We start from the raw sequence: 52,566 nt of genomic DNA on the forward strand, positions 1-52,566 counted from the left end.
GTGCAGCTGTGTTAGCATTTGCAAATTCCCATTTAACGGTTTCATAGTGTGTGAGGAAAGCTGATGGATCTGAGAGGTTAACCATAGATTTTAGAGGGCTTGATAAGTTGTAACCCAAACGCTCACCCTAAATTGTCAGCTGTATTTGTTATGGTATCAACAGTTAAAGCTCAGGGGCATCATTATTTCGTTTTGGATTTGGCTAATGCCTTCTTTTCCATTGGGAAGCCAAAGCATTCATTAGGGGTAGACCCCAGTATTCAGATACTGTTCCCTCACAAGAACATTTTCAATAATCTGGCTGAAACTTGGCCCTTGATTTAAACTTCATTCTATGACAATATTTAGTATATGGGCAAAGGCCACTTTTGGAGGGTTAGGCCGAGAAAATACTATTTTAAATCCGACTTATTTTGTAACGATCTTGTCTAATTCATAATGTAATTGTTATTTGGTGTAATACTGGTATAACTGGTATGATCAATTTAATGGGTTCTAACAAAACCTGTGGTAATACTGACTGACATAGGTTATAAAGTATATTGGGAAACTGAATTAAAACCTCTACAGGGTGCTCTCTCAATGCAATATGTTTGGCCAGAAGAGGGACTAGAATTAGTTAATAATAATATAATTTCAAATTTAATTAATCCACAGATACGTTTAATTGACTTACTAAAAGTTTCTCAAAATCAAATTCCAGTGTAATTAATGTACATTAATTAATATATTGGTTTTAGGCATTAATATAGTGAACAATTCTATACATTACTCAGTGCTCATCATGGTAAGTGCACTCCAATTCGTCTTCACCTTTTTCATCCAACCCCCACCCACCTCCCCTCTGGTAACCTTCACTTTGTTCTCTGTATTTAAGGGTCTGGTTTTTTGTTTGTTTCATTTTTCCCTTGTTTTGTTTCTTAAATTCCACATACAGCTGAAATCATATGGTATTTGTCTTTCTCTAACTGACTTATTTCACTTAGCTTAACACCCTCTAGTTCCATCCATGTTATTACAAATGGCAATATTTCATTCTTTTTTATGGCTGAGTAATATTTCAGTGTGTGTGTGTGTGTGTGTGTGTGTGTGTGTGTGTACACATGCACACATACATATATATCACATCTTCTTTATCCCTTCGTCTATCACTGGATAGATGTTGCTTCCCTAATTTGGCTACCATAATGCTGCAGTAAACATAGGGTGCATATATCTTTTTGAATTAGGGTTTTCCTACTCTCTTTGTAAATACCCAGTGGTAGAATTACTGGATCATATGGTAATTCTGTTTATATACCGATACCTTTTTAAAGTTCCAATCTTGGTGGTGGAGAATTATAACAGTTACCAATCTTGTACATGATTACACACACCTTTGTTGCTGGAGTATATTGTTTTTTATATTTTCTTTAAACCAATAGCCACATCTCATATGAGGCACACATACATATTATATTGGCAGCTGTCTTTTTCCAGTGATGCAGGCAAAGGATTGAGAATGTGCTTTATAATTAAAAACATTTAACCAACAGAAGGATAACTATGGAGGATAGAGATAGTTTTGCGCTTATCTCTGGGGATATCTGGATATCTGGTTTGACTCCTTGTTAAGATAAAGGCAGTGGGAATACAACATACTCTTTAAACTCTCCCAAGGTTGGTTTCTTTCCTGATGGCTTTCACCTGGCATAAATGATGGCTCAGGTCATGGAACCAGAGGGGCATTAAAGTTCCTCCTGGAACTTCTGCCATCTGCTCTCCTAAAGTCAAACTCTGTCATCACACAGATCTTAGTGGTTCAATCCAGAGATGAAGCATGTCCATTTGTGAATAAGGATCCTGAGGGTCTTCTGACCAGATGTGTCTTTAGGCCTCAAGGTTGGACTGCCTTGTCTTTGTCTAATTGTATCCTATACTTTGCACTTAAATAAAAGCCCTAAGGGAGAGTGGTCTTGGAGGCTCACAAGGCCAAAGATAGGTGTGATATCTCTATAGGTATAATTATAATTCAAGAAATCAATGTATGTAGAAAGCTATACATGTGTACATATCCTAGGCTCCCACTGTGAAATGACCTATGGCCCCCACAATCAATGACTTACCAGTAGAAGAGAACACAACTAGTGCTCAACTATTGATTTACAAATACCATTTTTTTTAATGTTTATTTTTGAGAGAGAGAGAGACAGAGACAGAGCATGGGCAGGGAAAGGGCAGAGAGACAGAGGGAGACACAGAATCCAAAGCAGGCTCCAGGCTCTGAGCTGTCAGCACAGAGCCCAACATGGGGCTCAAACTCATGGACCGCAAGGTCATGACCTGAGCCAAAGTCAGATGCTTAACTGGCTGAGCCACCCAGGTGCCCCCATAAATACCATTTTCCTTAAAAAATTTTTTTAAATGTTTTTATTTATTTTTGAAAGAAAGAAACAGCACGAGTGGAGGAAGGTCAGAGAGAGAGGGAGACACAGAATCTGAGGCAGGCTCCAGACTACCAGCTGTCAGCACAGAGCCTGATGCAGGGCTCGAACCCATGAACTACGAGACCAAAACCCAAGCAGAAGTCAGACACTCAATCTACTGAGCCACCTAGGTGCCCCTATGAATACTTTCTAGTGAAAGGAGCCAGAACTCCTTGGAGAAGCTGATTCCAAGCTGGGACAGAAAATATATTTTTTTAAGCAGTTTACTTATTTTTGAAAGTGGGGGAGAGGAAGAGGGAGAGAGAGAGAGAAGAGAGAGAGAGAGAGAGAGAGCGAGCAGGGGAGGGGCAGAGAGAAGGAGATGGAGAATCCCAAGCAGGCTCCAAGCCATCAGCACAGAGCCCAATGCAGGGTTCTATCTCATGAACCCTGATATCATGACCTGAGCCAAAATCAGGAGTTGGACGCTAAACCAACTGAGCCACCCAGGCACCCCACATGCCTGAAAATATTCTTGCATTTGCAAACAAGAAAATTGTAAAGAGTAACACACACACACACACAGGCTGTAGCTTTAAGGTGTTCCCACTGTCCAAATCTGGGACAATTTTAGCATAAAAATAAATATTGACAGTAATTAATTATAAACCATTGAATATATTCATAATCAGAGCCCAATTTCTTTCTCAAGCAGTGATTCCCAAAACGTCCAAGTTTCCTTCCCACCCTCCATAACTAGAAAATCAAGCAAGATATATGACGTAGTTCAAGACGTCTCCAAAACTACACTGAAGCGCAATATTTCACTAGAAGAATGCACAGAACGCAGCAACGCTGTTATATTCATGGTTGTTGTTATATTCATTCATGCAATGAATTACAGCAAAAGATTCAGATTAAAACCAGCAATAGAAGATCCCTAGGGCAGGGTTTAGGAAAGAGCAGGCACTGACCTTCCAGTTGTCCTCTCCCGGGGAGTCGTGTGGACAGCCCTGATTTCCCTCAGCAACTGTGCTTGATAGTACACATGGAGTTTTGCCAAACTCACTCAAGCTTTGGTGTCCAGAATTTTCACTGAAAGTTGGTAATGCAGACTTGTCTGATCCCCTTGTAGCTGACCTTAGTCTCTAGCTCCTCAGCAGTTAGAGCTGCTAACTGTGGGCCAACGCACGACCCGTATGGTCATGTGATCATAGGATCCAGGAGCCTCCACATGTGTTTCCAAAATTGGCCCTAAGGGAAAAGAGGCTACCTGCTTGTGAATCCAAAGAATACCTCCTTGGATTTCCCTGGTAGCATATTCCTGCACAAATCATTTCTGTTTTATTAGGGAACACTTCTGGGCACTGCCTTCCTTACTAGAGTGTTTCTCTAACATTACCTGAATCATTATGGGTATTTTAGGTATCAGAATTACTTTATGTTTTTCAGTATTATGAGCAGTTTCAAATCCCAATAGCCAGGCAGTAATTGTATCTCAAATGGAAAATTTCTGGTGCGACATCCTAGCAGTTGCCCCTGGGTAGTGTTCAGAGGCTTTTGCCATAGGCCCCAATCTGGATTCCACATAAGCTATCACAGAATGGTAGAGCTACCATATGCTGTCAGAACTCCAGCTTCTAACATGTCGTTAAAGTGGTAATTGCTGGGGCGCCTGGGTGGCTCAGTCGGTTAAGCGTCCAACTTCAGCTCAGGTCACGATCTCACGGTCCATGAGTTCGAGCCCTGCGTGGGACTCTGGGCTGATGGCTCAGAGCCTGGAGCCTGCTTCCAATTCTGTGTCTCCCTCTCTCTCTCTGCCCCTCCCCCGTTCATGCTCTGTCTCTCTCTGTCTCAAAAATAAATAAACGTTAAAAAAAATTTTTTTAAAAAGTGGTAATTGCTTTGTCCACCAGGTATCTATACTGTTTCATATGAACAACCTGTGTGCTCAGGCAATCTTACTGGTACTCATTTGGCATGTCCAGTCAGCATTATTGAAGGGCAAATTTATATGCTTCCATTTTACAGTACCAGATAAGGGGAAGGCAGAAGTTGTTTGTTACACATAGATATTTCAGTGTAATCTTTTTTACAAATCAAATGACTATGTAGGGACATTATTCTATTTCCCTATTTGTGCCACAATCACACTGTCCCAATTTGTATAGTCTTTTTTTTAAGTTTATTTATTATTATGTTTATTTATTTATTTTGAGAGAGAGAGAGAGAGAGAGAGAGAGAGGAGAGAGAGAGAGGGAGAGAGAGAATCCTAAGCAGGCTCCATAAGGTCAGCACAGAGCCTGATGCAAGGCTTGAACTCATGAACCATGAGATCATGACCTGAGCCAAACAAAATCAAGAGTCAGATGCTTAACGGACTGAGCCACCCAGGCTCCCCTGCAGTATTTTTAGCTAACAGATTTGCCATTCTTTATGTTTAGATCTAGTACTTATTTATTTTTCTTTAAGGTTAAAGCTAGAAATGTTTGCTGTTTTTAACTATATCTTCAATTTGAATATTTTATTTTTTTCAGTAATTTAAAATATAGTAATTTCTGTTAACTAAATTCCTTCTCTCCATGAATTCATCATTTACTTTTATCACATATAAGTGCCTATAAATTTATGCTAGGTATATAATAGTAAATAAGGATTCTTGTATTCTTTTTTGCTTTTACCAATAAAAATATGTGGTAGTAATATTTTATATATTGTAATGCAGTTATTTTCATCCAATGGATTACTTATTTAGTTACTTATTTAAAATTTTGTGTGCTTTTGTTAACAGCAGAGGACATCAGAAATGTTTATGTTTGTGTTGGAATTTTATTCAATAAGGTACTTATTTTTGTGAATTTAATTATTGCAAAAGGAAATGTTTTCCTATAAGACAACAGTTTTATGTTATTATTTAAAATGGATATTAATTAAATGTAATTTTTAGTTTTATTTTCAACATTCCCTCATTTTTCTTACTTTTATTGTTGTATTGCACAGTTTTGGTTGTGTTTTATTCATACCTTTTTCCTTAGAGATTTAAGGAGAATGTTGCCTATATAAATGGAAAATTTTGACTCCCTGACATATGTGATGATTATGAACGACACAATTGATTCTAATAGTATTTCATAAGTTTCTGTAGTGTTTCTCAACTATACACTGATAGTTCTCAATCATGGGAATTTAAATCTATCTTACAGCTATTATTTCTGCCCTATTGAAAGGATTCTGCCTGGAAGACTTGATAAGGGGATATCCAGCATGGTGGTGTTCTTCCTTCTCAATTTAGGAAAGCCCTCATACTTCACCATCTAATACTGATTTTTTTTTTTTTTAAGCAAGCTTCACACCCAGAGTGGAGTCCAATGCAGCTCTTGAATTCAGGACCCTGATATCAACACCTGAGCTGAAATCAAGAAATGTTTAACCAACTGAGCCATCCAGGTGCCCCCTCTAATACTGAGTAATCAGTGAATTTTGGAAAGAAAAAAATGTGTTCCTCATATGCAAATGCTCCCTAAAATGTTGATGACATTTTTTCTTTTTATTATTTTGTTTTATATCTTTGCACCTTGAGGCATCATGAAACAGATCTCATCCAAAATTAACTTTGTATATTTGTTCAGAATTTTCATAAGGTGATCTCATTTTCTAGTTGTAAAATTGGGAGACTCCTAGAGCAATCTAGATTCCCTCCCTATTCTCACAACTGTGTAACTGGGTACCCTGTGTCATTCATTGACCAAAGTTTCTTGGAGTTCCAGAGTAAGCAGGTTATGTTTTCTGCTGTTCATATAGTACCCCAGAAGGCTGGCATTCATTGTTCATTTAGACAATATGAGGAATAACATTATTTGAGTATTGAAAAACAATTCAAAATGCAGAAAGAAAATAAGACTTTTACATAATACCATTAAGTGAAATGCTAAATAAATACATAAATACATTTCTTAGAAAAAATATTGTGGTAAAGAGAATTCTCAAAAATAGTGATAGAAGGATACATTTTTAAAAGATTCTCGAAGAGAAATGTAAAAATATTTACCAAAATGGGAAGAATACATTAATGAGGACTGTGAATATATCACATAAACTAAGCATTTACTTATGTGGATATTTTACAGCAAACCTCAATTATAAAATTTTATTCAAATACAATTAGGTATGCATTTTTTTTTTTAATTTTTTTTTTAACGTTTATTTATTTTTTAGACAGAGACAGAGCATGAACAGGGGAGGGGCAGAGAGAGAGGGAGACACAGAAGGGTATGCATTTTTAAAAGGTAAACAGTTTAGGAGTGCCTGGGTGGTTCAGTTGGTTAAGCGGCCGACTTCTGCTCGGGTCATGATCTCACAGTTCTTGGGTCTGAGTCCTGTGTAGGGCTCTGTGCTAACAGTTCAGAGCCTGGAGCCTGCTTCAGATTCTGTGTTTTCCTCTCTGTCTGCCCCTTCCCGGCTCGCACTCTGTCTGTCTCTCTCTCTCTCAAAAATAAATAAACATATAAAAAAATTTTTAAAGGTAAATAGTTTATTTCATTAAGAACTAAAATATTTTTATTGTACCAATAATAATAATATAAAATTATCATTAAGTGTTTATGTTATTTTTTCCCTTCACACAGGTATTACTCAATGTTTTCAAGAATGAAGAAAATCTCATTTTGGAAGCAAAATGTTTAGTGACCCTCGTAGTCAAATGTTCAGATTAATTCTATATCTTCTCAGACTTCACATCTAAAATTTCTCTAAAGTCGTAATTTTTTTTCATCATCAACTAGTGTTTTTACAGAGATATGTATGCCACCACCTTTGAATCACTACATAGTCACTGGTTTTTTTTTTCAAGTTTTTATTTAAATTCCAATTAGTTTACATACAGTGTGGAATTTAGTGATTCATCATTTACATACAGCAGCCAGTGCTCATCGCAGCAAATGCTCTCCTTAATACCATCACTCATTTAGCCCATCCTTCCCTCCTACCCCCCACCATCCCTCCAGCAACCCTCAGTTTGTTCTCTATATTTAAGAGTATGTTTTCTGGTTTGTCTCTCTTTTTCCCCTCTATGTTCATATGTTTTGTTTCTTAAATTCCATATATGAGTGAAATAATATGGTACTTGCATTTCTCTGAGTTATCTCACTTAGCATAATAATCTATTTCTATCCACATCTTTACTAATGACAAGATTTCATTTTTTTATGGCTGAATAATATTCCATTGTATATATACACCACATCTTCTTTATCCATTCATCAGTTGATGGACCTATGGGCTCTTTCCATAATTTGGCTATTGTTGATAATGCTGCTGTAAACATTGGGATGCATGTATCCCTTTGAAACAGCATCTTTGTATGCTTTAAGTAAATACTTAGAAGTGCAACTGCTGGATCCTAGGGTAGTTCTATTTTTAACTTTAAAAAATGTTTACTTATTTGGAGAGAGAGAGAGAGAGAGAGAGAGAGAGAGAGAGTGAGTGTGTGTGTGTGTACTAGTGGGGGAGAGGCAGAGAGTGAGGGAGAGTGAGAATCCAAACAGATCCACACTCACCACTGAGCCCAGCACGGAGATCAAACCCACAACTGTGAGATCACAACCTAAGCCTGTATCAGAAGTCAAATGGTCAACCAACTGGGCCAACACAGGTGCCCCTATTTTAAACTTTTTGAGGAACCTCCATACTGTTTTCCAGAATGCTGCAGCAGTTAGCATTCCCACCAACAGTATAAGAGAGTTCCCCTTTTTATGCATCCTCACCAACAACCGTTGTTACTTGTGTTGTTTATTTTAGCCATTCTGACTGGTATGAGGTGATTTCACTGTTGTTTTGATTTTTATTTCTCTGATTATGAATGATATTGAGCATCTTTTTATGTGTCCATGAGCCATCTGTATGTCTTCTTTGGAAACATGTCTGTTAATGTCTTCTGCCCATTTTGTAAGTAGATTTTTTTTTTGAGTGTTGAGTTTTATAAGTTCTGTATATCTTTTGGATACTAACCCTTTATCAGGATTGCCATTTGCAAATATCTTTTCCCATTCTGAAGGTTGCCTTTTAGTTTTGTTGATTGTTTCCTTCGCTGTGCAGAAAAAAGTTTTCTATCTTGATGAAGTCGCAATAGGATACTTTACCTTTTGTTTCCCTTGCCTCAGGAGACATATCTAGGAAGAAGTTTTTAAGGCTGATGTCAAAGTGGTTACTGCCTGTGTTCTCCTTGAGGATTTTGATGGTTTCCTGTCTCACATTTAGGTCTTCCATCCATGTTGAATTTATTTTTTGTGTGAGAAAGTGGTCCAGTTTGATTCTTTTGCATGTTGCTATCACTATTTGTTGAAGAGACTGTGTTCTTTCTATTGGATATTCTTTCCTGCTTTGTGGAAGATTAATTGACCATATAGTTGTGGGTTCATTTCTGGGTTTTCTATTCTGTTCCATTGATCTATGTGTCTGTTTTTGTGCTACCGTACTGTGTTGATCACTACAGCTTTGTAATATAACTTGAATTCTGGAATTGTGATGCCTCCAGTGCTGCATTTGTTTTTAAGATTGCTTTGGTTCTTTGTGTAATTTTGTGGTTCCATATAAATTTTAGGATTTTTTGTTCTAGCTCTGTGAAAAATGCTGGTGGTATTTTGGTAGGTATTGCATTAAATGTATAGATTGCTTTGGGTAGGATAGACATTTTAATAATATTCATTCTAGTCCATGAGCATGGAATGTTTTTCCATTTTTCTGTGTCATCTTCCATGTCTTTCACCCATGTTTTATAGTTTTCAGAGTACAGATCTTTCACCTCCTTAATTAGGTTTATTCCTAGGTATCTTATGGTTTTTGTTGCAATTGTAAATGGGATTGATACCTTGATTTCTCTTACTGCAGCTTCATTATTGATGTACAGAAATGCAACACATTTCTGTACATTGATTTTGTATCCTGCAACTTTACTGATTTTGTGTATCAGTTCTAGCAATTTTTTGGTGGAGTCTTTAAAGTATCATGTCATCTGCAAATTGTGAAAATTTGACTTCTTCCTTCCCAATTGGTATGTCTTTTATTTTGATTCATTGTCTGATTCCTGAGGCTAAGACTTCCAGTACTATGTTGAATGACAGTGGTAAGAGTGGACATCCCTGTCCTCTTCCTGACCTTAGAACTCTTAGTTTTCCCCCATTGACAATGATATTAGCTGCGGATTTTTCATATATGGCCTTTATTATTTTGAGATATTTTCCTTCTATGTCTACTTTGTTGAAGGTTTTTATCATGAATGGATGTTTTCCTTTGTCACTTTTTCTGCATTTATTGAAAGGATCCTATGGTTCTTATTCTTTTATTAATTAATGTGGTGCATTACATTGATTGATTTACAAATATTGAACTACCTGTGCAGCCAGGAAGAAACCCCACTTGATCATGGTGAATAATTCTTTTAATATACTATTGGATTTGATTTGCTATTATTTTGTTGAGAATTTTTGAATCCATATGCATCAGGGATGTTGGCCTGTAGTTCTCTTTTTAAGTGGAGTCTTTGTCTGGTTTCAGAATCAGGGTGATTCTGGCCTCATAGAATGAGTTTGGAAAGTTTCCTTCCATTTCTACTTTTTTTGGGAATATTTTGAGAAGAATAGGTGTTAACTATTCTTTAAATGTTTGGTAGAATTCCCCTGGGAAGTCATGTGGCCCTAGAGTTTTGTTGTTGGGAGGTTTCTGATTACTGATTCAATTTCTTTGCTGGTTGTCAGTTTCTTTAAGTTTTCGATTTTTTCCTGTTTCAGTTTTGGTATTTTATATGTTTCTAGGAATTGATCCATTTCTCCAAGATTGTCCAATTTTTGGCATATGGTTTCTCAAAACATTCCATTGTACTTGTTTGCATTTCTGTGGTATTGGTTGTTATTTTTCCTTTCTCATTTATGATTTTATTTATTTTTATTCTTTCTCTTTTCTTTTTGGTAAGTCTGGCTAGGAGTTTATCAATTTTATTAATTTTTTCAAAGAACCAGTTCTTTGTTTCATTGATCTATTCTTTTAGTTTCTGTACCATTTATTTCTGCTCTAATCTTCTTCTGCTGGCTTTAGGCTTGATTTGTTGTTCTTTTTCTAGCTCCTTTAGGTGTAATGTTAGTTTGTTCATTGGAGGTTTTTATGGCTTTTGAGGTAGGCCGGTTTTGCTATATACATCCCTCTTAGGACAACTTCTGCTGCATCCCAGAGGTTTTAGAGAGTCATGTTTTCATTTTCATTTGTTTCCATGTGTTTTTAAAAATTTCATTGATTTCCTGGTTGACCCATTAATTTTTAATAGCATGTTGCTTAACCTCCATTTATTTGTGGTCTTTCCAATTTTTTCTTGTGGATGACTTCAAGCTTCATAGTGTTGTGGTGGGAAATATGCATGGTATGATCTCAATCTTTTTGTACTTGTTGAGGCCTGATTTGTGATCTAGTATGTGATCTATGCTGGACAGTGTCCAATGTGTACTTGAAAATAATGTGCATTCTGCTGCTTTAGGATGGGATCTTGTGAATATATTTGTTAAGTCCATCTGATCCAGTGTGTCATTGAAAGCCATTGTTTCCCTGTTAATTTTCTGCTTAGATGATCTGTCCATTGATGTAAATGGGGTGTCAAAGTTCCCTATTATTAATGTATTATTATCAATTAGTTCTGTTATGTTTGTTATTAATTGTTTTATATCTTTGTATTCTTCCAAGTTGGAGGCAAATATATTTACAATTGTTAGATCTTCTTGTTGGATAGTTCCCTTTATTATGATATAGAGCCTTTCTTCATCCTTGTTACAGGCTTTGGTTTAAAATCTAGTTTTTCTAGAGCATTGGGTGACTCAGTCAGTTGAGTGTCCGATTCTTGATTTTGGTTCAGGTTATGATACCAAGGTTGTGGGATCGAGCCCCATGTTGAGCATGGAGCCTGCTTAAGATTTCTCTCTCTCTCTCTCTCTCTCTCTCCCTCCCACCCTCCCTCTGTCCCTTTCTGCTTAAGATTTTATCCCCCCCACCTCAAATTAAAAAATAAAATATTTAGTTTGTCTAATTGTTTACTTATTGCTACTTTAGCTTTCTTTTGATGTCCATTAACAAGATAAATGGTGCTCCATCCCCTCATTTTCAATCTGCAGTTGTCTTTAGATCTAAAATGAATCTCTTGTAGGCAGCATAGAGATGGATCTTATTTCCTCTTTTTGTTTGTTTGTTTGTTTGTTTTGTTTTATTGGGGGGGGTCTTGCTTTTTAGCCATTCTGATACCCTATGTTTTTTGACTGGAGCATTTAGTACATTTATAATCAGGGTGATTATTGATAGGTATCCATTTAGTGCCATTTTATTACTTGTTTTGTTATTGTTTCTGGAGATTTTCTCTGTTCCTTTCCTGTCTTTGTTCCTTCTGGTCTTTCCTTCCCACTTAGAGAGTCCCCTTTAATATTTCTCGCAAGGCTCATGAACTCCTTTCATTTTTGTTTGTCTGGGAAACTTTATCTCTCCTTCCATTCTGAATGGCAGCCTTGCTGGAAGAAGTATTCTTGGCTGCAGATTTTTATCATTTAGCACATTGAATACATCATGTCACACCATTCTGGCCTGCCAAGTTTCTATGGAGATATCTGCAGTTATTCTAATGGGTCTTCCCTTGTAAATTAGGGACTTCTTTTGTCTTGCTGCTTTTAGGATTTTTGCTTTAGCAGTATATTTTACAAATTTAATTATAATATGTATGGTGCTGGCCTTGCTTTTATTGATTTTGGTGGGAGTTCTTTTTCCCTCCTGGATTTGGAAGTCCATTTACTTTCCCCAAGAAAGTGAAGTTTTTAGTCATAATTGTCTGAAATCAACTTTCTATCCCTTTTTCCTTCCCTAATTCTTCTGGGACTCCTATGATATGAATGTTATTACGTTTGATGGAGTCACTGAGTTCCCTAAGTCTACTCTTGTGCTCCATCATTCTTCTTTCTCTCTTGTGTTCAACTTCGTTATTTTCCCTAACTCTATCTTCTATATTGCTTGTTTGTTCCTCTGCTTCTTCCATCCTTGTGGTCATTGTAACCCATCTGTTTCAAATTTCAGTTATTACATTTTTCATTTCTGCCTGATTGTTTTTTAACTCTTATTTCTGCAGTAGGGACCTCCCTTAAGTCTTCCATTTTTTTCTTAAGCCCAGTGAGTATCATCAGGCATATGAATTATGTCTGTTTCAATTAGATCTCTATCCGTGACCTTATCTTGTTCTTTCTTTTGGGAAGAATTGCTCCATCTTGGCATTTTGTTTACATCTCTGTCTTCTTCTGTGTGTTAGAAAAGCCTATTATGTGTCTTGATCCTGAGAGTAATGACTTTATGAAAAGAGGTCATATAGTGTCCAGGGTCTGGCACTTCAGGGAGTGTCTCTGGTGTGTGCTGCATGCATTCTGCTACTGTGTTTTGGCTGCTGTATCCTCCAGGCCAGTTGTCTGCAGAGGCTCTACATACCTGCAGTGGTCAGTGTTTGGACCTTGGCCAAAGTGTGGTGAGTTTCAAGTAGGTTTGCTCTGGTCTGCTTGTTAAGTGGGACCTGATGCTACTTCCACTAGATTTGAAGCTTTGTAAAGCTCTCTGGTCAGGAGACATGGTGTGGATGGAGCTTTGTGCTGGTCTTCCACCGAAGAGGCCCACTGCACTGAGACTTAAGCACATTTGCCCCAAAAGGGCAGTACTGGCAGAGCGCAGGTGGATGGGACATTGTGTATGCAAGTTAGGTGGCCAGTGTTCACTGCTGTGCTGTTTACTGAAACATTTTATGCTGATGGGAAGGGAAGAGAAATGGTGCTGTCAGCTCCTTTGTTCCCAGAGAGGCTGTCCTTGCTTGCTGCTCTCAGGGAAGCACTCCCAGAAGAGTGAATTATCCCTCGTGCATCACAGGCATTTTTCAAATCACTGTGTACGCTCTGTCTGTCTCCAGGTTGTTTGTCTGCCAGGAGCAGTGCAAACACTGCTGCAAAAAAAAATTGCACTGTACAGTGCAATTTGGGCTCTATCCCAGCCAAGCCTTCTGACTTTTAAAACTCAAAAATTTAAGTTTAAATTAAATCAAATAAAATTAAAATTTAAGTGCTGTGGGAGGGGTCTGAGCTGGTCTTCTGGGAGAGGGTCTCATTGTGCTGGGACTGATACAGGTTTGACTCAGAAAGGCAGTTGCACCAGAACAGGGGCTCGAGACTTGGAGCAAGCAGGCTTGCAGCCAGTGTCAGAATAAGCCACCCTTGGCACAAGGTTCAGCATCTGTGCTACGAGCAGGGGAGGAAAATGGCACCCGCTGGCGTTTTTGTTCTCAGAAAGCCGTTTCTGCCACTTCTCACAAAGGGACTCCAAGAAGAGTGAATATTGTCTCCCTTGTGAGCCTTAGACATTCTTCAGATTATGCCTTCTACCCCCAGGTGGCTTGCCTGCCTTCTTTCCAGGAATAGGGCAGTACTCTCAGGCCTCTATCTGAGTCAACTTTAAAACTGCCAAACTTTAAAAATGCCAAACTTTAAAACTACATTCTTTGAGCCCTGCTGGTTGCAAAAGCTCAGGAAATCAATCCACTTGTTTTCCCAGCCAATGGCTTTGGGGAAATTTCCTCCTCTTGTGATCTCCTGTGCTCTCTCTCTTTCTCAGTGACCTGGGCTCTCTTCCCTCAGCAGCACCCAACATATGTTTCTCCCCAAACCACATCTCTACACTTCTTACATTCCTCAGTGTGGCCTCTTTTCTCTCTCTAGTTGTGAGATTTATTCTGTCAGACCTCATGTTGATTTTATGCGTACTCAGAGTGATATGATAGTTATCCTGTTGTATCTGAGGGAAGAGATGACCTAGGATCCTCCTACTATGCCACCATGTTAGCACTGCCCCCCATCCCCACCCCAGAGTGAAGGTTTTAATGGACACCTCCTGAGCATCTCTGCAATGAATCAAGCAGTCCATAGGCTTAGAGGGCTAGAGTCCCAGGGGCTCCTTACTGCCAAGGAATCCACACAGTAAAGTCATCTAGCCACCTGCTTCTTTTGCTTGGAACTGTAAATCACGAAGGCCATTATAGGGGCACCTGGGTGGCTCAGTGAGTTTAGCGCCCGACTTCAGCTCAGGTCATGATCTTGCAGTTTGTGAGTTCAAGTCCTGCGTTGGGCCCTGTGCTGACAGCTCAGAGCCTGGAGCCTGCTTTGGATTCTGTGTCTCCCTCTCTCTCAGCCCCTCCCCAGCTGTCACTCTGTCTCCATCTCTCTTAAAAATAAATAAAGGTTGGGGCACCTGGGTGGCTCAGTCGGTTAAGCGGCCGACTTCGGCTCAGGTCATGATCTCGCGGTCCGGTCCGTGAGTTCGAGCCCCGCCTCGGGCTCTGTGCTGACAGCTCAGAGCCTGAAGCCTGTTTCAGATTCTGTGTCTTCCTCTCTCTGACCCTCCCCCGTTCATGCTCTGTCTCTCTCTGTCTCAAAAATAAATAAACGTTAAAAATAAATAAATAAATAAATAAAGATTAAAAATATTAAAAATAAATAAATTAATTAATTAAATTAAAAAAGGTGGCCATTATACTCAGGAGGCTCCAATGCTCTAGCGGCCTACATAAGCAAACAGAAACCTATTTTCAAACAAATTCTTGTGAGTGCCTCAAGGGTAAGAAAACAATCCTAAGAACACCCAATCTCAAGCAGCCAACTAACTAGGCTTTCCTAAGTAAGGCAATTCCTTAAGCTATAGCCAATCTTATAACTTATTTGCTTCGTTTTCCCTTTTTGTCTACAAAAGCCTTTCCCCTAGTTTGTTTTGGTGCTGCCTGATTGGATTTTCTGTATGGTGAAATATACTGTGAAATTTTAATATACCCCAGTTTATCTTTTAACAGAACTAATTTAAAAAAGCCCATAAGGCTCATCCTTGCTCAGTTCTGCTTTTATTTATTAATTTTAAAGATTTTATTTAAAAAATTTTAAGTTTAGGGGCGCCTGGGTGGCGCAGTCGGTTAAGCGTCCGACTTCAGCCAGGTCATGATCTCGCGGTCCGTGAGTTCGAGCCCCGCATCGGGCTCTGGGCTGATGGGTCGGAGCCTGGAGCCTGTTTCTGATTCTGTGTCTCCCTCTCTCTTTGCCCCTCCTCCGTTCATGCTCTGTCTCTCTCTGTCCCAAAAATAAATAAACGTTGAAAAAAAAATTAAAAAAAAAATTTTAAGTTTATTTATTTATTTTGAGGGTGGGGGAAGGGGCAGAGAGAGAGAATTCCAAGCAAGCTCCACACTGTCAGTGCAGAGCCTGATGCAGGGTTTGAACTCATGAACCATAAGATCATGACCTGAGTCAAAATCAAGAGTTAGAAGCTCAACCAACAGAGCCACCCAGGCACCTCTTAAAGATTTTATTTTTAGGGGCACCTGGGTAGCTCAGTTAAGTGACCAACTTTGGCTCATGTCATGATCTCATGGTTCATGGGTTTGAGCCCTGCATCAGACTCTGTACTGACAGCTCAGACCCTGAACGCTGCTTAGGATTCTGTGTCTCCCTCTCTCTCTGCCCCTCCCCCAGTCGTGCTCTGTCTCTCTCTGTCTCTCAGAAATGAATAAATGTTAAAAAAAAGGATTTTATTTTTAAGTAATCTCTACAGCTAACATGGGACATGAACTTACCACCTCAAGATCAAGTTGCATGCTCTACCAACTGAGACAGCCAGGCACCCCTCAGTGGTGCTCTAATTAAGGAGGGATTCCTTATTGGCCAGTGTAATATTACATCCAGTCTGCTGTTCTCACAAAATTACCTATCTTTGTTTCCATAGCAGCTGCCACCTTCTAACATACAATATAACTTACTATTTCTGCTTCCCTGTTTCCTGTGTCTTCCTTGAACATAATAAAAGTAACATGAAGATGGGACTGCTTGTCTTGTGCCTGCATTTCTCTCATGCATCTCCCAAAAGTTCCTGAAAACCCAGTATGCTCTCAGTGCACATTTCTTAGAACAGTGAATAAAATGACATTTCAATTTCCCTCTCATTTTAACTATTCTTGGTGCCCTAAATGTCCCCTTTATGTCTCTCTCCAAAGTAGTGTGAAAATTTTAGTAAAGGACGCCTCATTTAAAATGGACTCAGGAGAGGGACCTAGGTAGCTCAGTCGAATAAGCGTCCAATTCTTGTTTTCAACTCATTTCAGGATCTTACAGATGGTGAGATTGAGCCCCATGTTGGGCTCTGCACTGACACCATGGAGACTGCTTGGGATTCTCTCTCTTTCCCTCTAACTCTGCACCTTGCTGTGCTCTCTGTCTCTCAAGTAAATGAACATTAAAAAAAAAAAATAGAATGGAGTCAGGAGGCCCTGAAGGCTGACCTCTCACATAGGTTGGACATGAAAAATCAGCAGGAAAAAGGAAAAGAATTTAGATCTTGACAGGGAGGATGCTGCCCAGGTAGGACTTTAATCTTTAGCTTTAAATAAAAGAAGGATGATCTCTCCTTGTCCCAGCAAGAACACACTAACCATGGCAGGCAGCCAATGAAAAACTACTGTAAACTCAAACTCTTGTTCTTCAATGTCATTTATTGAAATATTCCTCCCCAACTTCCTTCTAAAACCTAGTAAGAGACAACTTTTCCTGTGTTTCCTCAGATTTGCTAGTGGTATGCAATAGTGTGCTTATATGCAGTTGAAATTCCTCTGCTTTTCCTGAATAAACTCAGTTTGCTAATAAAATAACTGGCTGTTTATTTTTAAGCTTGAAAGTAGTATTACTCAGTGTTTTCAAAAATGAAAAAGTCAAGGTGCCTGAGTGTCTCAGTCAGTTAAGCATCTGACTTCGGCTCAGGTCATGATCTCATGGTTCTTGAGTTCGAGTCCCACACTGGGTGAGCTTGAGCCCCCCCCCCCCCCCCGCCTTAGGGTGAACACAAGCACCACTTTAGATGAGCCACACTTCTTTCTCTCTCCCTCTCTCTCTTTCTGCCCCTCATGGGATTCTCTCTCTCTCTGCCCCTTACTCACTTATGCCCTCTCTCTCAAAAAAAAAAAAAAAAAACACAATTTGGAGATAAAACCTTCACAATGACCAAGCACATTGGTGTAGCACAGTCACATGCTCCATTTGATTCTATCTTCTCAGACTACTTAGAGTCGGCTTCGAAAAGTCCTGTGAGTTTGTAACTGTTTTTTAGTCTTTACTGTTGTGTAGGTAGAATGTTGGTTTACCCATAGGTACTTCGGCCACTGCCTTTAAACCACTAGATAAATGTTGTGAACTGCTTTCTGAAATGGCTTTTCACATCTGATTTTGTAGCATACTTTCAATTCCTACTGCCAGTGCCTGAAGAACTAAGAATCACTTCCCAGCAAGGAGATGAGATCATCGGGTTCAAATGACCCTTTAACTCAGGGTTCAGATTCTCCCTTTGCACACTCGCTCCAACTGAAAATGGCAACATGTGTTTGGGACCCAAAACAGCATCAGTTAAGTTGCTCTCTGTTTGAGATTAATGTCAGACTCCTAAAAAAAATGGAGTATGATGAAGTTTGGGGGTGAGGGAGGGGTGGTCCAGAGCCAACGACCAAGAAAGAATTCTTTAAGACATCTTTGGTGCAAAAAAGTGATTTTATTAAAGTATGAGGACAGAACCTGTGGGCAGGAAGAGCTGCCCCAGACCCTGTGGAGAGACTGGATATATATTTAGGAGTTGGGGGAGGTAAAGTCAAGGGGAAGTTTCCAGTGAGATTTTCATATGCTAAACAAGAGTCACAGGATAATGGAGACCCAACTATTGTCAAGCTAAGGTTGTTTTTTCCCTCTAGCAAAGCATTAGCATTAAGAAAGTAGGGAGTTCCTGGAGAAACATTTTACTCTGCCTGCCTCAAGTATCTGCCAACGGGCTGCAGGTTATAAGGAAATTTTACCTGCCATTTCCTTCTTTCTGCCTTTGTTCCCTCATATCACTATTGATGGGTGATGTTGGAGCTCGAGGAAACTGAGCCTATAGTTTTCTGGAGATTAGGCTATTGATTAAGATTGCCTTTTTCTTGTAATTTACTAAGATATTTGCAAACTGATGGAGACTCCTGTCCTGTATAACTGTGATCTCTACCAGCCATTTGTTTTCTGTCCTTTTCTTTGTCCTTGGGCAGCCAGGAGTGCCTGAGAAATGTCACACAAATCGCAAATGGGGTGGGGAGCATTTGTGGCCTGTCAGCTTGACTTATGCTCCTTCATCAAGTATATATGAAAATATGAAGTAAAAATATATGGATAAAAGTGTTTCTCAACAGATGGGACACAATCACGATACAGGCAAGTGTAGAAGTGATGAAGTTTTGGGGTGATGGGGGGGTTCATGGGGTCAAGAGCCGATGGCCAAGAAAGAATTCTTGAAGATGTCTTTCCTGCAAAATGGTGATTTTATTAAAGCATGGGACAGGACTTGTGGGCAGGAAGAGCTGCACTGGGGTTGTGACAGGTAACTCATTATATACCCTCAGGTTGGGAGGGGGTCAGGGATGGGGTATCTCTCTAAGTAATTTTGGAAGCAAGGTTTCCAGGACCTTGAGAGGCTAGCTGTTGCTAGGGAAACATCATTTATCACTGTTTAATAAAGTCTCAGTGATGAGACCCTTTAGATTCATATCAGGGAACCATAAGCTTGGAGTATGATTGCCAGCATGTATCTTGGGACAGTTGAGAAGTTGACTTACAGGATCCTCGAGGTTGGGATAATGTGAAGCCAAGGTTCTCTTTTGCTCCCTGTAAAGTGTCATCCTTGAGGCAGCTGAAATCCTAAAAAGGTGGTCCTGAAATCCTAAAAGGGTGGTCACTCTGCCAGTCTCAAGGACTTGTCAATGGGCTATAGGCAGTAAGGAAATTTAATTTTTCATTTGCCTTAGTTTCCCACATTACCATGGCAAGCACTTAACCTCTTTCCTTTGTTGTTCAGTAGCCAGGAGTGTCTAAGGAATATCACACATATTCCACTTGGATGGGGAGGGGGTGCAGCCTGTATTTTGCCCCTCAGCCTGCCTCATACTCCCTCATCAGAACCAGTGGCTAACCTCATCATTGTTCACCTAACTCAGGGTGGCCTACCATCCCTCTTCCATCTTCCCTGTCACTGACCTGTATAGGGTGTGACAAAGAAAACCACAGGCCTCAGATGGAGTCACTTCTGCTAGACCATGTCACCAAACCTGGGCATAATACCTAAACTCATTGTATTCTCAACCAACCCCAGAAATTTAGTTTGGGGTTGGTCAGTCAGGAATATTGGGGTCAATACCAAAAAGGTAATTAGCCATATGGATGGACCCTTTCCATCACCAAAGATGAGGTATTCCCCTGATAAGACCTTTTTGTCCCATAACAAAGTGACCTCACCTGACATAATCCTTTTTTTTTTTTCCTGTTTATGAAGTTCTTACCTTAAGCTTTCTGTAGCCCCTTGTTGCTTCCCTCTACTTGGTAGATGTGATGCTGCCAAATTCACAAATGAATGACTAATCCTAAAGACCTTTAAGATGCACTGGGCTGAATTTTTATGGTGACCGGGACTTTTCTATTGTTCTAACCAATTACAAACTGACTCTAACACTTCAGGCTGCAAGCATTTGAAGTGCAACAACATCTTTCCAGCTGTGCACAGACACATTTTGATGTCGGAACAAAGGCAGGAGGAAATGGCAGATAGAATTAAATTTCCTTATAACCCACAGCCCATTGACAACTACTTGAGGGTGGCAGAGTAAAATGTTTCTCCAGGAAATCCTACTGTCTTAATGCTAATGATTTGCTAGAGGGAAAAACAACCTTAGCTTGACAATAGCTAGGCCTCCAATATCCTGTGACTCTTCTTTAGCATAAGAAAATCTCATTGGAAACTTCACAATGACCTACCTCCCCCAATTCCCAAATATATAACTAGTCTCTCCATATCGGTCCTGTCCCCGTGCTTTAAGAAAATCACCTTTTTGCACCAAAGATGTCTTCAAGAAATCTTTATTGGCCGTCAGCTACAGGCCACCCCACCATCACCCCAAATCATCATTAATTTGACTTCTGAAGTCCTGTACACAAGGGAACGAGGTGTAATTTCCGTTAGGAAGAGGTCGTGGGAGCATCTAAAATAAGTTCTCCTTTTGGAAGCTGATTGAGCTTCATGGGGTGTGAAATTTGGGCTCTTCTCGGTTTTTAACAAGATTCAAAGCAGTTCCCCATGGGTAGGACCAGCACTTTCCAGTAACCTGCCAGGTGAGGCGAGTCCAGGTTCCGGGTGCAGAAGCTACTTCTGCTCCAAAGCTCCAGGGTACAGAACCCAGTCTCAGCTACTGCACTGGGAGCTAAGGTACCCGGAAGGCACTGGACACAGAGGACAGAGCAAGGAGCCAACAAGGGAACAGGAAAGGGATTTCTAGGCGTGCGCAGCCGCTGGGGGCGGGACTTCCGGCCTCACCCCTCGGACGACTTCTGGCCTTTCCTCAGGTCGGCTCAACCTCTGAGGTTCCGGAGCGGACTTTCGGGGACGAGGTGACAAACTGACAAAGGGCGAGGGGAGGCGACGTCCCTGCCGCATAGACTGGGGATAACGACTCGCTGACGCCACTCGGGCTGCTCCCCGCCGGGGCCGGAACTGGGACCGCGGGCTCGAGTGTCAGTTCTCCCACAGTCCGATGGCGGCGGCCGCGCCTAGGAACCCGGCGGAGGTAAACGCGCGGCCCCCGGGCCCACCCGCCCCGCCCCTGACCCTCCAGACCCGAGCGCGGGGCGCCTGCTCGCGTCCCTGCGGCCCAGGTCCCGGTGTCCGGGCCCGGGAGGCGCTCGCGGGCGGGGTCCCCGCGTCTGAGCGCCGGCATGACGGGGTGCGGGAACGAACGGGCTGCAGGGGAAGGGCCGGCTGGTCTGCAGGGGGCCTGCGCCACCGGCGGGGCACGGCAGGTCTCGGTTGTTTCAGCGAACGCAAGGTGCAGCGGCGCCCGTGAGGCCTGTCACCTGGCTGCCTGAGCAGTCCATCCATGCTGGCGGTGTGCCAGGCGGTGTAACCCAGGTGTAAATAGATAGGCCCGATCTGGCTGCGGAGAGGACAGATTGCAGGGGTGGGGGGCAGAGGGGGCAGGGAGCGCAGGAGGGGGTGCCTGCGCCAGTGTATGTCATCGTTGACGGGCCAGAACGGTCACCGTGGATGTCAGAGAAGCGGGTGAATTTTGGCCCCGGGATCGAGAAGGGCCAAGGCAAATTTGGGGTGTTGCAGGTGACAGGAGAAAGGGAGGGGTCCCGGAATGCCTGGGGGCTTTGGTCCTTTGAAGTATAATCTGCCAGTTATTTGACGGGCAAAACTGAGTTTGTTTGAGAACCAAAGAGCACCGCAGTCTGGAACAAGCAAGCTGAGGCTGAACAGTAGGCCAGTCTGGAGGACACGAGAGAGGTAGGCTTTTTTAAAGGGGAAGGGGCTAAGTTGGGAAGGCTGTTAAAATCTACAAGTCCCTGAGAGTAAACTGGGAATTGTAAGTATAGTGGCTTCCCGTTGGCGGAGCTGTGGGTGGGGCGGTCCCCAAAGCCTGTCTTTTCCCCTCTGGGCTAGTAGAGGAGGTAGTTTCCCAGTCCCCAAGTTCAAGTGTGTCGTCCTGTGGGGTCTGCACTGATCATGGCGGTAGTGCGTGAGAGCTCCCCCAGCTGCGTCCTCCCGACTCCCTTTTAGTGAGGTTTCCCGTTATTAATTTTCAGCGGTCCTAGCCGCGGAAGGGGTGGACGCTCCCATCAGCTGGACGGAAGGTGTCAGTAGGTTGATTGTCCTTGGAGATCTCCCAAGTTGCTTGGACGTCGTTAAGTCTTAGATGTTCAGAGAGGCGTGAGTGACGTCATCCAGTGGGCAGCGGGACAGGAAAACCCGGGAAACCGGGGCAGGTTTCAGGATGGAAACTTTGAAAAGTGATGGCAGTAGTGTGGCCCCGGCGGAGGTTTGGATCACATTGAGCGGGGGTGCAGACTAGGGGGGCAATGCTATTAGTAGGTCAGAGGGCCTTAGTGAGGTGTGCTGAAGAGGGGTTCCCTGGCTCAGCGCCTGGTTGGGGCTGCTGGGCAGTGCGGGCACAGGCGAAGGAGAGAGAAAGATGTGGCAGATGGATGGGTGGGTAAGGCTTCCATGGCATGATGGGACAAGAGATGGCTGAGGACACCTAGGAGTAATTGCGGCAAGGTGACAGGGAGTCAGGGCTGCCCTTTGTTCAGTGCTGTAGGGCTTCACCAGAACTTTGTGGTGCGCTTTTCTGGTGTCCGGGCCGTTTCACAGTCTTGCTGATGGATAAGGTGTGGGGCCAGTGTGGTCACTTGTGAGTCTCTGTGCCTGGCAGGGAGACCTTTAGGGCTGGGCTTTTCACAAAGGTTCAGTGCAGAGTGGAGGGTTGTGACTGTTGGAGGGACAGCATGGGCAGCACAGAAGTATTAGCGGGACTGGGAGTATCTGAAACGGCCACGTGGCTGTGGGTGTGTGTCCCTGAAGCCAGGCTCCCCGGCAGGCGAGGGGGACTTCTCGGCCGCATTTGAGGCTTTCCCTCTGGTGGGATCCATGAGAGTGCTGGGGTTGTAGTGGAAGCTGTTTGAATTTGTCACACATCCTTTGGGTGTCGTGTGACAGGTACCAGTGTGAGTCAAGGGGCATCCTTTGGTGTGGGGCAGGAAGCTGTGGGGGCACAACTGTGGGGTCTGAAGGTGTGAGGGAGATGCAGACTACAGGGTCATGTTCACTTGGAGAGGGAGTGTGAGTGTGAGCTTAGGGTCTCAGGGCCCTGGGATTGGAGACTGACTGGTCGAGGTGGGTCCATAATTGTCTGTGTTTGAGGGCACATTTGGGGAGACTCCACGGGAATTTCCAGGCAGAAAGGATGGCGCTTGGGGGGCCAAACCCAGATTGGCCCCCGCAGATTGCATCTATGCACCCCCTGCCTGTTATTGTTGAGGACCGAACACAGTGATTGGTGGGATGGTGAGGAGACAGTGGCATTAATGCCACCAGGACCTGGTATTTATTCTGAGGTAGGAGCTGGGGTGGCTGGGGAGAATGGGGTGTATGTGTCAGGGTTTAGATTGTGGGTTCCCCGAGAGAGAATGTTCATGGTGCCATCTGTCCGTTTCATGACAGGGTGGTGTGACCTTTGAGGACATTGCCATCTACTTCTCCTGGAAGGAATGGAGACTTCTTGATGAGGCTCAGAGACGGCTGTACTATGACGTGATGCTGGAGAACTTTACACTTATATCCTCCCTGGGTAAGGCCCTCACCCTCCCCAGTGACCTGGACTGGGCTCTGTATTCCCGCTTTAGCCCCCAGCTGCCCATTCCCTAGGGGATGCTTTGTACCTCTTGGGTGTGGACTGTGGGCCCTGCTTGCTCCCCCAGCTTCCGTGGTGGTTGCATTTGTTGCTAAGGCTGGGGTGTTGGTGTGCCCTTTTCTCTCCCCTGCCGTTCCAGTGCTCTCTGTGCCGAACCCTCATAGGGTAAAAGAGTAGTCAGTCAGTGACGCTAATGGATTGTGCCTTACTTACCCTCTGACCCACCGGGTCACTGTGTTGAGATCCATGCCTTCTCTATGGCCCCTGTTTTGATACCTTCTTTTGGCTGACATTTCCTTGCCTGCCTCTGCCGGAAATTGCAAGGACTGACTGGGTCGTACTTATGAGGACTATGGGCTACTTCTCAAGACTGTCTTGTATGCTTCTTTTGGTGGTGTTTACATCTCTTCTTCTACCTGCCCCCATCCCTTCTGTTTCGTTGAGGTACGAACTGGCCAGGAAGATTCCATTTCGAAAGTGTATTACAAGAGGATCTGATCTGCTTATACATTAGGAAACTAGTTCCAAATAGAAGGTAGTCAACACACAGATTAGTTGACATAATTACCTTTTGTGGTTAGTGAGAAGCTTGATATCTACTCTCTTAGCAAATTCCAAGCGTACAGTACAGTATTCACAAGTGTAGTCAACATGCTGTTAGGTCCTTAGAACTTAGTTAGCTTTAAAAACATTTTTTTAGTGTTTTTTATTTATTTTGAGAGACAGAGAACGTGTGAGCGGGGGAGGGCCAGACTGAGGGAGGAAGACAAAATCTCAACTAGGCTTCATGCTTAGCATTGAGCCAAGGTGAGATCATGATCTGAGCCAAATCAGGAGGGGGATGTTTATCAGACTGGGCCACCCAGGTGCCCAGAACTTACTCATCTTATAAAGGGAAATGTGTTCCCCTGACCAGGATCTCTCCATTTCCCCCATTCCTTAGCTTTTAGCTTTCTACCTTCTGGGGGGTGAGATTTTTTTTTTTTTAATTATTTATTTATTTATTTAGAGAGAGAGAGAACCAGCAGGGAATGGGCGAAGAAAGAGGGAGACAGGATCCCAAGTGGGCTCTGCTGACAGCAGGGAGCCTGATGCGGGGCTGTGCTCACGAACCCTGATATCTAGACTTGAGCCAAAGTCAGATGCTTAACCAACTGAGCCACCTAAGCGCCCCGATTTTTCTTTTTTTAAAGAATATCTATAAGTGATATCATACAGGATTTGTTTTTTGCTGTATGGCTTATTTGATTAGCATAATGTATTCCAGGTTCATCCATGTTGTGGCAAGTGGCAGTGTTGCCTTCTTTTTTTTTATGACCTATTATTTACGTATGTGTGTGTCCTAAATGTTCTTTGTCACTGTATTCGTTTATTTTTAAAATACAATTTATTTATGTATTTTAGTTTTTTAAAAGTATGCTCCGTGCCCAAAGTGGAGCTTGAACTCTGAACCCTGAGATTAAGAGTCCTGTACCCCACCACTGAGCCTGCCAGGTGCCCCTTCTTTGTCACTTTAAACACTCACCACACTTAGGGGCGCCTGGTTAAGCCTCCAACTTCAGCTCACATCATGATCTCGCGGTCAGTGAGTTCAAGCCCCGCATCAGGTTCTGTGCTGACACCTTAGAGCCTGGAGCCTGCTTCAGATTCTGTGTTTCCCTCCGTCTCTGCCCCTCCCCAACTCACACTCTCTCTGTCTCATGAATAAATAAACCTTAAAGAAAACAACACTCACCACACTTCATGGTGTTTCCATATATTGGCTATTGTGAATAATACAGCGGTATGTGCAAGTGCAGGTCATTTGTGGAGTTTCTGATTTTGTTTCCTTGCGATACATACCTAGGAATGGCAACGGTGGACTATACGGTAGTTCTATTTTTAATTTTCTTGTGGGTCTTCCTTAATATTTTCCATAACTTGCCTATTTATATTCCCAGCAACAATGTTCAAGGGTTTTTCTTTCTCTACATCCTCACCAACATGCTACCTCTTGACTTTTTTTTCTTTTACTGTTTGTTTATTTCTGAGAGACACAGAGACAGAATGCAAGTGGGTTGGGGCAGAGAGAGAGGGAGGCACAGAATTTGAAGCAGGCTTGAGGCTCTGAGCTGTCAGCACAGAGCCTGACATGGGGCTCGAACTCACGAGCTGTGAGATCATGACCTGAGCCGAAGTCAGACGCCCAACCTACTGAGCCACGCAGGTGCCCCTCTTGTGTATTTCTTTGGCTCTGCTGCAACTTTTGAATTTTGTACAGTGGTACTTGTTTTTGCTTTTTGTCTATGCTTTTGATGTCACATTCAAAAACTCATTGACAGGAATTAACTTAGGATATTCCATACGTTTTTTCCTCGGAGTTTTAGGTTTTGATGTCCTGTGTTTAAGTCTTTATTCAATTTAGAGTTCATTTCCACAAGTGCTGGAAGATGGGGGTCCGGTTTCATTGTTTTGTCATTTGGATATTCAGATTCCCGAGAGGAGAGTATTCCTTCCCCAGTGTATTCTTGGCATAATTGTCAAGGATTAATGGATTGTAGATGTGTGGGTTTCCTTCCGGGCTCTTTATTCCGTTGCACTGGTCTGTTTTTATGCTTTAGTGCTGTTTTATGTTTTAGTAGCATATTGTTTTGATTACTACAGCTTCGTAATAGAGTTTGAAATCACAAATGTCTGCCTTCAGCTTGGAACTTCTTTCTCAAGAGTGCTTTGGCCTTGAGGATTTGGATAACTCGGTGCGAGTGTCCCCTGGAGCAGGCAGCTGGCGTCTCCTGCTCAGGGACTGCAGTAGCATCTGCCCTGTGGTTGATAGAGATGCTCCAGCTCGTTTCCTACCCATCTCCACGTGTCTCTGATAATAGTCTCAGCCATCCTTTCTTTGTGCTTCTGCTCTCTTTTATGCTGCACAGTATAGTAGTCCGTCTTAATTGGGCCCTTGAGCCCTATGAGTCTAAAGTCATTCATAGACAGCTGTTGAATTGACTTTTGTTGGTGTGAAAGATGGCATCTCCTATTCTACAGTCCTGCCAACATCAGTCACATAGGATACTTTTCTGAGTCTGTTGTGTGCAGGGCAGCTCTGGAATACCCCTGGCCATCTACTTTTTTTCCTACATTATTTCTACCCTCCCTGTGCCCTGTAGTTGCTCACTTAGCGCTTACAGGAAAAGAGTATTCTGTGTAGCATAGGACGGACATGATGCAGACATGACCATGTGGCTTCACAGGGGGACCATTTCCAGTGAATGGCAGCCGGGGAAGGTGTGATATCAGGACTCTGTTCAGCTCACACTAGGCAGCTTTGCTTGTTCAACCAGACTTTGGTGCCATTGTCAAAGGCCACACCTCGTTCCTGTCTTTGCTTCTTCACTGTTGAGAGTTTCTGTAATTGTGGGTTCTACTCCTTTGTTAGTCCTGTGACTTCCAGCGCAGGGGTAATTGCTGTTTCTCGAGCCTCCGCATCCCACCCATTTCTCTCGCTGGACTTTCTGTTTACCGTAATATTCACCCCTGAACATTTTGCCATGAGATGTTCAGTGTCCTTAAACTGACCGTGAATAGCAGCAAATGTCTTGTGAATGGATTTTCTCACACTCTTCTGTTCAGCGAAACATCAGCAGCCAGAAAGGTCCTATGCAAAGCTGTGGGAAGAGATGTAAGGTTTAGATTCCGGCTCTGTTCCTTGTGTCACATCCTAAATTTGTATCCTTCTAGTGAGCGGTCCACAATGATTTGACTTTAGGGGCCCAGTAACGCAGAGCAGGCACTCCTTCACCTGAATTCCAACTCCACTGTCTGAAACAGTATCTACTCAACTCTTGCCTACACGAGACAGGTGCATATGTGTGACGGGCTTAGCCCTCACTGTAGTCACCACATATTTCATGAGAGTTTCTTTGCGTTCAGGTTGCTGCTGTGGAGCAGAAGATGCGGAGGCACCCCTTGAACAGAGCGTTTCTGTAGGTGTGTCACAGGCCAGCACGCCTAAGGCAGCTCTGTCTTCCCGGAAGACCCACCCCTGTGAGATGTGCGGTCCGGTCTTGAGAGACGTTTTCCGTTTGGCTGAGCACCAGGGAAAACCAAGCAGCCACAAACTGTTGAGGTGTGGGACATGTGGAAAACGATTTTACTTCAGCGTAAACTTTCAGCAGCAGCCGGACCAGCATACGGGAGAGAAACCATTCAGAAATAGTGTGGACACCCTCTGTTTTATGAAGGGATATGGATTCCATGATTCAGGAAAGCCCTTTACCTGTACAGAGGTTCAGAAGGACTTCCTGCCTGGCGTGGTTCGTCTGCAGCAGTATGCCATTCATACTGGAGAGAAGCCAAACACAATCATCCAGTGCAGGGAAACTTTACACAGTAGTAAAGGTCATTACACTTGGGGAAAATGCAAGGAAGCCTTTGGTCCTGAGCATACACCCGTTCAGGATGAGAGTGTCCAGCCTGGACGACCATGTTTTGTGTGCAGTGAATGTGGGAAAACATTCAGGTACAAATCTTTATTGACTATCCACCAGAGATTCCATACTGCAGAAGGACATCAGGAGTTTGGCAAAGGTGAAAAATCCATTAGGAAAAGGTCTGTCCTTAGTCAAAATGGAAAGACTCACACTGGGTCCAGGCAGTACACATGTAGCAAATGTGGGAAATCCATAAGCCACAAATCTGTGCTCATTTATCCCCAGAGAGGGCACAGTGGAGAAAATGTTTATGTTTGCAGTGGATGTTCAAAATCTTTTAGCCACGGTTCAGTTTTAATTACTCAGAAGGTTCAATCTAGAGAAAGGCGTTATAAGTGTGGTGACTGTACAAAATGTTTTACCTCTGTCTCTGCTCTCAGGTATCATCAGAGATCTCACACAGGGGAAAGACCTTATCAGTGTAGGGAATGTGGGAAGACTTATATCTCCAGTACTGGCCTCCGTTATCATCGCAGGGTTCACACTGGAGAAAGGCCTTATGAGTGCAGTGAATGTGGGAAAACTTTTACTGCTAGTTCTGTCCTCCATTATCATAAGAGAATTCACACTGTAGAAAGGCCTTATAAGTGCCATGAATGTGGCAAATCTTTTTTCTCTGCATCTGACCTCCATTATCATCACAGAGTTCACAGTTCAGAAAAGCCGTATCAGTGCAATGAATGTGGCAAGTCCTTTCTCCGAAGAAACAGCCTCAATGTACATGTAAAGGTTCACTCAAGTGAAAGGCCTTATAAGTGTAATGAATGTGGAAAATCTTTGAAGTGGAAGGCAACGTTCATTAAACACCAGAGAATTCACACAGGAGAAAGACCTTACAGGTGCAGTGAATGTGGCAAATCTTTTACCGCTAGTTCTGCTCTCCAGTATCATCGGAGAGTTCATACGGGAGAAAGGCCTTATGAGTGCAGTGAATGTGGGAAATCTTTTATCACTAGTTCTGTCCTCCATGAACACCGGAGAGTTCACACTGGAGAAAGGCCTTATGAGTGCAGGAAATGTGGGACATCTTTCTCCTCAACTTCTTCCCTCCGTCATCATCAGAGAGTTCACATTACAGAGAGGCCTTATGAGTGTGGTGAATGTGGCAAATCTTTCCTCTCTGGGTCTGACCTCCAGTATCACCAGAGAGTTCACACTGGAGAAAAGCCTTATAAGTGCAGTGAATGTGACAAGTCCTTTCTCCGAAGAAATAGCTTCACTGAACACATAAAAGTCCATTCAGGTGAAAGGCCTTATAAATGTAATGAATGTGGGAAATCTCTGAACTATAAGTCGACATTCATTCAACACCAGAGAATTCACACAGGAGAAAAGCCTTACCTATGCAATGAATGTGGAATGTCTTTTAGTCATAGTCGTGCCCTACGGTTTCATCGTCACTGTCACCTTGGAAGAAGTCCTTATGAGTGTAGTCAGTGTGGGAAATCTTTTACTTCTAATTCTTCCTTCATGTCACACCAGAGAATTCACACTGGAGAAAAGCCTTACGAGTGCAGTGAATGTGGGAAGGCTTTCACTGCTCGTTCTCTCCTCTATTCTCACCGGATTGTTCACACCGAAGAAAGGCCTTATGAATGCAGTGAATGTGGCAAGTCCTTTCCCCGAAGAACTACCCTCAATGTACACATAAAGGTTCACTCAGCTGAACGGCCTTATAAGTGTAATGAATGTGGGAAATCGTTGAAGTATAGATCCACATTCATAAAACACCAGAGAATTCACACAGGAGAAAGGCCTTATGAGTGCAGTGAATGTGGGAAGGCTTTTATCAGTCATCCAGCTCTTAGTTATCATCGCAAGAGTGCACACAAGAGAAAGGCCTTAGGAGTGCCATGAATCTAGGAAGTCTTTCAACTAACTCTAAAAACGTACTCAACATGAGAAACTATACGGTAGAAAATGTCTTTATTCTTAACATGATGACCTGAATGCTCATGTTCACTAAAATTTCTATGTTGAATACCCATTCTGAAGGAATGGTATTTTTTTATTAACTTGTTGTATTTTTTATTTTTTTAAATTTACATCCAAATTAGCATATTGTGCAACAATAATTTCAGGAGTAGTCTGATGGAATAGTAGTAACAGGTGATATCTTTGGGAGGTATTTCAGTTGAGAATGGTCAGGAGTGTGGAACATTCATGAGTGGGGTTAATATCATAATATCTCTAAAGCAAGTTTCCTTCCCCTATCAGTCATGTGAGGACCCTTGAGAAGATGATCTATAAATCAGGAAGCTGGTGCACCAGTCACAGAACCAGGCCATATGCGGAATGGTAGGTCAGATATACAGCCTCTACAACTGGGAAACTTCTTGTTTGTTTACAAGTCCCTTCCTTTGTGATATTTTGTTAGAGCAGGCTGAGCTGAGACAAATGTGAAGAATATGGGTAATCTTTTGACCAAAGATAGTTTTGAAATCTGAATTCACCTTAGAGCAGAGCCTCATAGGTGAGGTACATGACCATTCCTTTAGTCCAGTGATCTGTCTTCATTCCACGCTCAGAGGTCACACTGCAGAAACACTAAAGTAGCAGAGAAGGTGATCTTTCCTTGCTTCATGTAATCACAGTGGAGGAGAACCGTTTGTGAGGCAGACACCTACCTGAGTTGAACTTTGTTCACCTGAATGTCCAGAGGGGAGTGACTTCCATAATTTGAAGCTATTTCAGAAAAATACAGAAGCTGCGTTGTGTTTTTGCTGTGTTTGGAGTCCTTGCTCGATTGAAATCACTGCCAGTTTCTGTAGCAAAAGTCACTTCACCCCTGCCACTTGCCAGGTTCCCATCATGTGTATCAGCCACCACCCACCGTGCTCAAGCATGCTGACCTCTGCGCTTTGTCATTGGCGACGGACATTGTGGGTAATTGGAACTCCTTGTTCCCTTCTAAGTCAGGACGTGGATGTGACCCAGTGTTGACCCTCCTACCTGAACTGAGTTTGGGGTGGTGTCTTGCAGAGAGGCTGAGTCTCTTAGGACGTTGTTGGTCTCCTGATGTTTGTGATCAATGTGTGCAGCACCCAAGTCGCCAGCACAGGAATTTGGTGCCACGTTTTGCTCTGGTTTATGCATTAATAAATGCCTTTTTTGTTTAATTACCTTTAACCTTATGTGTTGTATTCACTCAAAGGGGTTCTTTGAGAGCAGAATTGGCGTCTGCCAGCATGAAGAAGTGAACAGATTTCATTGCATCCCAAACTTACTGTGTCTTGGATAATTGTAAATAAAAAAATAACTATGACACATACTGTGCAGCTTAGATGTGAATTCGCATTGTGACCCAACACCTTTGTTGTGGGCTGAATCGTGTACCCCAAATTCCTGTGTTTAAGTTGTGACCTCCAGTATGTCAGAATGTGACTGTAGTTAGACATAGCATGTTTCATGAGAATGAAGTTCGAGTTTAATGAGAATGAGGTTATTAGGATGGAGTCTTAGTACTCTTAGTATGACTGCTGTCCTTAGAAAACAAGGAGCTGAGAATAGTGGTACGGAATGATGACCATTTGAAGACCGAGAAATCCCCATCTCCAAGCCAAGGAGAGAGGCCTCAGAAGAAACTGACCCTGCTGATACCTTATGTCCAATTTCTAGACTCCAGATTTGTGTGGAAGTAAATTTCTGTTGTCTAATCACCTCGTGTGTCAGACACCGTTATGGCAGTTCTGGATAATACAGCCCCCTGTGTTGTATATCTGGCTTCTGTGGTGGATGCCGGCAATTTTCCCGTGCTCAGAGGTCACCCTGAAGAGGAAGCATCTCCAGTGGGTATGAAACCATCTCCAGTGGTTGTGGAGACAACATGAATATTTTGCTTGTCCACAGCTGATACCACATACTGCCAGGCACTATTGAGTGGAATACCTACCCCAAATGCTTCAAAGGAGGCATGTGACCTGATGCACACTATTCGTGTGTTACACCACAGGGGCAAGGGAACTGTAATTGGTAATCTAGAATATAGGGTAATGAGGGAATAGAGGAGACATCAGCCACTTAGTGGAGTGTATCTCATAAATATGTATCCACGGGTGTTCTAGTGACTGGGCAGTATCAGTGTGTACAGAAATTCTTCACTATCGACACATGTGTCCTGTGTCCCAGAGGTCACTGTCATAAAATAATCCAAAGGTGTCTGAACTCGCATATCCTCTCTGGTGTTTACGTCTCAAGGCCATCGTGCGAGAGAGGAAGAGGATACAAGACAAGGGTGGTTTCATAGTCCAGAGAGGTAGCTTTTTTGACACGCCTAGCCAGGATTGTTGTTGGTACCAGCTGTGCCTGTGGCAGATGCTTGTTCTGAAACATTCACCTCCCAAGTAGTCTTCCAGGTACTCCCCAGCCTCCTTGGCTGTAAAAACTGGTCGTCCTGGAGTTGGTGGTGCAGGGACCGACTCCTCTTATGGGTGCCAAAGTCACGCTTCTGTCCCTGAGTCCGTAAATAAACCGTTTCTCCTCAAGCTGGACTTCTCAACCTTTTCCCTTGCTTAAGGTTTGGAGGTCATTTTGCGTATACGTCCCTTCCAGGCAATACTACTATTTTCTTCTCTGGAAGTATACCACTATTTACCCATTCATCTGTTTGGACCATTTGGGTTACTTAGAGTTTTGGCGTTTGTTAACAAAGTGCTCTCTCAAAATTTTCATTACCGTTCTCTATGTGGACAGAGGTTTCCTTTCTCTTGTGGTGTGACTCAAAGCACAATGCCCCTCACAGGTAGGTTAGTGCTAATATTTTTAAGAAACTGCCAAAATGTGATCTAAACTTCAGTTCTGCATTCCCACCAGCATGTATGAGAGTTCCAGTGCCTCCAGTCCCTGCCACTACTTGATAGTGCCAGTCTGTAATGTCAGCCCATTTCATAAGTGTGTAGTGCTGTTGCCATTGCATTTCCTAGGGGTGTTGATTTTGAGTATTTTTTCGTGTGTTTATGTACCACCTGTCTATCTCCTTCGGTACAATTTCTGTTCATATCGTTTGCCCATTATCTTTCCGATGAGTTATGGCTATTTCCATTTTCATTTACAAATAAGAAACGCATACAACAATGGTATGTATTCTAATTTTCCTCATTCTTAAATGGTGTGACATTTTGCTGTATGGAGTCATAGTAACAGTGTTAGGCTATTTCTTCACTATTTTCACTCAGCTGCTTTTGTGTCCTGCACACGTGACGGCCCAGAACACCATACATGTGTAAGTTTAGTGTGCATTCTTACCATTATGTCGTCACTTTCTTACATCCAGGCATTCAGAAATACAAAACTGCAGCCCTGCTTTGTAGTGCTTGCCAATTTCCAAAGTGTAAATTCTCCCATCACGAGAGCGGGATATGCTGGGAGAAGGCGCTGAAAAATTCCACTTGGGTGTTTGGTGGAAGACTAAACTTTGGCGTGTGCAGGAGACTTTACAATCCCAGGCAGACGGGAGCTGGGGTGGGGGTGGAGGTGGGGGTGCTGTGAGCCAGCTGCAGGTCTGCACAAGCCTCAGGAGAAGATGTTAATCCTGATTGGCCAGAGGGGAGGGACCTCCCTAAACACCCTGATGGGTGCGTGAAAATATGGCTGGCCTCACCTTAGTGGTGACCAGGTTGTCGGGCGAACCCGCTGGGTTCAGATTGCTTCCTCGGATCCCACCCAGTACCTTGGAAGGATTTCTCACCCTCTAGTGATCACCTCCATGTGATGTAACTCTTTCTTTCTGTAATAGTTGAGCGCATTCCCCAAAGATGAATGCCTTTGGTGCATCTCACCCTGAATCTAGATTGCCTTACCAGCCCTCCCACTCAGGGGAAGACTGCTGGCCGGGGCACTGTGGCCATTTCTGGCTTCCCCCTCTCCAGGGAGGACTGGGAGCCAGTGGGGCAGGCAGAGGAGGGCGACACTCCCAGAAGGAGAGGTCAGCGGCCTTAGTGTAGGAACCCGCTGAGACCTTTTTCCTCGGACCCACATGTGACGGTGGTGTCATCTCAGAGGGGCCTGCAGGGAGAAGGGGCCTGCAGGGAGAAAAATTTGCTGGGTCGCAGGTCAGGAGTGGCACAGGGACAGGGGAGGAAAATGGCACCCCCCGGAGGTGACTTTTGGAAGGACCTGCTGGGTTGAGTCCCCGTATGTCCTGTGGAGTTCAAGGTCCCACTGTGGGTCCTTAATGCAGTGCTTGCCCGGAGCGCTGGCCATTCTTGACCCGGAAGGCGCCTGAGGGACACAGCCCAGTCCACAGGTGAGTTCTTGATTCCTTTCCACGTGCACAATTGTGACCACTCTGGCAGCTCCTCGGGGTGACGGGGTGTGACATCTGGGCTAAACTCATTGGATTAGGTTGTCCAAGATTATGTAAAGGAAAAAACTTCAGGCACAGGTTGGTCAACAAATTATGAGTTTGTTGTACTGTGGGGTACAGGGATGTAAGAGCACCAAGCCTGGGGGTCCCAAGTGGACTAGGTTTGGCTGCTCAGCGGTGACAAAATCCCAAGACAGAGGAACGAGTTGGGGGTGAATCTCTTTCAGGGAGGCTAACATAGGGAACACAGTGGACTAAATTCTCAAAGACTGATTCCAAAGTGGTGAAAACACTTCTAGGTTTATATAGGAAAAATGTCAGCAAAGGTGGGTGGGTACCTGCAGGGAGGCAGTGAGTCAAGTAGATCATTGTCATGGAGTCACTCACGGGTGGGGTCTTGCTGTTCAGGGCACTCTTTATTGCTTGAAGGGGTCGTTTTGGTTCTCATCTGGGAATGCTTGCCATCAGGGTCTTCCTTAGCCAAGAGACAAGCTGGAAGGAACCCAACGAGAAAGTTTGAAGTCAAAATAGAGGCAACTGAGGTCCTCTTTCAGTACTAACAAAAATAGTATGTAGGGGTGCAGCCACCTCAAACCCTATGGCCAATCCAGTCATCTTGAAGGTTTGCCGAGCATCCTTCGTCCCCATGATTTCTCTGCGGATGTTTCTCTGTAGATCAGGCATTCTCTCCTAGAAGAGTAGAGCAGTTCTGCATGCCACAACACAAAGCAGACCCTCTTGCACAACCCCTAGGCACTGGGGAACCAGAAACTGTTGTAAAACCTTTGAGCACTGAGATAACATCCATAGCTAGCACCAGAAGAGTCTGCATGTAGTCAAGAGATGCTCCAGACCGCTGTGCTCCCTTTTCTGGTTAACTGCCCTCAACTGCTTTAAAAACCCTTGGGGGAGGCAGAGACCTGGGAGTTGGCCTGTGTACAAAAGTCCGCCTTCTCCCCGGGTGGCCAGCCGCCTGAATGAGCTCATGTTCCTTTCCATTGAACACTTGTCTCTTGAGTATTGGGTTTTCGAGCAGTGGGCAGCAGAACTTGAGTTTTGGTAATGTAGGAATGTATTTGAACATAGATACACAGATGTGCATGCAAGTGCCAAAGCAGTTGGATACCAGTACGGTAATAGGATACCAGTACGGTATGCAAATACCGTTTTTCTGTATGAGGGAGAGTGATTGAAGGCTTTTCACTTTGTATGTTCATAAAGGAGTAGTAATCCATTAATAAACAATAGAAAATCAGCTATTGTAGACCTTACTTTTTAGTGAAGGAAACATTTGTGTGCTGATAAATTTTGCAGGCTTGGTTCTCAAATTCTGCAGCCTTAGAGAAGATTCATGTTAAACACAAGCACATTGGGTTTACTGTCTTCAGGAACAAGTAAGTGGAGGGAATGCTTAACTCTGTGTCTATTTCACCCGGAGACTTCTTAAAACACCGCTCTTTAGTGGCGCCTGCATGGCTCAGTTGGTTGAGCATCTGACTTAGGCTCAAGTCATGATCTCATGGTTTGTGAGTTTGAGGCCTGCATTGGGCTCTCCGCTCTCAGCGCAGAGCCCACTTTGGACCTTCTGCTTCTCCCCCACTCACACTCTCTTTCTCAATAATAAATAAACCTCAAAACAAAACAAAACAAACAAAAGCACTGCTTCTTGGAATCACGTGGAAAGTGTCTGAGTCAGTCAGTCTAGGGTATAGGCTGAGAATGAGCATTTCTAGTGAGTTGGTAGGTGATGCCAATGGACAAGGTCAGTGCAGAGATGAAACTGTGAGAACAAGCATTTAGGGAGGGCCAGGCTCCCTCCCTCCAGGCTGCAGTACCTGTGGACTGTAGCTCTGTAGACTCAGAGGACAGCAGAATACTTTTTTCCTCCAAGTATTTATTTAAATTCCAGCTAGTTAACATACAGTGCAGTATTAGTTTCAGGTGTAGAATTTAGTGATTCATTACTTACAACAACTGGTGCTCATCACGACAAGTGCACCCCTTGATAGCCATCACCTGTTAACACATCCCCCGCCCACCCACCTATCCTCAAGTAACCCTGCGTTTGTTCTCTATAGTTAAGAATCTGTTTCTTGGGGAGCCTGGGTGGCTTCGTTGGTTAAGCATCCAGAACTTGATTTCAGCTCATGTTGTGATCTCACAGTTCGTGGGTCGATCCCCAGATCAGACTCTTCACTGATACACAGAGCCTGCTTGGGATTCTTTCACCCTCTCTCTCTGCTCCTCCTGCCCCCTCAAAAAAAACCCAAAAAGCCAAAAGCACCTAACAAGAGTCTATTTCTTACTTGCCTCTCTCCTCACCGCCCCCCCCCCCCCGCCCCATGTTCATTTGTGTTGTTTCTTAAGTTTCACATATGAGTGAAGTCCTATGGGATTTGTGTTTCTCTGACTGACTCATTGCACTTAGCATCACATTCTCTGGCTCCATCCATGTCATTGCAAAGGCAAGATTGCATACTTTTTGGTGGCTGAGTAGTTTTCCATTATGTATATGTATATGTATATGTATATGTATATGTATATGTATATGTATATGTATACGCACACAATCATATATATATACATTATATGTATATGCACAAACACATGTATGTACATATACACATATACACACACATATATACATATGTATATACACACCTACATACACACACACATACATACATATATACACTCATACACCTACCACATCTTTATCCATTCAACAGTCGATGGAAATCTGGTCTCTTTCCCTAATTTTGCTATTGTTGATAGTGCTGGTATGAACATCGGGGGTGCGTGTATTCCTTTGCCTCAATATTTTTGTATCCTTTGGGTCAGTACCTAGTAGTGCAATTACTGGATTGTAGGGTAGTAGCATTTTTCACTTTTTGAGGAACCTCCCTCCATACTGTTTTGCGGAGTGGCTGCAGCAGTTTCCATTCCCACCAACATAAGAGGGTTACCCTCTTTCTGCATCCTCACCAGTATCTGTTGTCTCCTGTGATGTTAACTGTAGCCATTGTGAGTTGTGTGACATGGTATCTCATTGTAGTTTTGGTTTGCATTTCCCTGATGATGAGTGACGTTGTGTATCTTTTCATGTGTGTGTTAGCCATGTGTATATCTTCTTTGGAAACATGTCTGTTCGTGTCTTCTGCCCATTTCTTAAGTAAATTATTTGTTTTTTGGGTGTTGAATGTTGTAAGTTGTTTATAAATTGTGGATATTAACCCTTTCTCAGGTATGTCATTTGAAAATATCTTCTCCCGTTCTGTAGGTTGCTTTTTAGTTTTGTTTGTTGTTTTCTTTGCCAATAAACTATTCCAATAGTTTACTTTAGCTTTTATTTCCCTTGCCTCAGCACGTATCTAGTAAGAACTCGTTAAGGCCAATTTCAAAGAGGTTCCTGCCTGTGTTCTCTAGGCTTTCATGGTTTCTTCTCTCACATTTAGGGCTTTCATCCACTAAAAATTTTTTTTATTTTTATTTACTTAGAGAAGGAGAGTATGCATGTGCATGCCTGCACGAGAGGGGGAGGGGATAAGAGGGAGGGAGAGAGAGAATCCCAAGTGGGCTCCATGCTGGCATTACAGAGCCGGACGTGGGGCTTGAACTCACAAACCGTGAGATCGTGATCTGAGCCAAAATCAAGAGTTAGATGCTCAACCGACTGAGTCATCCAGGCACCCTTCTTTCATCCATTTTGAATTTACTTTTTGTGTATGGTGTGAGAAAGTGGTCCAGTTTGATTCTTTTGCATGTTCCTATCCAGTTTTCCCAGCACCTTTTGTTGAAGGGACTGTCTTTTTTCTATTAGATATTCTTTCCTGGTTTGTCGGGCATTATTTGACCATATAGGTGTGGGTTCATTTCCGGGTTTTCTACTCTGTTGCATTGATCTATGTTTCTTGTTTTTGTGCAAGTACCATACTGTGTTGATCACTACCGCTTTGTAATATAACTTGAATTCTGGAATTGTGATGCCTCCAGCTTTGATTTTCTTTTTTAGGATTGCTTTGGACATTTCGGATCTTTTGTGTTTTCATACAAATTTTTGCATTGTTTGTTCTAGCTGTGTGAAAACTGCTGGTCGTATATTGATAGGGATCGCGTTAAATGTGTAAATGGCCTTGGGTAATATAGGCATTCTAACAATATTTGTTCTTCCAACCCATGAACACATAATGTGCTTCCATTTGTTTGTGTCATCTTCAATTTCTTTCATAAGTGCTCTATAGTTTTCAGAGTACAGATTTTTTTACCTCTTTGTTTAGGTTTACTCCTAGGTATCTTACGATTTTTGTTGGCAATTGTAAAAGAGATCGATTCCTTGATTTCTCTTTCAGCTGTTTTTTTATTGGCATATAGAAATGGAACAGAGTTCTGTACATTGCTTTTGTATCCTGGAACTTTACTGAATTCAGGTATCAGTTCTAGCAATTCTTTGGTGGACTCATTCAGGTTTTCCACATGGAGCATCATGTCATCTGCAAATAGTATACATTTGACTTCTTCCTTGCCAATTTGGGTGCCTTTTATTTCTTTTTGTTGTCTGATTGCTGAAGCAAGGACTTCTGGTACAATGTTAAATAACAATGGTGGGAGTGGCCATCCCTGTCTTGTTCCTGACTGTAGAGGAAGAGCTCATTTTTCCCCACTGAGGATTATATTAGCCTTGGCTCTTTTATATTTGGCCTTTTGATGTTGAGATATGTTCCCTCTATTCGTACTTCAGAGGGTTTTTCTCAAGCATGGATGCTGTACTTTGTTGAGTGTTTTTTCTGCATCTATTGAGAGGATCCTATTGTTCTTACCCTTTGTTGTTGGTGGTGTTATTGTTGTTGTTGTTAATGTGGTGTATCACATTGATTGATTTGTGAATATCGAATCACCTTTGCAACCCTGGAATAAATCCTCTGTTCATGGTGAATGATTCTTTTAACATGCTGTTTGATTTGATTTGCTACTGTTTTGTTGAGAGATTTCTCATCCATGTTAATCGGGGATATTGCCTGTAATTATTTTTTCTAGTGTGGTCTTTGTCTGGTTCTCAGATCAAGGTAATTCTGGTGTCATAGAATTGGTTTGGAAGTTTTCCTTCCATTTCCATTTTTTGGAATAGTTTGAAAAGAATAGGTATTAACTCTTCTTTAAAATTTGGGAAGCCATGTGGCCCTAAGAGATTTATTGTTGGGAGATTTTTGACTACTGGTGCAATTTCTTTGCTGGTTATCAGTCTGTTCAGATTTTCTATTTTTTCCTGTTTCGGTTTTGGTAGTTCATATGTTTCTAGGTTTTTTTTTCATTTCTTCAAGATTACCTGGTGTGATGGTATATTCTTTTTCATAATATTCTCTTATATTTGTATTTCTGGGCTGTTGGTTGTGATCTCTCCTCTCCCATTTGTGATTTCATTTATTTGAGTGCTTTCTCTTTTCTTTTTCATAAGTCTCACTAGGTGTTTATCCCTTTTATTGTGTCTTTCAAAGAAGAAGTTCCTGGTTTCATTGATCTGTTCTTCTATATTCATTTTCATTTTTGTTTTTGTTTGCTTGTTTGTCTCTATGTCACTTATTTCGGGTCCAATCTTTATTATTTCCCTGCTGCTGACTTTAGGCTTCGTTTGTTCTTCTTTTTCTAGCTGCTTTAGGGATAAGGTTATGTTTGCCTTTCTTCTTTTTGAGGTGGGCCTGTATTGCCATATACTTATCTCTTAGGACCCCTTTTGCTGCATCCCAAAGTTTAAAAAACTTCTTTCTTAATGTTTATTTTTGAGAGGGGGGGATGGGAAGGGCAGAGAGAGAAGGAGACACAGAATCCAAAGCAGGCTTCAAGCTCTGAGCTGTCAGCACAGATCCTGACACAGGGCTCGAACTCACAAGCCATGACATGATGACTGAGCCCAAGTCAGACGCCTAACCGACTGAGCTACCCAGGCACCCCGCATCCCAAAGGTTTTGTACCATCATATTTTCATTTTCATTTTCATTTGTTTCCATGAATTTTTTATCTTTCATTTCCTGGTTGACTCATTGCTACTTTAGTAGGATGTACTTTAGTCTCCACGTATTTATGGTGTTTCCAAATTGTTTCTTGTGGCTGACCTGAAGTTTCATAGTGTCATGGTGGGAAATATGCATCACGTAATCTCAATCTTTTTGTACTTGTTGAAGCCTGAATTGTGACCCACTGTGTAATAATATTCTAGACAGTGTCCCATGCACCCTTGATAAGAATGTGTATCTGCTTCTTTAGGGTGAAATGTTGTGACTATATCTGTTACATGCATCTGGTCCAGTGTGTCATTCAAAGCCATCGTTTCCCGGGGCGCCTGGGTGGCGCAGTCGGTTGAGCGTCCGACTTCAGCCAGGTCACGATCTCGCGGTCCATGAGTTCGAGCCCCGCGTCAGGCTCTGGCTGATGGCTCAGAGCCTGGAGCCTGTTTCGGATTCTGTGTCTCCCTCTCTATCTGCCCCTCCCCCGTTCATGTTCTGTCTCTCTCTGTCCCCAAAAAAATAAATAAACATTGAAAAAAATTTTTTTCAAAAAAGCCATCGTTTCCTTGTTGATTTTCTGCTTGGATGATCTGTGGATTGCTGTCAATGAGTTGTTAAAGCCATCTACTTTTATTGTATTATTATCAATGAGTTTCATTTTGTTTGTTATTAATTGATTTATATCTTTGGGAACTCCAAGATGGGGGCATAAATATTTACAATTGTTAGTTCTTGGCGAATAGACCCCTTTATTATGATATAGGGCCATTGTTAACTCTTGTTACAGTCGTTGATTTAAATCTAGTCTGTCTGATATAAGCATGGCTACTCTGGCTTTCCCTTGACATCTATTAAGAAGATAAATGTTTCTCCATCCCCTCACTTTCAATCTGCAGGTGTTTTAGGTAAAGTGAGTCTCCTGAGGGGCCTGGGCAGCTCAGTTGGTTAGGCGACCAATTTCAGCTCAGGTCACGATCTTCCAGTTTGTGGGTTCGAGCCCTGTGTTGGACTGTGTGCTGACACCTCAGAGTCTGGAGCCTACTTCGGATTTTGTGTCTCCCTCTCTGTCCCTCCCACAAGCTCTCCCTCTCTGTCTCTCTCTCTGAAAAATAAATATTTAAACATTTTTAAAAATAAAAAAATATAAAGTGAGTCTCTTGTAGACAGGATGTAGATGGATCTTGTTTTCTTCATCCATTCTGACACCCTAAGTCTTTTGATTGGAATATTTAGTCCATTTACATTAGCGTGATTATTGACAGTTATGAATTTAGTGCCATTGTATCACTTGTTGTTTTAAAAAAATTTGTTAATATTTATTTGTCTTTGAGAGAGAGAGAGAGAGAGAGAGAGAGAGAGAGAGAGAGAGAGAGATAGAGAGAGAACAAGCAGGGGAGGGGGAGAGAGAGAGGGAGACACAGAATCCATATCAGGCTCCAGGCTCTGAGCTGTCAGCACAGAGCCCAACACAGGGTTCAAACCTATGAACCATGAGATCATGAACTGAGCCGAAGTCGGACGCTTAACCAACTGAGCCAGCTAGGCGCCCCTGTGTCACTTGTTAAGTCATTGTTTCTGAAGCTTTTTTTCTGTTCCTGCTTAATCTTTGTCACTTTCAGTCTTTCTTTCCCACTCAAAGAGTTCTCTTTAATATTTTTTGCAGATCTCATCTGGTGGTCACAAACTCCATAATTTTTGTTTGTCTGGGAAGCTCTTTATGTTTCCTTCTCTTCTGAACGACAGTCTTGCTGGATAGAGTATTCTTGGCTGCAGATTTTTCCCATTCAGCACAGTGATTCATGCCACTCCCTTCAGGTGTGCCAGGTCTTTGTGGAAAGATCTAACCTTATTTGTCTTGCCTTGTAGGTTATGGATTTCTTTTCCCTTTTCCCTTTTAGGATTTTTTCCTTATCTCTATATTTTGCAAATTTTACTATGATATGTCCTGGTGTTGGCCTGCTTTTGTTGATTTTTTTTCTTTTCTTTTTCTAAATTTACATCCAAGTTAGTTAGCATATAGTGCAACAGTGATTTCAGGGGTAGATTCCTTAACGTCCCATGTAGACCCATGTAGACCACTCCCCATCCCACAACCCCTCCAGTAACCCTCTGTTTGTTCTCCATATCTAAGAGTCTCATATGATTTGCCCCCCTCCATGTTTTTGTATTATTTTTGATTCCCTTCCCTTGTGTTCATCTGTTCTGTGTCTTAAAGTCCTCATAGGAGTGACGTCATATGATATTTGTGTTTCTCTGGCTAATTTCGCTTAGCATAATATCCTCCAGTTCCATCCATGTAGTTGCAAGACGGCAAGATTTCATTCTTTTTGATTGCCGAGTAATACTCCAGTGTGTGTTTGTGTGTGTGTGTGTGTGTGTGTGTGTGTGTGTGTATACATACACACCCCACATCTTCTTTATCCATTCATCCATCGATGGACATTTGGGCTCTTTCCATACTTTGGCTATTGTTGATAGTGCTGCTATAAACATTGGGGTGCATGTGCCCCTTCAAAACAGCATACCTGCATCCCTTGGATAAATACCTAGTACTGCAATTGCTGGGTCGTAAGGTAGTTTTATTTTCAAATTTTTTAGGAACTTCCATACTGTTTTCCAGAGTGGCTGCACCCGTTTGCATTCCCACCAGCAGTGCAAAAGACATCCTGTTTCTCAGCATCCTCGCCAACATCTGTTGTGCCTGAGTTTGTTAATGTTAGCCCTTCTGTCAGGTGTCAGGTGGTATCTCATTGTGGTTTTGATTTGTATTTCCCCAATAATGAGTGATGTTGAGCATTTTTTCATGTGTCTTCTTTGGGGTAATGTCTATTCACGTCTTTTGTCCATTTCTTTACTGGACTACTTGTTTTTTGGGTGTTGAGTTTGATAAGTTCTTTTTAGATTTTGGATACTAACCCTTTATCTGATATGTCATTTGCAAATATCTTCTGCCATTCCACTGGTTGCCTTTTAGTTTTGCTGATTGTTTCCTTCGCTGTGCAGAAGCTTTTTATTTTGATGAGGTCTCAATAGCTCATTTTTGCTTTTGTTTCCCTTGCCTCTGGAGACTTGTTGAGTAAGAAGTTGCTGTGGCCAAGATCAAAGAGGTTTTTGCCTGCTTTGTCCTCAAGGATTTTGATGGCTTCCTGTCTTACATTTAGGTCTTTCATCCATTTTGAGTTTATTTTTGTGTATGGTGTAAGAAAGTGGTCCAGAATCGTTTTTTCTGCATGTCATTGTCCGGTTTTCCCAGCACCACTTGCTGAAGGGACTGTCTCTATTCCATTGGATATGCTTTCTTGCTTTGCCAAAGATTCTGTGTGCCATACGTTTCTGTGTCCATTTCTGGGTTCTCTGTTCTGTCCCACTGATCTGAGTGTGTGTTCTTATGCCAGTGCCATACCGTCTTGATGATTACAGGTTTGTAATGCAGCTAGAAGTCCACTGCTTTTGTTGATTTTGATGGGAGTTCTCTCTGCTTCTTGGATTTGGACGTTTGTTTCCTTCCCTGAATTAGGGAAGTTTTCAGCTATAATTTCCTCACATAAGCCTGCCCCCTTTTCCTCTCTCTTCTTTCTCTGGGACTCCTATGATACGAGTATTACCACATTTTGTGGAGTCGCTAAGTTCCCTAGTTCTACGTTCATGATCCAATATTTTTCTTTCCCTCTTCTTTTCAGCTTTATTATTTTCCACAATTTTATCTTCTATATCACTTATTCATTCCACGGCTTCTTCCATCCTTGTTGTCATTACAATCCATCAGTTTCAACTCTCGGTTTTGGCATTCTTTATTTCAGGCCGACTAGTGTTTCGTTCTTTTATTTCTGTGGTAAGGAAGTCCCTGCTGTCTTCTGTGGTTTCTCAAGCCCAGGTAGCACCCTTATGATTGTTGCTTTAAGTTCTATATCAGGCATATTACCTATACCTCTTTTGATTAGATCCCTCTCTGTAACCTTTTCTTGCTCTTTCTTTTGGGATGAATTCCTCCCTCTTGTATTTTGTCTAGGTCTCTGTCTTCTTCTCTGTGTTAGGAAAGCCTGCTATGTTCCCTGATTCTGAGAGCAATGGCTTTGTTAAAAACAGGTCATAATACTGACCAGAGCCTTGGTGCTTCAGGTGCCAGGTATATGGTGTGTGTATGCTGTGTGCAGTCTGCTGCTGTGTTTTTGCTGCTGTTTCCCTCAGGTCACTCTTCAGCAAAGTTTCTCCATTTCACCACTGGGGAGTGTTTGCACCTTGTCTAGAGTGTGGTAAGTTTTAACTAGCTGTGCTCTCATCTACTTGATGAAAGAGCCCTGAAGCTATTTCCAGTTAACTGAAGCTTTGTAGCACTCTGTGGTCCGTAGTCTTGTATGCGCGGGGTGTTTGTGCTGGTCTTCAGTGGGAAGGGCATGCTGCTCTGGTTCTCAGGCACGCTTGCCCTAGTAAAGAGGCACTGGCAGAGTGCAGATTGGTGAGGCTTGGTGTAAGCAGTTCTGGACTCCACTGTTTGCGCTGTGCTGCTCACTGAAGTCAGTCCATACTGATGAGTGGGCGATGAAAATGGCACCAGCCCTCTTTCTCATTCCCGAGAGGGAAGTTCATGCTGGCTGGTGTCTGGGAAACCCTCAGAGATGAGTGAATCATCTCCCTGCATGTGTCTCAGGTGTCCCACAGATCCCTGTCTTCACCGCATCTGTGTCTGGGCTGTCTGCCCATCTGGCAGTGCAGTGCACCTGTGTTATATCCCAGGCAGGCTGGCTGAGTTTTAAAACTCCAAAGTTTAGGGGCCTGTCGTGGTGCAGACCCACACCGGTCCTCTGGAGTAGGGGGGTGGTGTGCTTTGCCATGCTGGTGCTGATGCAGGTCTGTCCTAGAAAGGCAGCTGCACCAGTGCACAGGAGCTTGGAGTTTGGGGTAAAGTGCAGCAAAAACCGGTGTCTAGGTTGGCTGCCCTCAGCAGATGTCTCTGCCCTTGTGCTAAGAGGTGGGTGTGCACAATGGCACCTGCCAAATGTTTGGACCAGTGAGAGACAATGTCTCCTCTGCCAGATGCACTCCAAGAAGGGGGAAACATCTCTCCCAGTGCACCCCAGGGGATCCTCAGATCATGCTGTGTGCTCCAGGGTCCTTCCCTCCCTTTCCACATGAGCACTACACAGCCACCAGGATCCATACCAGCCAAAATGAGGATCTCTGAGCTTGACTCATTCTAAAAATTCACGATAATCAGCCCTTCTTGTTTTCCCTGTGAATGGCTTTAGAAAGTGTTTTCCTTGTGCAATCCCCTGGGTTCTGTGTGCTTTCTTCCTGTCTCCTTCTCTCTCTCTCCCTCTCCCTACTCCTCCCCCTCTTGCTTCTCTTCCCCTTCCCCTTCACTTTCCCCTTTCCCCTTTCCCTTTACGTTTCTCTTTGTGTGTCATCTCTCTGTGATCATGGCTCCCTCTGTTCTGCAGCATACGTGGCCCTTTCCTCCCCCAAGTCATATCTCCACCTCTCTTAACTTTCACGGTGTGGCCTCTTGTCTCTTTCTTTAGTGGTGCAGTTTGTCATGTCTCTCTTCAGATCGTTTTCCTGGGTGTTCAGAATGATTTGATATTTATCTAGCTGTGTTCAGGGGATGAGGACTGTATAGGGAGGGCCCGTCTGTTACTCCACCATCATAGCTCCCTTTATGTTTGTTATTTATTGTTTTATATATCTGGGTACTCTCATATTCAGGGCATAAGTATTTACAATTGTTAGATCTTATTGTTGGATTGTTCTTTTTTTTTTATTATGATATAGTGTCCTCTTCAACTCTTGTTATATAGTCTTTGGTTTAAAGTCTTGTTGAGGGGCGCCTGGGTGGCTCAGTCGGTTAAGCGTCCGACTTCGGCTCAGGTCATGATCTCACGGTCCGTGAGTTCGAGCCCCACGCGTCGGGCTCTGTGCTGACAGCTCAGAGCCTGGAGCCTGTTTCGGATTCTGTGTGTCCCTCTCTCTCTGACCCTCCCCTGTTCATGCTCTGTCTCTCTCTGTTTCAAAAATAAATAAATAAAATAAAATCTTGTTTGATATGAGTCTTGTTATTCCAGCTTTCTTCTGATGTTCATTTGCATGATAGATGATTCTCCATCCCCTCACTTTCAATCTGCAGGTGTCTTAGGTCTTAAACGAGTCTTTCTGAGGCAGCATACAGAAGGGTCTTGTTTTCTTGCTGGTTTATTGGGTGGGGGGATTAGTCTTGGTTTTTTTAGAGATTGTAACACCCTATGTCTTTGATGGAACGTTTAGTCCATTTACATTCAGAATAATTTTTTTAAGTTTATCTATTTATTTTGAGAGATAGTGAGAGACAGAGAATGCAGGAGGAGCAGAAAGATAAGGGGAGAGAGAGAGACAGAGAGAGAGAGAAGAAGTGTGAGAGAAAGAGTGAGACAGGGAGAGAGTTAGAGTGAGAGAGACAGAGACAGAGACAGGGTCCACACTGTCAGTACAGAGCCTGATACAGGGCTTGAACTCATGAACCATAAGATCATGACCTGAGCCTAAACCAAGAGTTGGTCACTCATCTACCTGAGCCACTCAGGCACCCCCAGAGTAATTTTTTTTTAAGTAAGCTGCACACCCAGCACAGAGGCCAATGCAGAGCTCAAACTCAAATGCAGAGATCAAGACCTGAACTGATAAGAGTGAGTATTGATGAAAATGAACTTAGTTCCATTTCATGACTTGTTTTATCATTGTTTATGGAGATTTTCTCTGTTCCTTTCCAGTCTCTATCACTTTTGGTCTTTCCTTCTCACTCTAGGAGTCCCCTTTAATATTTCTTGGAGGGCTGGTTTAGTGGTCGTGAGCTCCTTTCATTTTTGTTTTTTGGGAAACTCTTCATCTCTCTCTCCATTCTGAACGACACTCTTGCTGCATAGAGTATTCTAGGCTGCATACTTTTCCCATTCTGCACGTTGACTATATCATGCCACTCCCTTCTGGCCTGCCAAGTTTCTATGGAGAGATCTGCAGCTATTCTGATGGGTCTTCCCTTGTTAGTTAGAGGCTTCTATTGTCTTGGTGCTTTTAGGATTTTTGATTTAGCAGTATATTTTGTAAATTTAATTATAATATGTATGGTGCTGGCCTTGCTTTTGTTGATTTTGTTGGGAGTTCTTTTTCCCTCCTGGATTTGGATGTCTATTTACTTTCTCAGATAAGGGAAGTTTTCAGCTATAATGGCCTGAAATCAACTTTCTATCCCCTTTTCCCTCTCCAATTCTTCTGGGACTCCTATGATACGAATGCTATTATGTTTGATGGAATCACTGAGTTCCCTAAGTCTATCCCCATGATCCTCTGTCTTCTTTCTTTTGTTCAGCTTCATTATTTTCCCTAATTCTATCCTCTATATGACTTATTTGTTCCTCTGCTTCTTCCACCCTTGTCATTACATCCAATGCGTTTCAAGTATCAGTCATTGCACTTTTCATTCCTGCCTGATTGTTTTTTAACTGTTTTGTTTCTCTGGTAAAGACCTCCCAGATGTCTTCCCTTCTTTTCTCAAGCCCAGCAAGTATCCTCAGATTATTGCTTTAAGTTCTCCATGAGTATATTAATTAGATCTGTGTTAATTAGATCTCTGGCTGTGATTTTACTGTTGTTGTTGTTGTTGTTGTTGTTGTTGTTGTTTGAATTGTATTTATTTATTTTTAGAGAATGAGAGAGTGAGACAGGGGATGGCTGGAGAGAGAGGGAGAGTGAAACTCCCAAGCAGGCTTCTTGCCTAATCACAGAACCCGATATGGGCCTCATTCTCATGATCCGTGAGATCATGAACTAAGCCAAAAATCAAGAATTGGATGGTCAACCGTCTGAGGCGCTCTGGCTGTAATTTTATCTTGTTCTTCCTTTAGGGAAGAATTCCTCCATGTGGGCATTTTGTTTAGGTCTCTGTCTTCTTCTGTATATTAGAGAAGCCCATCAAATGTTCTTTTCCTGAGAGTAATGGCTTTATTAAGGAGAAGTCATATAGTGTCCATGGCCTGGTGCTTCAGGGAGTGTCTGTTGTGTGTACTGTGTGTACTCTACTGCTGTGATTTGCTGCTCTATCCTTCAGGCCAGTTGCTTGCAGAGGTTCTCCTTGCCCACAGTGGGCACTGTTTGGTCCTTGGCCTGAATGTGGCAAATTGTAACTAGGTGTCTCAGGCCTGCTTGTTAAATGAGACCTGATGCTACTTCCACTAGAACTGAATCCTTGCAGAACTCTCTGGTCAGGAGATGTGGTGTGTGGGTGGGTTTCTGCTGGTCATCTTTCGAATGGGCCCACAGCCGTGGGACTTAAGCCCACGTGGCCCAGAAGGGCAGTGCTGGCAGAGCGCAGGTGGGTGGGACTTGGTGTATGCAGGTTAGGAATCCAGTGTTCGCCCTGTGCTGTTTACTGGAGCTGGATTTTGCTGAGGGGCAGTGGAGGAAAATGGCACCAGCCAACCCCTTTGATCCTGGAGAGGGGTCTCCATGCTTACTGCTCTCAGGGAAGCGCTCCCAGAAGGCTGAATAATCCCCCATGCATCCAAGGCAGTTTACAGAGAGCCGTTTTCACTCTGTCTGTCTCTGGGATGTTTGCTTGCCAGGAGCAGTGCTTTGGGCTCTATCCCAGCCCAGTATGCTGACTTTTACAACTCAAAAATTTAGGGACATGCTGTGGCAGGGGCCTGTGCTGATTACCTGGGATAGGGTCTCTCCATCCTGAGGCTGATGCGTGTTTGACCAAAGGGGCGGTTGCCCCAAAACACGGGCCTTGGGACTTGGAGCAAGCAGGCTAGGCAGCCAGTGTCAGCTTGAGCCACCCTCAGCAGCTCTTCTGCATCTATGCCAAGGGGCATGGGAGGGAAATGGTGCAGCTGGTTCTTTTGTTCCCAGGGAGGCATCTCTGCTAACCCACTTCTCACAGATGCACTCCAAGAAGAGTGAACAGTGTCTGCCCTGTGGTCCCTAGGTGTTCTTCAGATCGTGCCTTCTGACTCCAGGTTGCTTGCCTGCCTTCTCTAGAGGAGTAGGGCAGACGCTCAGGGCTGTATCCCAGTGAAACCCACCAACATTTAAAATCTAGTCTCTGAGCCCTGTTGGTTGCAAAAGCTGCCAGGTGTCAGGCCCTCTGATTTCTCCAGCAAATGGCTTTGGGGAAGTGTTTTCCTAGTGCAATCCCCTGTGCTCTCCTCCCTCCCTCCCTCCCTCCCTCCCTCCCTCCCTCCTTCCCTCCCTCTCTCTGTCTCTCTCTGTCTCTCATCTCTCAGGGATCCCAGCCCTCTGCAGCCCCCCAATCTGTTTCTTGCCCAAACCCCATCTCTGCACTTCCTGCTTCCCTTGATGTGACATCTTCTCTCCCTCTAGTTGTGCAGTTTGTTCTGTTGAACCCAGGTTGATTTTATGGGTATTCAGAGTGATTGGATAGTTATTTAGTCGTGTTTAAGGGAAGAAATGAGCCTAGGATCCTCCTTCTCTGCCAGTATCTTAGCTCCTCCCCTCCCCCAGTCCAAAGATGTCTAATGGACACCTCCTGAGTTTCTCTGCAGTGAGCCAAGCAATCTAAAGGCTTAAATGAATGGAGTTCCAGGGGCTCCGATGCCAAGGAGTCCACACACTGAAGCCACCTACCAACGTGTTTCTTTTGCTGGAAACTGTACATCCACAAGAAGGCCATTAGACTCAGGTGGCTCCAATGCCTTAGCCACCTACACCTCACTTCAAGCAAATTCTTGTAAATGCCTCAAGGGTCAGAATTCAAAACCCAAGGCTACCCTGTCTCTAACAGGCAACTAGGCTTTCCCATACAAGATAGTTTCTGAAGCTATAGCCAGTCATGTAACGTGTTTCCTTTTCTTCTCATTTTGGTCTACAAAAGCCTTTCCCCTAGTTGGGTTTGGGGCTGCCTGATTGGATTTGGTGTTTGCTCAAACAGGCACTTCTAAATTTTAATGTACCTCACTTTATTTAAGCAAAACTAATAAAAGTAAAAAGCCACAGGACTCACATTTACTCATGGTGCACGTAATAATGAGGGCTGCCACACAGCCCTGTGTAATATTACATAAAATGTCCTCTTCTTTTTCTTTTTTAATTTTAAAATTATTTATTTATTTCAAGAGAGACAGAGTGTGAGAATGAGAGGGGCAGAGAGAGGGAGACACAGAATCTGAAGCAAGCTCCAGTCTCTGAGTTGTCAGCACAGAGCCCGATACAGGGCTCAAACTCATGAACTGTGAGATTATGACCTGTGCCGAAGTAGGACACTTAACCCACTGAGGCACCCAGGCGCCCCTCCAACGTCCTTTTCTCACAAAATCACCTCTTGGTGTTTCCATCACACCTGCCACATTCTAACGTACAATAGAACTTAGTATTCCTGCTTCACGTTTCCTGTGTTTTTCTTGAACACGATAAAAGGCACATGAAGACGGGACTGCTTCTCTTGTAACTGAATTTTCCCATGCATCTACCAAAAGTTCTTGCAAACACATTATGTGCTCAATGCACATTTTTTAGAACAGTGAATAAACATGACATTTGAATTTGCCTCTCATTTTAACTATTCTGGGTACCCTAAATGTCCTCTTTAAGTCTCCAAATTAGTGTGAAAATTAGTAAATGAAATCTTACTAGAATGGATTCAGGAGGCCCTGGAGGGAGACCTCTCACGCAGACATGACATGCATAAAGAGCAGGAGGGGGGGAGATAACTTTTGTCTTGACAAGGGAGGACACATTCCCAGTAGGAAATTAATCTCCTGCCTTTCACAAAAAGAAGGATGATCTCTCCTTGCCCCAGTAAGGAAACACTAACCATGGCATGCAGCCAGTGAAAACCCGCCACAACCTCAAACTTTTGTTCTTCAGTGAACTTTTGTTGAAAGCAACTCTCCCCAATCTCCACCTTAAACCTAATAAACCCAGACTTTTGTGGTGCCTAAATGGCTCACTTGGTTGAGTTTCCAACCTCAGCTCAGGCCATTTTTTTATGGTTCATGAGTTCAAGCCCCACATTGGGCTATCTGGTGTCTCCCGGAGCCTGGTCTGGATCCAATGTGCCCGCCCCGCCCCCCCCCCGCCCCTCTCCCACTTGCTCTCCCTCTCCAAAAAATAAATAAACATTTGTGAAAGTAGCTTGGACCTTTATTTTTTTTTTAATGGTGACTTTCCCTCTGTCTCTTGAACCTTGCCTGTGGATTGCCATGGTGTGGTTATCCTCAGTTGAAATTCCTTTGTCATTCGTGGATAAATTCAGTTTGCTAGTAAAGTAACTGGCTATTTATTTTTAAGCTGGACAGTAGTATTGTTCAATGCTTGTAGGAATGAAAACGTCATATTCTTGAGATAAAACCCTCACAAAAACCAAGTATTGGTGTAGCACAGTCACATGCTCCATTTGGTTCTATCTTTTCTCAGACTTAGAGCCTGCTTCTAAAAGTTCTGTTAGTTTGTAACTGTTTTTTACTCTTTACTGATGTGTAGGGAGGTGGAATGTTGGTTTGCCCATAGGTATTTCTGGCACTGTCTTAAACCACTAGATAAACGTTGTGAACTGCTTTCTGAAATGGGCATTTCACATCTGATTTTCTAGGATACTTTCAATTCCTACTGCCAGTGCCTGAAGAAATGAGAATCACTTCCCAGCAAGGAGATGAGGTCATTGGGTTCAGGTAATCCTTTACTTAAGGGTTCAGATTCTCCCTTTGCACACTCGCTCCAACTAAATGGCAACGTGTTTGGTACCAAATATAGCATCCGTTAAGTTGCTTTCTGTTTGGGATCGATGTCAATCTCCTGACAGGAACGGAGTATATCTGGGAATGTGGAGTAAGTAATATATGGATAAAAATGTTCCTCAAAAGATGGGAAGACACGGGGCATCTGTGTGGCTCAGTCGGTTGGGGGTCCAACTTTGGCTCAGGTCATGATCTCGCAGTTCGGGGGTTCGCGCCCCACGTCAGGCTCTGTGCTGACAGCTCAGAGCCTGGAGCCTGCTTTGGATTCTGTGTCTCCATCTCTCTGCCCCTTCACCACTCACAGTCTGGCTCTCTCTCAAACGTAAATAAACATTAAATTA

General features: G+C 43.1%; 1 protein-coding gene across 1 annotated transcript; it reads left to right on the top strand.

The window, feature by feature from the left end:
- The first annotated feature begins 20,560 nt into the window (after window positions 1-20,560).
- Window positions 20,561-31,331, top strand: LOC122493681 (zinc finger protein 345-like). The gene is made up of 3 exons (XM_043598194.1): window positions 20,561-21,114; window positions 23,547-23,673; window positions 27,643-31,331. The coding sequence occupies exons 1-3, from the start codon at window positions 21,082-21,084 to the stop codon at window positions 30,057-30,059; spliced, it is 2,577 nt and encodes an 858-aa protein (XP_043454129.1). The 5' UTR covers window positions 20,561-21,081; the 3' UTR covers window positions 30,060-31,331.
- Window positions 31,332-52,566: the final 21,235 nt, after the last annotated feature.

Source organism: Prionailurus bengalensis, chromosome E2 (genome assembly GCF_016509475.1).
Source record: "Prionailurus bengalensis isolate Pbe53 chromosome E2, Fcat_Pben_1.1_paternal_pri, whole genome shotgun sequence".
NCBI classification, from domain to species: domain Eukaryota; kingdom Metazoa; phylum Chordata; class Mammalia; order Carnivora; family Felidae; genus Prionailurus; species Prionailurus bengalensis.

Excerpts from the sequence above, each read along its gene's own strand:
- LOC122493681 (XM_043598194.1), top strand. The coding sequence starts at position 21,082 with ATGGCGGCGGCCGCGCCTAGGAACCCGGCGGAG. Across the intron at positions 21,115-23,546 it reads CGCCTAGGAACCCGGCGGAG|GGTGGTGTGACCTTTGAGGA; the intron begins GTAAACGCGCGG and ends GTTTCATGACAG. Across the intron at positions 23,674-27,642 it reads TACACTTATATCCTCCCTGG|GTTGCTGCTGTGGAGCAGAA; the intron begins GTAAGGCCCTCA and ends CTTTGCGTTCAG.